The sequence below is a fragment of the Trachemys scripta genome, chromosome 6 (genome assembly GCF_013100865.1).
Source record: "Trachemys scripta elegans isolate TJP31775 chromosome 6, CAS_Tse_1.0, whole genome shotgun sequence".
In the NCBI taxonomy this organism is placed as follows: domain Eukaryota; kingdom Metazoa; phylum Chordata; order Testudines; family Emydidae; genus Trachemys; species Trachemys scripta.
This window is the reverse complement of record NC_048303.1, coordinates 117827855-117899943: the sequence shown is the minus strand read 5'-3', so window position 1 is coordinate 117899943 and position 72089 is coordinate 117827855.

Genomic DNA, 72089 nt, shown 5'->3' with positions numbered 1-72089 from the left:
AACAAAACAAAAAACTCACTAAAACCCAATCACTGGTAGGTTCATGTTCTCTTAGAAATATTGATGGCACTTCTGGAAAACAATAGCCAAATATTCTCTTATGTTGTTATTCAGCAAAAGTGTTTAGTTTTGACTGGTGTTTTTAGTAGACAAAAAAAAAAGAGTTGAGAAAAGTCTAATAAGTGTTAGGCATAAAATATTAGGGCATTGATCTTCCAACTTTCTCAGAGATGGGCTCACTTCCTAAAACAGATTCTGTACTAAACCCACCACCCATCCCAAAATCTCTGTCCCTCTCTGCTCAGTTCTCAAAAGTGAGCTCTTGCAGACTACCGGTGGGCCAAAACCACATTTTGAGGACCAGTGACTTACACTACTGAGGCACTTTTAGTAGCTGCTCGATTATGCTAGAGACTGCAAATATAATCATCCATATTACTGGGCACAATACACAGGTAGCTGGGTGACAGTCTCTGGTCTGTGCTGTGCAGGTGGTCAGACTAGATGAGCAAATGGTACCTTCTGGCTTTAAAAATCTATGTCTATTAAGAGACAGCCCCTGCCACAACTCTACACGCGAAGACAGACAAAAGGTAGAAGAAAGGAAGTGCTATTATTTTAACTGTACAAATAGGAAATGAGTGCCAACCCCAATCATTTAAAAAAAACATGAGTCCAGACCCCATCCCCTCCAAAACCATACAGTTTTTTTAAAGGTACTAAGTTCTTTGTAGGTGCCTTCTGGTTTTTTGAGCCTTTAGTATGCAGTCATGCCACATTTTTCAAGCTTTTCTCTGCAATTATGAGAGCTAGAATTTTTTTAATGAAATTTGAGATTCTTAGGTATATACTTGTCTCCATGATCTAGGGCGTTAAGTAAAACACTACATATTGCAAGGCTCAGATAACACAGGAAATCTGGGGTAGAACCGGTGTCCTGGCTTGAGTGCCTTAACCACATGCCCAGCCTTTCCCTCTTGTGTACTCTCGACATCATTTCTGCCTGCCCGTGCAATGAACATGGCAGAAGAGTAGGAGATTCATAGCTCTGGATATGGCTACCTCAGACCCTCCCCCAGTCCTGCTGCAGCACAGAAGTCATACTATAGAGGAGACAGTCCTGGCAGACTCAAGGCCCTTGGGGGCTGGAGGAACGGCATTCTAATATGGAGGCATGTTGCAAGTCATATTTATTGAATGCAGCAGATAGGAGCGGGGAATCGTGAGTGTGTCAACAGGGAAAGAATCCACTCCACTCATGCTATTTTCCCCTCAGCTTGTTGCCAATTGCTAGGAGCATTTGTCTACTTTTAATGATGCAGTGCTCCCAGACAGAAAGGCGATGGGCAGAAGGAAAACTAGTGAAAGAAATACACAAAGGTAATCCTGATTTACACCAGGATCCTAATTTTCATATAATATCAGTGAATCTTATTCCCTAAAAGAAGTGAAATTCAAGCCTCAGGAGAGTCAGCCAAATCCTTCACTCAAAACAGTATAGTCCATTTCCCATTATGTGAGATCTGTTCGTTCTCTCTCTCTCTCTCTCTCTCTCTCTCACACACACACACACACACACACACACACGCACACACACGCACGCACACACACACAGAGGTTCGTTCTCTCTCACACACACACACAGAGGTTCGTTCTCTCTCTCTCTCACTCACTCACACACTCACACGCACACACGGGTTCTCTCTCTCTTTCACACACACACACAGGTTCTCTCACACACACACACACACACACAGAAACAATATTGTAACATAGGCACACATTCTGCACTGATTTAAACCCTGTACAATTTCACTGACTGCAATGGGATTGTACAGGGCATAAATTACAGCAGAGGTTGGCAAACTATGTTTTGAAAGCCCTCTAGTTGTAGTTCTTATCACTGCAAATGCCTGCAGGAAGTTGGATGTGTCTGGATTGGAAGGATACAAAATAAAGCAAGATAAAGCATTAATAGTGAAGCTCAAGTTCTCTGCCATTTTTGTTTTTTTAACTCAAAAATCCAATATGCTGTTGGCAATTACATGTCTAAATCTGTAAGAATTTGTCAAAAGATAAAAGAAAACATCGTGTGCATACAGCAACATAAAAGAGTCAAGACAGAATCTCTGCCTGTCAAATATCAGCAACTTCCATAATACTCAAAATACGTTCATATGCTCAGCTGCTGTAAACTGGCATGAACTAGGTTACACCAGCTGAAGATCTGGCCCAGGTAATTTAGAGATATCTGCCTTTACCAGATATGCCATTTTCTCCCTATATTTTCTTGGAATAATCACCAAGCATATCCTTTGTTTAAAATACACAGAATCACATAAACTTGAGTCCTTCATAAATTTGAATTCCCTTAACAGTTGTGTGTGGGTCTGATGCAACGTCAATGGATGGTCTTTCCACTGACTTCAATTGTCCTTTCTTACACTGTCCTGAAACAGCTGAAAAGTTCATATGAGGCCTTTATGCTATTGCCTAGTAGTCAGATTAACCAGGAGCATTTCCTACCTCATCTTTTTTATTAGAAACAAATAATGGCAAGCACAAGACAATCACTAAGAAAGCAAATCAGCAATACCACAAATCCAGACACCAAGGGCCGTCCTTAGGCATACGCAGCATACAAGGCTGCATAGGGAACCTGAAAATTTGGGGCACTCCTAAGACCGGTACGTCTTCACTTACCGGAGGGACCGGTGGCAGGCAATCGATGTTCTGGGATCGATTTATCGCGTCTGGTTAAGACACGATAAATCGATCCTGGATCGATCCCGGAAGTGCTCGCCGTCGACGCCGGTACTCCAGCTCGCCGAGAGGAGTACGCGGCATCGACGGGGGAGCCTTCCTGCCGCTTCTGGACCTGTGGTAAGTTCGGACTAAGGTACTTCGAATGCAGCTACGTTATTAACGTAGCTGAATTTGCGTACCTTAGTCCGAAGTGGGGACTTAGTGGGGACCAGGCCTTAGTGTCCATCCAATCACCTCTTCATATCCCTGTTCTGACCCTTCCTGCAGGCTCCCACAGCTGGCTGCTGCAAACTGGTGAGTCTTCCTCCAGAGGAGATCTCCTACTTAAAAGTGAAAAAGCCTCCAGCCTGCCAGACCTATTAGCACAAGATTGAAACTGCTAAAGAGCCATTCAAGTGCTAATGAAGCCAACAGGCATTTGCTAACCTCCATGTATATACTGTCAGTTTCTAAATTTCTTGACTGAAACAGTTGTGCATTACTGTAATATTTACTCAGAACAAGTTAGTCTACAGGACCTTAGTTTAAAATTTCCTTTAAAATATTTCATTAGTGTGTTGCTGAAGAGGATAAAATCACATCTCTAAAAAATCCTTGCATAGGTTTTTAGATGCACCATCTGAGTATTCATCGTTAGCCTTAAATGCTTGTATCTTCAAACATATAGTTTTTTAAATAAATCCTTCAAAGGGCCACCCTTATCTAAAATACACATTTTAATGTTAATTACTATAGTACAAAAAACATGCTTCCCAAATCTTCCTGTCCTTTCTGTCCATCCCTTTCTCCCTTCACCACCCTGTTGAAGAGAGCCCCTTTCCTGCCAGATAGCTGGACAAACAAGTTTTGCCTTTCTTCACTTCTGACTATTTGATGAACTAGTTTTAAGAGAAGCCTCTAGCAAAATCAGTACCTTAGTAAGATATAAAATCCTTTGTTATGCCTAAAATCTTTGGAAACATATTTTTAAAAAGCAGCAAAGAGTCCTGTGGCACCTTATAGACTAACAGACGTATAGGAGCCTGAGCTTTCATGGGTGAATGCCCACTTCATCAGACGCATTTTTTAAAATTGGTGAAATTTCATAAACATGTCTATTGTTATGGCGATCACACAAAGTAAATTAGTGTTCCCTTTTTCTAAAAGCAATGAACATCGTTATGAACACACTAAACCTCTGTGACTGATTAATTTAAAATAATGTCTCTATTTAAGTGAGTTAAATATGTATAAATCTGGAATGATTACTTTATGAAGGCTTAAGAGTACATTTAAAATATAAAATCAGCTTAGAAATACTAATTAAGAAAATGTAAACCAGAGAAGATCTGCATCATGTATTCCATAATATTTAATGTTGTATTCAGCAGAACAATTGACTTGCTCTTACTACAAAGAATTTTCAAATGAATTTCTGACAAACTTGAGGGCATATCAAAAAACCTGTGACTGACATTGTTTATTCCCAAGTTTAGTGCTTATAATTAGGTAACTTCTGCATGTCCAGTCTTCACCTTCTGGCATGCAGTGGAAAACAGGCTCCATTTTCTTTAGAAAGAAATTACAGAAGAGTGGTTTTTTTCCAAATGTCATTTGCTTCATTTGGATTCAGGGGTTTGGCTGGAAGGGGATGATCAGGGAGTTGGAGGGAAGAGAGGCGGGAGACAGTGGGGAGAGGACGGGGCCTGGGGTGGAGTAGGGGTGGAGTATGGGCGTGGCCACAGGCAGAAGAGGTGGGCTGGGGAGCTGGCCTCCCCAAGCAGCAGCTTCACCCACTGCCCATGACAGCAGGTAAGAGCGGGTCAGCTCCCGCACACCCAGCACGCGTTGCAGTGTCCTTAGGTAGGGCCATATTCACAGAGCCAAATGCGTCAGCACCACAGATTCTGCATGAGGGAGAGGGTACTTGGGTTTCTGCGGGGAGCTGTGACTCTCTGCCACCATGAGGTGGGCCAGGTGGCTCGGTATCCTTTGCTGCCTGAGCCCTCCCCCTGGGGCTGCCGTCAGGCATAGGGGCACCAGTTTAATACTACTGCGTAGGGCCCCATAAATCCTAAGGACGGCCCTGCAGACACCATTGTCCCACATTGCTTCGGTTAATGTCCCAAAGGACTGATGCCAGCATTAGTTCACCCAGTCTCAGACCTTAATCCAATTTGTCTTATATAATGGTACACATAACTCGATTCAAAACCGTGTATTCTAGTTGCACTAACCCAAGACCATTTATAAAGCTGCAAGCATAACTGACAGCCTTAGCAAGGCTGTCAATAAAAGCGATTTTAGCCAGATTACGGCCTGGCACAGAGTAGTAGACTATTAATTTCATTAAACAGGGAAGGGCGCAAGGGAGATATCAGTCAACCTCTCATCCCAAGTTCCTGTGTCAGTGACAAAGTAATGGCTATTCTGAGCAGAACTATGCAAATAATTGCCAGCAAATAATTTATTGACCAAATTTACCCTTGTTTCTGGTCACAAAGTGTCCAGTAGCAGTTGGCAGTCATTCAAAGTTATAAAGAATTATACTCTTGACCCCTTAACTTTTCAATTTTCCTTTGCTAAGTGAGGCTTTCCTATACTAGGCGCCTGAGTGTCCATTGCTGTGTACTTTCTGTAGCCATTTACTCCAGCACAAAGTGAGTTGAAAAAATCCTTGAAAAAACATGACCATTATGACGTGATAACATTGCACTGGTGTATATGGCTACGAGGTGCAGGGCTAAGGACAATCAGGGTTTAAAGGTTTAGAATAGAAAAGACCTGGAGATACTGTGACAACTGCCTCGGGAACAAAATTATCTAGCCATCAAAGGCAAAACTGGGATGTTTCAGAGCAACCATTGCATTTGGATTTAAATGATGCAAACCATTCTTGGTCTTTCTTTTTGCCCAAGCAGTTTTCTGCAAATGTTCACTATTTCAAATCCAGTCTGTTGGTTAATTTGGAATGTCATTTTAGGTCATATTCCCCAGCGAGTGTACATTAGCATGACCTATGGAAGTTGATGAAATTATGCTGATGTACACTCGCTGAGAATCTGGCCCAGCAAGTCACCTGGTATTATTTTTTTCCCTATATTGGATGAATGTATCTCTAGAATCAGGATTCTGCTGAAAAGACGTGCATAAAAGTTCAGAATTCCTTTTTGGCAAATAGTCTCTCATACTTAATGAAAACATAGTCATTCTGTGAATGTTTGCTAGAATTGTCTTGAAAAGGGAATGCAAAAGGGTTGCAAACACATGTGAAGTGAATTTACTTTTTCATCCACTTAAATATTTGCAGAGATGTTTGTTGTCATTGTGGGGTGGTTTTGGGTAAAATTATTTTCCCATCTCTGATTCTGAATTAAATTGAGAGATTTTATTTTTCCAAGTATAGTATGAATGACAATCTTCTGATAGATGAAAAACATGGAAAAATATGTTAGAAAAGATGCAGTTGCCATAATTTTCAGTCATTTTCACTATGCAACTTAACAAGGGTCCTTTTATGCCAAAACTTTTTTTTTAAGTAGTGTATAGGGGTGGTAAATGAGGTGCTGTTTTCATGATTTAAAGATGGTGAGTCCTTCCCCCTCCAAAAAAAAGTTTTCTGCCCTTATGTGGGTTCTGAATTTTGTGTCTGCTTATTCCAGTAGAAAAGCCCTAGCAGATACAAGAACAAAAGTTGCCCTGTCCTGTAGCCAGGACCGTCCCTGCGGGGGGGTGCGGGGCCCAGGACATAGGCGCAGAATTTCTAATCTGTCGGGGCGGGCTCTACCCCAGCTCCACCAGGCCCCTCCCCCCACTCCACCTCTTTCCCCAAGGCCCCACCCCACTCCGCTCCCACCCTGCCTCTTCCCCATCCAGTTCTGCCCTCTCCCCTGAGTGCGCTGTGCCCTCGTTCCTCTCCCCTGTCCCCAGCGCCTCTTGACACTATGATACATCTGATCTGTGGCAGGTGGTTAACGCTGAGAGGGAGGGGGCGGTGCTGATTGGTGGGGCCCACCAGGGGGCAGGAGATGCAGGGGGGAGGGGGAGGTTCTGATGCGGGGGCTCCTCCTCACCGCTCCCCCCGTGCATGGGTTAGCCTACCCAAGCTCGCTTGAATCCAGCCAGCATGGAATATAGCCGTGAAGACAGTGCAGTATAGTCTTCAGAGAAGGCTACAAAGCTGAATAACTGCCCAGGGTCAGTGCCACACATGTACTACCTGCAAATACTTTTAATTGTACATCAGTACCAGTGCAGAGTTATTGCAACTGCAACAATCTCATGACCCCAGCCTCACCAGAGTGTTAATGTAGACTCAGAGGCATAGGACATGCATTTAATATATGTAAGACAGAAAATATAAGAATGCCACTATATAAATCTGTGGTGCACCACACCTTGAATATTGTGTCTGGTTCTGGTCATCCCATCTCAAGGAGGACATAGTGGAACCGGAAACAGATCCAAGAAGGGCAACAAAGGTGATCAAGGGTATCCAGCAACTTCTCTACGAGGAGAGGCTAAAAAGATTAGGGCTGTTCAGCTTAGGAAAGAGACAATTAAAGGGGGATATGATAAAACCTATACAATCAAGAATAGTGTGGGAAAAGTGAATAGAGACATTTTATTTACCCTTTCCCACAATACAAAAATCAAGGGGTCACCCTATGAAATTAATGAGCAGCAGGTTTAATGCAAACTAGAGGAAATACTTTTTCACACAACACACAATCAACCTGTGGAACTCATTGCCAGGGAATATTGTTATGGCCAAAAGTATAACTGGGTTCAAACAAGAACTAAATAAGTTCATTGGGAATAGGTCCATCAATGGCTCTTAGCCAAGATGGTCAAGGATGGTCACCATGCTTAGAGTGACCCAAAAGCTGGCAGTGGAAAACAAGGATGGCTTTCTCCAAAATTGGCTTGTTCTGTACACTTCCCCTGAAGCTCTGGCAGTGACAACTGTCAGAGACAGGATGCTATGCTAGATGGACCATTGGTCTGACTCAGTGTGGCAGTTTTTCTGTAGCACAAGTCCACAAAACACATGCTGAACACATTCCCACATCATCAGGACATGCTCTGATTTACACCTGAAGTGTACATGCACATCCTAAAATTACTTGCTGTACGATGAGGATGATAACTCATGACATGAGAAGGTTACTCATCTTGTGCAGTAACTGAGGTTCTTCGAGATGTGTGTCCTTGTGGGTGCTCCATTTCAGGTGTTTGTGTGCCCGAGATCGTAATCAGAGACTTTTGGTAGCAGTGCCTGGTTGAGTCGCACATGCATGGTCCCTGTCTTGCGCCACCTCAGGCGGCTAACTGGCGCTGTGCGACCAACCCCCTCCCCCGTTCCTTCTCTACTGCAGAGACTAAGGCAGAAACTCTCAAGTAGAGGGGAGGAGGGAGGGTAGTGGAGCACCCACAAGGGGACACATCTCGAAGAATCTTAGTTACTGCACAAGGTGAGTAACCTTCAAATGCTGTCCCTGTGGCTGTTCCACTTTAGGTGACTTCATAAAAGTGTCTCTGATGGAAGGAGGGGGCGTCTGAGTTGAAGTAGTAAGAGAAGACAGTACAGTGAGCCCAAAGGAGGTTGGACGTTGCCTGTTGTTGTAACACGTAATGCTGCATAAAGGTATGGAATGAGGCCAGGTAGCATCATTTTATGAAATCAGAGATCTACTTGGAGAACCTCTGTTTGGATATGGCACTCCCTTTGAAGTGTTCAGTGAGGGAGATGGAATCTGGGTGATTTACAAAATGGTCTTGTTCTGTCTATATAAAAGGCCAATGCCCTCTGCACATTGAGAGTATGAAGTGTGGTGTGCTTTCTATCCCTATCCTTTAGGGTAGAAAGTCGGTTGGTAAATGGGTTGATTAAAGTGGAAGGCTGAGATGACTTTAGGTAAAAACTTGGAGTGCAGTCTCAGGGATACTTTATCTTTAAAAAAGACAGGGTATGGGGGAGGGGGCTCTGCCATGAGAGCACTAAGCTCTCCTACACGTCTGGACGATGTAATGGCCACTAGAAACACCACCTTCATGGAAAGGTGTAGGAGTGAGCAGGTAGCCATGGATTCAAATGGGGGACCAGTGAGGGCCCGAAGGACTAGGTTGAGGTCCCATGGTGTAACAGGAGCATGTAGCTCAGGGTAGACATCGGTGAGGCCCTTGAGGAAACGTTTGGTGAGAGGTCGAGCAAAGACAGAGCTCTGATCCACCTTGTGGTGAAAAGCTGTGATAGCAAAGAGGTGAACTCATATTGAACTCATGGAGAGGCCTGACCTTTTAAGTTCTAAAAGGTATTCTAATATTGAGGGTAAGGAAGCTGAAACAGATGCCACCTGTTTTTGCTGGCACAAAGCATCAAATCTCTGCCACTTGACTATGTACGTACGATGGGTAGTTACTCTGTGACTATTCAATAATATGTTTTGTACATCTTCTGAGCAGGTCATCTCAGAACCTTGGGGGAGCCACGCTCAGAGATGGAGTCGTTATGGATCTGGTTGCAAGGTGCAACCTGAGTCCTGGGACAGCAGATGAGGCAGAAGCGGGAGCGTGATTGGTGACACACCACCATCCTGAGAAGGTAAGGATACCAGGTTTGTCAGGACCATGCCGTGGCTACTAGAATTACTTTTGCTCTGTCCTGCCTGTTTGGTGGCTTGTAACACCACTTCCCATGTTGGTGCTTTCAGCAGGCAGTTGTCCAAGTACAGGAATATCATGATTCCATTTCTGCGGAGGCGGGCCACAACCACTGCTAGTACCTTCGAAAAAACCTGAGGGGCTGAAAGGAAGAACCTTGTATTGGAAATGTTCCTGGACAATAGTAAATTGGAGAAACCTCCAATGGGAAGGCTAGATCATTATGTGAAAATACCCATCCTGGAGGTCGAGAGCTAAGAACCAATCCCTTCTTTCTAGTGCTGGGATTATGGTACCTAGTGTGACCTTCTTGAATCATTGTGTCTTGACAAACTTGTTGAGTCAGTGTAGGTCGAGTATTGGTCTCCATCTGCCCGACTTTTTCTTTGTAAGAAAATAGTGGGAATAAAAGCCCCTCCCTCTGTGTTTAGTTTAAACCAGTTCTACTGTTCTTTTATGTCTGAGGTGGATTACCTCCTGACACAGTAGAGTCTTATGAGAGGGGTCCCTGAAGAGGGATGAGGAGGTAGGGTGGGTAGGGGGTTTGAAAAGAAAGAGGATGGAGTAACCAGTTCGCACAATTTCTAGCACCCATTGGTCAGATGTGATGGTTTTCCAGATTGGATAAAACGGAACTAGGCGGTCTCCGAATGGTCAGGAGAGAGTAGAAGGCTCCAACACAGACAGACATGGTGTTCTTGGGCCCTCAACCCAGGCTTCAAATTTGTTGCCTGGATGTTGATGGCTGCGACTCAGCTACAGGAGGAGTAGGCTGTCATCTCCTTGATGGCCTCTGTTTGTGACCCTGTGACTCATACTGCCAATGCTGTGAATATGGAGTATGGTGGTAATGTTGAGGAGCATAATAACTCCTCTGTCTTTTCTTGGGTCTAGGTGTATAGATCCCCAGAGTTCACAGTGTCGCTTGGGAATCTTTGAGCGTCTGAAGAGAGTCGTCGGTCTTTTTGGCGAAGACTTTGGGCCCTTCAAATGGTAAGTCCTCGACTGTGGATTGTATTTCCCTAGGAAAGCCGGAGAGATGGAGCCATAAGGCCCTTCACATCACCACTGAGGTTACCACTGATCTTGCAGCTGTGTCTGCAGAGTCCAGTGCAGCTTGAAGGGCTGTACTGGAGATGTGTTGTCCCTCTGATACAAGTGCTGTGAATGGTTCTTTCTTGTCTTCAGGAATAAAATCAACAAAATCAGAGAATTTTGTGTAGTTGTTGTAATCATATTTTGCCAGCAAGGCTTCATAATTGGCTATGTGGAGGTGTAGTGTAGCTGAAGAGTAAGTCTTCCGGCTGAAAAGGTTGAGCCTTTTCCAGTCCTTATCACAATAATCATAGAATCATAGAATTATAAGGTGTGGTCTTAGGCTGCTGTTGTCTGCCAGGTTCATGGATTGTGTCGACCACCAGTGAATTGGCTGTTGAATGGGAGAAAATGAACTCTGTGCCCTTCACTGGCACATATTTTTTGTCAGACCTTTTGCAGGTTGGAGGAGCAGTTGCAGGGGTCTGCCAAATGGTCTCGACAGGTTCCATTATCACGTTGTTCATAAGCAAAGCAATTTTGGACAAAGAGGAGGTGTCCACTAGTTTGTGTTGTATGACCTGGACCTCTCTTCCAGAGAGACATCCAGAGAGCTAGCCACTCTTTTCAATAGGTCCTGGAATTGTTTGAAATCATCCCCCATATTGGGGGGAGGAGTCGTGATGGTGTCGTCCGGGGAGGATGATGACAGGTAAGTAGGTGGTGCTCCTTCCTGGTATGGGGGTTCTTCCTCCTCTTCCTCACCTTCCACAGCTGGTTCCGAAGGTCCAGGTACTGAAGGTGCAGGCGATTGCTGTGTGCTGAGTCTAGCCATGGTGGCCAGTCCCTGTTGTGGGGGGTACATGGCCCACAGGTTCCAGTATGCCCATTGGGATGGAAGAGAACCCTAGAGTTGACCGTATCACTGTAGATGTTTGGGATCAGTATAATATGCCCCATTAAAGGGTCCTGATTTAGGCTGCTCATGGTGGGCAGGAGATTGTGGAGGAGAATCTATTTGTCCCTCATTGTCCTCATCCTCGCTCAAAAAAAAGGTGGAGCAAAGTGCGGTGGAATAGCAACGAGACTTGGTGCTGAATGTGCCAGGGTTGCATCAGTGCCGAGGATGACATAACAAGGAGCAATGGTCTCAAGTTTCAGTAGGGAAGGTCTCGGTTGGATACTAGGAAACACTATTTCACTAGGAGGGTGGTGAAGCACTGGAATGGGTTACCTAGGGAGGTGGTGGAATCTCCATCCTTAGAGGTTTTTAAGGTCAGGCTTGACAAAGCCCTGGCTGGGATGATTTAGTTGGGAATTGGTCCTGCCTTGAGCAGGGGGTTGAATTAGGTGATCTCCTGAGATCTCTTCCAACCCTAATCTTCTATGATTCTATGATGGGTGAGTCAGGCGTAGATCTGATTAAGAGATCTTCGTGCCGTAGGGACTGCTGTGATGTCTCCATGATATGCACCAGGGGCTGTGAGAGTGGCGGTGCTGGGAGCTGCGGCGCATATGTTGGCACTGTAGGCTGTGCTGATGTGTGCACCAAGCGTGCATTGGGGTTCAAGGATTGAGACACCGTCTGCACCAGTGCTGCGCCACAGTGTGTTGATCGTGGCTTTGGCTGAGTCATTGCCAAGGCAGGGGTTTCGATTTCCCCTCAGCGCCTGCGTCTGAGCGGGCTCTTTTAGAGTCCGTGGTTGGCGAGGCTTGTCCAGGGCAGGGCTTCAGGTTAAGACGCCGGTCTGAGAGACTTCTCCATGAGAAGGAGTTTGAGTTGCAAGTCTCTAGCCTTTCTTCTCCTGGCAGTTAACTTGAGACAATGAGGACACTTCTGTGTTACGTGTGTTTCGCCTAGGCAGCGAACACACTGAGTGTGTCCCTCCGGAACAGGTATCGAGACCCTGCAAGTGAGGCAACGTTTAAAGGCTGGGGAACCGGGCATTCCCGTCAAGGAAATCCTTTGCCCTCTGGGAAGCTGACTATCCTAAAGGGCCAACTGAAAACTAACTTTAAACAATAAGAAATATCTATCTATCTATCTATCTATCTATCTATCTATCTATCTATCTATCTATCTATCTATCTATCTATAAGAAGAAGTGATGGGGTACAAAGAAAAACAAATTAACTAGCTATCTAAACTAATAACAGTAGTAAATAGACTAAAGAACTAAGTAGCGAGGTGCTTCTAAGTATTCCAACTCGTAGCTATGGGTAGTAGAGAAGAAACTGAGTGGAGGTTGGTCACACAGCGCTAGTTAACTGCCTGAAGCTGCCCGAGATGGTGACCGCGCATGTGTGACCCAAGCAGGCACTGTTACCAAAAGTCAGTGCAGGGGTGCATGAACACCTAAAGTGGTGCACCCACAGGGACAGCACTCGAAGAAGAGCCATTGATTTCTATGGAAACGGCAGGTCCTCAAAACCTCTGAAATTCAGGCTTTAAATGAGCTGGTGTTTAAATTCCTTTCCTTACACAAATGGACTAACGTGGAATTTGAAGGACAGAAAGTGAGGATGCTCTTGTGGTTAAAGCACTGGCCTGGAACTCACAATGTCTGGATTCAAAGACTTACCTTCTTGTGTGACCAAGTCACTTAATCACTCTGAGCCTTAGTGATCCATCTCAAATGAGAATAAAGAGGCTTTCTTATCTATTTAGAGCATGAATTATATCAAACCATGTGTTTGTACGGTGCCTTGTACAATGGGGCCTCTAGTCTATAAAGTAGTAATATAATAATGTAAGACTAATATTATTATAATGTAAGACAGAGTTCAATAAAACAAGCTAGTGTTTCCATGATTATCATAACAATTTTTCACAGACTGTTCATATTGTTGTGTGTAAATTGACATCTAAATGGCTACACGGATGGTAAAATATCTAAGAAAACAAACTTTCCCGTTTGATTATAATTATCTGTGTTTTGCAGTTCTGCATTTATTATCCGATCTCTAATATTTCTTGCAAAGAGGTATTCAACATTAAGCCAAAAAATGCCACAGAGTTCTCTGTGATATGTTTAGAAAATGACTAGGAAGACAACACTGAAAGAAATGAAACTTCAAAAATTGCAGGGTAAGGTATTATATAATCTGGTTTCTGCTTTCCCACTATTATATACTAAAAATAAGAACCGGAGAAGGGGGGAAGATTTGTAGAAACGAAAAGAGTCCATCCCGTTGAGTGAGCGAGATTCAGCGTCCTAAAGATAGGCATGCGGTTTAACATGTTGCTGAATCTGGACCTTACCTTAGTTATGTACACGACTCCGTTACTTTGCACTTTCAACAGCATGTCTCTAGGTGCTATACTACCAGCATTTGGAAACATTATTTATCATTTTACATTCAGAATTCCTAGAATTCCTAACCAAGACTGGTGCCCCGTTCTGCTAGGCACAGCACAAACACATTGTGAGAGACAAATCCTGCCCTGCAGAGTTTATAATCTTAGGTCCTGATGCTGCAAAAGAGTTATTCATGTGCTTAACTCTGTGCACTGTGAATAGCCCAATTAAAGTCAATGAGGTTACTGACTGATAAGTACATGCATAAATCCTACTGGAGTGTGGCCTAAATATGATAGGCAAATAGAGTGGGAGGAGAAACAGGCACAGAAAGGTGACATGATTTACCCTAAGTCACTCAGCAGCAGAGTTGGTCAAATTTTTTACAAGGGAATGTTTTTCCATTGGAAAATGCTAATTCAACTAAATCAAAATGTTCCATCAGAAAATGCTGATTTTGTTTAAATTTTTGACAAAATAATAATAAATGGATATATCCTATCTCCTAGAACTGGAAGGGACCTTGAAAGGTCATCAAGTCCAGCCCCCTGCCTTCACTAGCAGGACCAAGTACTGATTTTGCCCCAGATCCCTAAGTGGTCCCCTCAAGGATTGAGCTCACAACCCTAGGTTTAGCAGGCCAGTGCTCAAACCACTAAGCTATCCCTTGTTTATTTGACTTTATCGTTTTGAGTTATGTTTATATTACATTCTACACAGTGAAAACATTTATGTTATGTCACATTTTAATATGTCATGACATAATACAAGTCAAAATGTTTAGATTTCTATAGTATAAAATATGTCAAAGTCAAAAGAAAATATTTCAGCCTTATCAAACAATTATTTTGACCTTATAGAAACAAAATGCTTGAGGTAGAAATGAATTTTTGAATATCTGATTCAGAATTGAAAACATGGGCAAAACAACATATTTCCCCCCCTAATCTCATTCTCTGAAATGGCTGAGCCATTTTAGCTGAAAGCCCCCCCAAAAGTTCATCCTCAGGCAGTCACCCAGCATGAAATATTTCTGCTTGAATGGTTAAAGTCTGTCAAATGAAAAGAGTTGCATGTGCGCACACACACACCCACTCTAGATGAAAATATTTGCAGTCCTCACAAACAGGTTCTTTTAGTTCCTAACTGGCACACACCAGTGTATAATTTAACCTGTGTATAATATTCATGAGTATTACTTATCTGTTCTACTTGTGCCAGTGAGTGACAGTTAAAGAGGACTGATACTTCCTGAATTTTCTCACTTTCCAAAGTTTGTTTGTTTTTAAATCAGTTAAAAAAAAATTCCATTGGTGACTGCGTGCGACTCCCACAATGGTATTCTTTTAACGGACACTTTTGCAATTAGTAACAATATAAAAGACAACACTCGCCATACTTTAAACATGTGTTGGGATTAAGGAGCCCAGGGGTATTCAGAAAATAGACCACCCTTATTATTAATCCACTTTTACTAATTAGTACCTGAAACATTATGCAAATTGAACTCACTGGCAGAAAATCATAGTCCTTGCTTGGAGGAGAGGCTCAATCATGGAACATCTAATTAGGGGTAGATTTTCAAAATGAAATGAATCATTTGGTAATTTTTTTAAAACTAGATTTTCCTCACATGGTTTTAAAATCCCTGGTACTAATTAAACGTTTTTGTATGGCATGTTTATTAATTAGTCAGATATATTCATAGCTAATTAGTAATGAGAGTGGCAAAATTACAAGGTCACTCATGGTTTTCATTCTTCATCGTTCATGTTATGGGTGAGCTAGAAGATCTAGTAATCCATCCATCTTGATAATCGCTGATACAGCACTACCCCAATAGAACTCTGTCCTCGGGAGCCCAAAAATCTTACCGCGTTCTAGGTGAAACCGCATTCTATCGAACTTGCTTTGATCCACCGGAGCGCGCAGCCCTCCCCCCCCCCCCCCCCCCCCGGAGCACTGCTTCACCGCGTTCTATCCGAATTCGTGTTATATCAGGTCGCGTTATAGAGGTGTATATGTTACTCCGTGCATACACAAGAGATAGAGGGAAGAATATGGAGCTCAGGGACATATATCAAACTAATCTAACTCTTTTGATTTTCCAAAAAATGCTTTTTTAAAATTTTGTCTATTTCAATTACAATATTAGCAATAAAAAGACATCTATCCAAGGCTCTGGGCTTGCTAACATAATTACTACTACACATGATCCTCAGCAGCATTAAAATGATCATTCTACTAGGATTTTAAATCAAAAGTTATCTGAAGTTAGCTATCTTGATGTTTAAAAAACAAAAAAAAGGTTGGTTTGTTGGTTGCAGTGGAGACAAAGCCCCGCTGTTAAAAGCTTTTGACCAAAATTTTACACTTGTATTTTTCCAAACCATACTCCAAAAAATTTCCCCACTTTGTTTTATATTTCATAAATAACACAAATCTGGAGTGGAATCATAGGTTGTGTCCATTCATTTTGGAGTATATAGAACTTGGGCTGAAAATTAAATATAATTCTATACATATACAAATTTTACCTGCTCACATCTCAATCTCCAATCTTCCCCCAAATAATCTGCATTTAATTCTGCTTTCCATCTTGCCATTGACCTCCTAAAATATCCCTCATGACTACCAATCAAACCCAATGTCAATTAACATTTCTTTTAGATACTATTGGAGCAGTAACCGTTCCCATGCTCATCTCCCATATTTACATTCAAATAATAAGTCAGCAATGAATATCTTGGATATTATACTGTTTTATCATTCAACTATCAAAGACATCCACCAAAGCATACTTGAGTATGAAACATATAAGCAGTTCTATTGAAGTCAATGGCACTACTCACATGCTTAAAGTTAGACATGTGCTTAAGTGCTTTGCTGTGTCTGGAGTTATGCCACATTTCCTTAAAAATATAAAGGTAATCTGTGTTATGTAATGGTCCTAGGGAAATAGAGTTTTTGATGATCATGATCAAAATTCTGGATGAACACTTTCTTTCATCTCTAGGCCTTATGTTTGTGTCTCCTAAGAGTGATCCATGTGTTACAGATCCAGCGGTGAGAGAACAGAGAATGCAGCTCAGGAGATAATTAGAATTGCTTTATCAGATGCTGCTTTCCATTTGGTGGAGAATTGGATAAAATCAATATTGCCAGAGCCGTAGCTAAGGGATTATTTTTTTTCTGTTTGACTAGAACTTTAGTACTTTAACAAAACCCCAGTGAATGAGCCAGTGCTTGTGTTTACACTGCAGGTTTCAATACTATCACAGGAACTGGGGGCACCTTGTATCCCAATTAAAGGGCTGAGTGTGCTATTGTAGTAGTGTGGAGTTTGCAGCAAGCAGCAGTTTTCAACCTTTACTGCTTTATGCCTCAGTATTTATGAACTCAGTAGCAAAAGCCAACAAATATCCTTTTGCCTGTGGGCTCTGTGGGACTCATTCCAGTGTGATGGTTTATCCCAGATGTCATTGTCATCTATGAGACTGTCTGTGCAATAAGCATTAACAGGCAGCACGTTCCTGTTCATACAGATGGATATGGTCTTTATGGTTTTCCAAGGTGACTTCTGAAATACACCAACTGTACCTTCTTGGCCACACGGATGTGACTGTTACACACATAATTAACTTCTAAGCTTCATAACATGTACCCGTCAACAAATATGATTAGTTGTGATGGGAATGATTCAATGGTGGTACAGAATAAGCATTTCCTGTCCTGCTGACCTTATGTCCTGATTAAAGAACTAATTGACGGACCCATGAATAATCTTGATAACATATTGTTCTTCTGTTATACATACATTTCTATCTGGAATTCATAGTACTCTACAAGTCTGTTGTTTTTTTTCTTTACTTAATCTGCTTCAAGATTTTTTCATTAGTTCTCTCTTAATTGACTCACAAATCTCCCTGCTGTGTTAATGGGTATTTGAATTTATTACTATTGTTTTGCTTTCTGCAAATTTATTCAATGATGAAAAGAAATCTGTGCTTCTACCATGTGGTTTACAAAACAATATAAAGTTCTTTAGCCTATTTTTCCAGGGTGGTTTTTTTCATTTTGTCATTTTTATGTCAAAAGATTATTTTAAATGACATTGAACTTGATACGGCTATTGCTTGAGAAGGCCTTTCTCTAATAAAATGATGTATTTTAAACTTTGGTATAAAGACATAGTCCTTCCTTTAGACATTTTGCTTAATCTATCCTTTAGATAACACATCTCAGTCTGAAGTGAAGGAACACAAAAAAGATAGATTCTAAACTAATGATGATTTAAAATGTTTTTAATGTTTAAAAATGAAATAGTATTTTTAATGGTCTAACAAGTATTCAACCAACGTTAGATTCATGGGACTACAAACATTCACTCACCTCTAGCTAAAATGCTCTTTTCCAAAAATACCAAAGGGGTTCCCTATATTATCTATCTGAAGTTTGGAAATAATGTGTGGTGGTAAATGGCCTGTGTTATACTGGAGGTCAGACTAGCTGATCGTAACATGGCCTTATCCATTAATCTAGCTCAGAGAATGATGTCAGCCAACCTGTGGTAGCAGATACTGAGATGGTGTCTCAAATGTAGTGGTTTTTTAAGTGGGAAAAGAGATTACATAGCTTTGGTGGTATTGTAGGTAGAGAAATCCAAGATACTAGATTTTTATTTCACGATAAATTAGTGACTAAGTTTCATTTACTTTAAATAGTTCTGACTTTGATTCACCTAGTCCATCCCTATTCAGCTCAGCACTTGAGTGTGTGCTTAACAGCTTTGCTGAACTGGGGCCTGTGAGAGTCTTTATAGAATTGCATGTAATGAGTCAGTGTAGTTAAATGAATGCACTGCACAGAGCTTCCAAGCGCTCTAATATAAAGTTCAGGAATAATTAACAAAAAAAAAAAAAAAAAAAAAAGATTAGGTGCAAGGGACCTAAATCAAGGACCCCATGTCAGAAAAAAAGAGTGCAATAAAGATTGAAAAATGCCATAATGAAAGCAGCTGTTCATTAGAAGCAAAAGGAACACTCGACTTACTGCTCTAAAATGACACACTTTAGCAAGAGAAAAAGATAAGGTGGAAAGGGGTATTTTCTGTTGTTTATTTAAGGAAATTAAAAGCACTTATAAAACTGAAGCCCTGGAATTTCCCCCCCATAGTGCTGCCCCTATATCTGTGTATTAATCCCACTTATTTTGCTGGCAGCTTCACCCCACCCTGACAAGGTAAAATGGATTTGGAGCAGCTGGCAAAAAATGCCCTTTGCTTTCCCCCATTATGTCAACTTATCATAGAATGTCAACCTCCACTTATAGTAAATGTCAGGCCAAAGGGACAGAGGTTCTGGTAATTTTCATTTAATCTCACTGAAGTGAGTAAACTCCAGCCACACCAAGTTAAAATCCCATATTAGTGAGCAGGGATTCTATGCAGAATTGCCCTGCACCACTTTAAATAATGAGCCACTTACAGATTGAGCCACAAAGCTTTCAACATCATTGGCTTTTTTTTTTTTTAAAGTCCTCTATACATTAATAGGGAGAGTGTTGACCCCCATTCTTTCTGCAGTTTAAGACTTGGGTTGGAATCCGAGAGTATGTGTTACATTTCTGAGAGATTATATAATTAAGTCAAATCAAAAGAGGCTATTTCTCAGAAAGCTGCAGTTGTCTTAATCATATTGTTTGCAGTGTTATAGCTGTGTTGGTCCCAGGATATTAGCGACACAAGGTGGGTGAGGTTATATCTTTTATTGGACTAACTTCTGTTGATAAAAGAGAGAAGCTCTCAAGCTTACACCAAGCTCATTTTTAGATTCTGAGCTGCTCAGTACTCATTAAGAACTGTTCATGTTGGCTATTTATGAATCTCTAGTAATTGGTCACATGCTGTTTTTTCTTGGCTTTGATTGGGTGACTGCAGCTTTAACAGGAGAAGAGCAGACAGTGAATAATGAGCAGCAAATAATGAACAGTGCACTTCCAGTATGAATTCATTGAGCTTTCTGAACTCACATGAACTCTTTGTAACCAGTCAAGGTGATATTAGTGATGTTAGCATCTTCTAGCCCCAAAATGTGAAAGCATCTTGCATATGGTATCTTGGAAAATGGAGCTGAAGATCAGTAAGCTGCAGATGAGTTTTAAGCTGGGGTGCTTAAAAGTAGGGATTTACATTCATATTTAGGCAGTTAGACAACTGGCTTTTTTTTGCAAAGTGCTGAACATCCATAACTACCATTGTCCAACATTTGGGACTGCATTGCCCTGATAATCAACCCATTTATTTAAGTGCCTATATATGGACATAGGTGGTTAACTTTCAGCGCCCTAGTTTGAAATCTTTGGCTTTCAAAATCTTAACTGAATTTCTATGTAATTTTGTTTATTACATTTTCTCCCTCAAACACGATGCAATCCATACAGGAAACAGTAAAAAATTTTCTTGGCTGAAATAATGAAGAATGCAGTTAAATCGTATATACAAGACAACAACATATTAATCATCAGCCAATAATAAATCCAGTAACTGATTTTAAATTGATTGCTGAGTCTATCTAGTAAACCAATCTTTTACCAAAATGTATAGTGATGACTAGATTAATAAAAAAGTAGCTATAGTTGCATTAGATGTAAATCCTTTTATAATATCAATTTTTGTATTTTAAGTCTTAGCAAGTGTTACAGATCTTAGGGCTTTTAATAAATACGCTAGTCCAAGAAGGAAAGATAGATCAGAGGAGAATAAGACGACACTTCTGGATATTTGTTTTGTTTTGTAACAGTATAATACACATTGGAGCAGGTTTGCTAACATGGCTAGACTATTTTGTCCTGTAGCCAGCTGTAATTGGCTGTTTTACAACTCTGATATCCTCCAGCTATAGCTATTCCTGGTTGTTGGCCCAAAATGAGATTCTTTGTATCCCATGCCTTGTCGATGGGAGAATACAGGATTATGGACTAAAAAAATAAGATCATCCTGATTTTACTTGAAGATTTGTATTCCCACTCACTAGTTGGGCTCCATCAAAATTCAGGTCTAGTTTAAACACTCTGCTTTCATCAGTTTATGTAAACTGATAACCTAGTATGGAAAGCAGAAGCACGTTGCGCATTACTCCTGCTCAATGGAATAATCTTTTCAGGAGGACTTTTTCATTCCCGAGGATAGGCAGCCAAAAGTGCTTGGTGTCCATAGACTCAACATATCTGTTTCACCATATGTTCTTCTCATTACAGGAGCCAAATTTCAGCAGATACAGCAGAAAACATAATAGTAAACAACAACTGTAATGATGTTACTTAGCTCTTATATAGTGTTCTTCATCCACAAATCTCAAAGCATTTTACAAAGGAGAGAGAGATACAGTTTTTCATATATATTTTGTACTCTTAGTGATTATGCCATATATTCATATGGGGTGGGGCTTTCAAAAACTCATAAGAACATTAGGAGCACAAGTCCCATCGGTTTTCAGAAGGGTTTGTGCTCCTAAACTAAGTACAATGTCTTTGAAATTCGGTTGCTCCTGATTTACACTGTTACAGCTGAGAGCAGAACTTGTCTTGGACCATTGTAGGCAGTTTACAGTGGGAGGGATTGACTACAGATGAGAACAACATGCAAAATTCAAAGACATATTTGAATTTTTTTAAAAAATCTAGCTACCTACCCAATTGGTTTGGATCCAAGATTTTTATTTGGCTAATGATAAAGAGAGATACAAGCTGTGGAATTCAAATCTGGACCCAGGTTCAGATTATGCACCCCTACAAAATTTTGAGCACTCTCCAAATGAAGCATTGAATGTGGTTTTATTTTACTATATGCTCTCTGGGTGAAATCCTGGTCCTATTGAAGCCGATGGGCGTTTTGAACTTGGCTTCAGTGGGACAGGATTTCATATTATGTACAGAAGCATGGATGCAATCTTAAATTTCAGATATTTGGCACAAAAGCCAGGAAATGCAGACAGTTATTGTTTGGTTGGTTTTAGAGTCGCAGAATTCCCTTTCTTTTTCTGTAGAATGCAGAATGAAGGTTGAGTGATCAAGCTTTGTTTGCCATTAATATTTTAACCCACATTTTTCAAACCTCCAAAAAAAAAAAGGTTGATTTTATTTTGGTTCCAGTTTGGAGCAACTGATCTTGCCTAAACTGATTTACTCATCTCTGTTATAAAATACAAACGTACCATAGCTCTGTCGGTCAGTTTTCAGAAATATTTTCTTAAGAATCTGAGGTCAAACCTGTCCTAGTTTCAGAGTAACTGCACCTGTGTTCCTCCGTCCATTGTCCCTCGATGGCACCACTAAAGGTTTCAGGCTCCCAGTCACCACCTCTCTTGGGTGGAGATCTGCATCTTTCCCTCCTGACTAGGGGTTTTAAACTGTACAGACGCCTGTGGAATCCACAACAAGCCAGTCCAGCTAAAGGCCAGCACATGGGCTTTGCTTTCTCCCCAAAGGCTATGATATGCCAGTGATCCAAACAGCTCTTTCTAAGCAAGCACATTTATTCATAAGGCAAAAGCATTATAGAGAAAACTCATAAAAACCAATAAACAGATTTAAACACTTACTAAACATACCAGGAATCGCCCATGAGTATTATAGGACCTAGTAGGTCAAAGTCTTTCCTACCTCTCAGCAAGGGTTGGGGATGTCTGTTTAAACTCAGGCTTTTATACCTTTCTTTATCTCTGGAAAACCAAGTGTGAACCAACATATGTAAGTCACCCTAGGGAGTGGAATGTCTCTGGACTTGTTTACAATCCCAGGTGTAATCACCCCCCACTGTTTTTAGTTCCTGGAGGAGCTGAGTATTAACCCTCCCCGATGGAGTAGAACACAATCCTACATAAACCATTCAAACAGGTAATACAGGGGTTCCCAAAGACACTGCATGGGATTGCAATATCTATCACAAAACCTTTGGCAAATTATATCCAGACCAGCTCCTCGGCTGGTGTAAATTGCCAGATCCTTTGACTTCAATAGAAATATGTCAGTTTACGTCAACTAAGGAGCTGATCCACAGTTTTCAATACAAAACTAAACAAAATCTGGTTTCATTCATTCTGGATACACATAAAAACATAAGAAAATGGCCATACTGGGTCAGACCAATTGTCTATCTAGCACAGTAATTCTGTCTTCTGTTAATGGCCAGTGTCAGATGCTTCGAGGGAATGAACAGAACATAGAAATTATTGAGTTATCCATCCCCTGTTGTTCAGTCCTGGCATCTGGCAGTTAGAGGCTCAGGGAAATTCAGAGCATGGGGTTGCATCTCTGATCATCTTGGCTAATAGCCACTGATAGGTTAATTCATGGAAGATAGGTCCAATTCTTTTTTTGAACCCAGCTTTACTTTTGGCCTTCACAACATCCCATGGCAATGAGTTCCACAGGTTGTCTGTACATTGTGTGAAGAAGGGATAAGTCCAGTGGCCTCTGTGAGGGGGCCGTGTTCGAGATGCTCCATCCAAAATTCAATACAAACACATAAGAGTCAGCCAGAATCTAGCCCAGGCTCAACCTGGAGAACTAGATTTTCCACTGGTGGATGTGTCCAGAGGCATTAATCGCCCTAAGGAAAGTTTACCTGATAATTGAGCATGGCCATTATTCCATATTACCTGCATGCTTACTGGAATTAGGCAACATTTGAGTCCTCTTTAAGGGAGTATTAGAGAACGCTAGGGATCAAAGTGTCTCCAACTCCCACCGAGGCCTTTTGCTTTCGTTCTTCCTACACCGAGTGTTTCAGGCATCCTGGTCCTTTTCCTTCTGCCCATGCATACACAGAGATAGAAGAAATAATGGGGTAAATTCTTTTTCATATTGATTTTCACTTAAGTATTATGTTATAATAGGCCAGCATTGAAGTTCTTGTGAAATCTCACCCATTTTAGCAAAAACCTAAAAGCTTGGGGCATGGGAGCCTTATTCTCCACTGGCTTGTCCCTGATGGAATCATTTTCACTTGTGCAAATTAGTGTCCCATTCAGATCTGGTAGCCTTTTATGTCCACTTTTCACAGGTGTAAATGAATAGAGGAGCAAGGTAGTGGTGAAATCAGTGAAATCCTGGCCCTCCTGTAATTAATGGCAAAACTCCCATTGAGCTCCATGCAGTCAGGATTTCACCCTATATATTTAACCAAAACTACGCGCTGCGTTATTTGTATGCAGCTCCTCCAAGGTCATGTTTGTTGAACTGTGCGAGTCCAAGGCAATGTTTCCTTATTTCAAATGCACCTGGGAGGTCATGTTGCTTTTCCTCAGACAGCCCATTGCTTAGCCAGAATACACTAGTAGAGAAAAAACTGGAATATAAAATACTATAATTCAGCCACTTAAAAGAGGCATATCTGCAGAAACTACAGCCAAGACAGAAACCTCCCAGACTAAGATGAAGCATTCCTAGCTCCCTGGTAATGGCTACTGCAGAGATCATCGAGGAATCATGTCAATTTGCCTATTTACTTCCTATTTAATAATTCATTGTTTTCACAAAAGGATCTATTTTTCACACCTACAGAATCTTTTAAGACATTATTCTCCCTTATTTTAATGTCTGCCTGGGAGACTGAAGAAAACTCATTATCTATAATGAGAAGCACTGCATTGCTTATGGCTAAAAGGCTCATTTTGCGGAAACTGAGATGACAAATTGCAAAACCTTTGCTAAATGGATAAATGTGTTGGCCCTTAAAGTCTTCTCTAAACATACATCATATAAAGTGTTGAATATAAAAATGTGATCCAGCACATTGCAACCTACCTCTGATAAGATATACAGTCGTTATCTTTGAGACATGCCATAATATCCCCTCAGAATTGTTTCTTTATAGATTTTTTTCCTTCTACTAGGAGTTTTCATTTGGTTTCTTACACCTTTTTTCACACACGCTCTCTCTCTCTCTCCAGTTGGGATCTAATGATATGTTCACCTAAAGTATATGTATAATGATGAAACACTTGAAAATCAAATTGTATTCAAAAACATAAAGCTGTTAAACTATTCTTTTCCCTGTGCTGTTGGTTTGATTTCAGGTCATCTGTCTTTGTCTCACTACTGCTGCCTTTGCCAGATTCAGTGGAGTGATGGGCATCTTACCTCTGCAGTGGGGAGATGCAGCCGCGGCCTCTGTTTCACCTCACAGATGGCTTTCTCCAGACTGGCAAGGTGATTTGACTCAAAAATTCTCTCCGTCCAGAGAAAACAAGAATTCACACAAAACAAACAGGCCCTCTCACAGTTCAGTTTTCTGACTTCCAGGGTCAGCCTTGGTCTTCTCCTTGTATATATAGGGGACTAAATCTCCTGACCTCTCTTAAAGTCCTCTCTGGGGCCCCTAACTACAGGGCCTCAAGCCCACACCACTACTACATCGTCCCAAGCCTTTTCTTTCATGTACTTCATCCTTCTAGCCTGCTCCAAAGGTGAATCCTTAGCATGGGTGCAGTGACAAATTCCCCTGAGCGATTCTCAGTGGCCATTAAAAACTAATGCTCTTGGCTGGTTTCCCAGCAATTTTTATGCATAAGATTACAATTCTGTTACTAATTCCTTGAATCATCCCCTTCCCTTCTACTGATTATACTATTTGCAAAAATGGGTATGTATAAATAAATACATATATAAAAAACCCTCTTTTTTTCCAGGATATATATAGAGAAAAAAATAAATATGAAAGAGAAAACACAAGAATTTGAGAGGAATGGGGTATAAAAATAAAGCAAACTAAGAAAAACGAAGAACACCGATAAGCTGGTACATCGTTCACCTTTTGAAAAACTTTATTCAAAAAGCTTGTTTGTGGGTTTGTTTGTTTTCCTTTTCCTCCCAGCAGAAACTTTAGCTTGAGCTATGTGAATTTCAAATGAGAATGCCCCAGCTAAGAGAATGAAGTCAGCAGGAGTTCGCTCTATTTAAATTGTCTGCTGTATTTAAAAAGATGCAATATTTTAATAATTGCATGAAGAATAGTGTTTATGTAAAACTGTTTCATATTTGTTACAGACTTAAAATGCAATTTCGCTTCTACCTACTATTTAATCTCGACAGAACCATGACAATTTTAAAACAAGCAAGAAACTACAAAGGTTTGAGTTGGATCAAAGGTGGGAAATTGCTTATTTTTAATCCTATCCTGATATGCTGACTATATCACAGGCAGCCTAGAAAATTAATATTTATCATGTATAAAGTAATGCTAATTTGGAGATAGCTTTTAAGGTCTAATCCTAATTCTGAAATATAACATCAGCAAGGGCCACCGCTGTCATAGGATGGGAATTTCAAAAGCTCCTAAATTATATAGGCACATAAGGCCCAGATCAGTGAATTCAGTGGGAGTTAGGTGGCTAGATAAATTTGAGGATCTGAGTCATGAGTGCCTAAATCACTTAGATGTTGAACTTCCCCCCTCACCCCGCATTAGATCAGTACTGAAAGACCTTGTATTAAAGTACTACATATTAAAAACCTTGCAGGTCATCAGGCCTCCAAATATTTGCTTTAATTTCTTTTAAATCAGAACTGCCATCCTGAATCTGATGAACTCTGACACCCTGTCCAGAGGATTGTGGGAAAACAATGCCATTTCCATTCAGAATTCTGCAAACACTTATGCACATGCTTAATTTTACTCATGTGATTAATTTAATTGAAGTCAAATTTACCATGCTTTTCTGGGAGGAGGACAGATCCTTCCTAACAGCTACTGCAGATTAGTTCTATATCCTGGAGCATACGAGTTTATATGCCTCATCACTTGTTCACCTACCTAGTGTAATTCTGTCTGCTCTTTTATTTGTATAAACGGCTATCTCATTTTTGAATATTGCTAAATCATTTTTTCCAATAATGTCTTGCATCACTGAATTCTTCAGCTTGATTCTACACTATTTAAAAGGGCTTCTCTTTTTCTCATTTCTATCCCTTATAAATATGACTATTAACGCCTAGTTTTCTCTTGCTATTGCATTATGGGATAGGGTAATAGGAGTGCCTTGACTGGCTTTCACTATAGCATTCTTCAGCTGATACAGAGCTGTCATAGTCCCTCCTACTCTTCTCCTTTCCAAACAAAGGCCCCTCAGTTACACACATGGAACTTCCATTGATGTCAATGGGAGAAGTCATTCAAGGAAGAATTTGACCCTCAACGATTCCCAACATTTTCTGCCCTAGCCTGTGATAAATTTAGTATTCGAGGGGGTGGTGTACTTGCAAATAGGAGGGGTGAGAAACAGAGGGTGTTATTTGTTTTCCCATGTAATCGAAAATGCCTACTGTAAAGCGAAGTTTACTGTATCTTTATATCGGTAACAGGAAAACAGTCAGGAATTGGACCGGGGAAGATATTTGGCAGAACATTCTATGGTGAATCAAGAAGAAATAAAGCAACTTTAGGGATAAAACCATTTAGCTATTCTAATAATGTTCCTTGTTCAGTATTACATGCAAACAACTCAGTCTGTGCTTCTGTACCATTGTCATGTGATATTTTCCAAGGACTCTTTTGTTTGTTCGTTTGTTTTGTTTTTTAAAATACCTGGTGCAATCTGGTATATTTCAAAGACTAAATTAAATTAAAATAAAATAAAATAAAATAAAATAAATGGTTGTCTAGGAGTCACAACAAGTCGTCTCTTTGACGGGTGATTTAGCAGCCGCCAGAGAAAGGAGTAGCTTCATCAGAGCCACGGACATTCCTTGAACCCTCCCTTTAGAATTCGAACAAGGATCTTTTGAAAGTCTTCCTTATTTAAAACACTGTTACATCTTTACTACATGGTAGCTGAAAAGTATAACTGCTTATCATGATTTGCATATTTCCTTTTCTTGTGAGTTAAACAATGTTTATTTTTCTGTCTCTTCCAACACTATACCTTCCTCTTATTAGAACACTATGATATCAAATCAGACTGTAACTACAATTCTTTAATGGGGAATGGGAGGCTTGAAGGTGACAAACCTCAAGGATAGAAATAATTCTTTGATCTTTAAAAGACTTGTAAATGAGGAGAATAACCTTGAATACGCTCTCTGGAACCAAAGGTTTCGAGAAAATCAGAAGTGAGTCTCCAAGCTACAGCGCTTTGCATAAGTGATTCACATTTCAAAGGAATCAGTACACACGCCAACTTAGGCAACTCACATATATTTTAAAGCAAACTTGCCCCAAATTACTAACTTGACACAAGCTTTGCTGATTGTTTACAAATGTGCTGATTGCTAGGCGAGATCATCTTTTAAGCTGAAGGCCAACAGTCATTTTTTGACGTGAAGGCGAAAGCTGTGTTCTGGTTTTGGCAATATTGATGAAAACATCTCAACTGAGGAATAAAATTGTCCATGCCATGGCAGCCCTGTAAGTTTATGTATTCTAATATGATAGCTGCAGACATCACAATTTGCTCTATTTATTTATTCAGCTCCAAATATCTACTACATAAAAGAGGATCCATCCCAAACTCTGGGAGTCTATTGGCAAGTGCTTAGATACTACGGTGGTGAATGTGGTCTAAAGATGCATACAGAATACCCCCCTGCACACTGCCAGACTCCAAATGACAATCATGGCCCACACACTCCAGTGTTTACCCACAGATCTCACTATCCCTGAAACAAGGGAAAGAAACACAAACGTGGTCAACCCTACTAACAAAAGCAGCACCAGAGTCTCCCGCCAACTCATCATGCCAGGAAGAAAAGAGATGACTTGAAGCATGCAGACCAAGGAGAAAGGAGAGGGGAAGTAAGTTCCTAAGGTACAGGGCCCTAACAGAAAGCCACCTGCCAGCAGCACCCTTTCTATTATGTCAATGGGGTTTACCTCTCCCAAACACAACTGTGGCCGTACCTTAGGGTGGAAGAGTCAGTCTCTGAGGAAGGTTGCTCTCAGGCCACTTAGGATTAATAGTCTCACTCCACTGTTGCTCCATTACTACAGAACAACACAGGCTTTTGACTAAAGGCAAATTTTCCCAGGTTCACTGCAGCGCTAGGATTTCAGTTGACTGATCAAAGCACATCTAAAAGGCGGTCCAAGATAAAAGCTGTACGTTTTTTTTTAAAAAAACGTTGCCTAATATATATGTGTGATGATGTGACTTCATTTTGTAAAAGTAATTGCAAGACAAGCTGAATGCCTGTTACACTATGAGCTGTCAACTCCACTCTAGAATGTACTTTACCACAAAGCAGCAGCTCTAAAGAAAAACCTGTCGGAAGCTTATTCACAAGATGTGTTACAACAGGTTCTTAATTAGGAGGCTCAATGGAAGCCCTGTAGACAATACCAGTGTAGCATAATGCTTTCTTTTAAGTTATACCTTTCCACTCATTTTCATTGTTCTAACTCCAGATACAATCAGGTGGAATTTCTGCTTAATAGTTTCTCATTCTTTTCTCTGGAGAATGTGTGACAGAGACTACAAGTCTCGTCTAGTCTTACAGTAGCGCGCCAAGTGAAGCCAGAATAGGCTGGCAGCATGTTTAGGGTTGCGTACGCATAATGTTCACGTGTCAGGCACTTTGTTTAGTCACTTATACTAGTGCAAAGTGGGTGTAAAATTATTATTTTATTATTAATCATGTTTATTTTAGTACTGACTAGTCACCAACTAAGAACCAGCCTCCATTGTATTAGGCACTGTACAAACACAGAGCACATGACAGTTCCTGCCCTGAGGAGTTTACAGTGTAACTAGACAAGACAGCCATGGGGAAGAGGGTTAAGATACACGTTGCATGAACAATGTATTGACAGCAAATCTTACAGTTGCACGTTTATTAGAGTGTGGGTTGAATTAGGTGGGGATAAGCTAAATGGAAGGGAAAGGGAGAGGGGAACTGAGAAGTAAGAAGATAGAGGGAAGGAAGGAAGAAGTGCGTATGGGTGGGGTTTCAGTGACGACACAGAGTGAGGGTGGGACGGAGTTGAAGCAAACAACCAATCAGCACAGGGGAGAGAGAATGTCTATTGTAAATAATTCTTTGATGATTAGGGAGGTGGTGGAATCGCCTTCCTTAGAGGTTTTTAAGGGCTTGACAAAGCCCTGGCTGGGATGATTTAGTTGGGGATTGGTCCTGCTTTGAGCAGGGGGTTGGACTAGGTGAATTCCTGAAGACTCTTCCAACCCTGATATTCTATGATTCTGTTATATCATCAGTGTCCAAGCGTTGTTAGGGTAATGATTTCAACTCACTTTGCAGTAGTGTAAATGACATCACAAGGGGCAAGGCAACAGAGCAGCTGATCTTAGATGTTTTGAGCTGCATGGATGAACGATTTACTTAAAATATTAATAATTAATTCATGAAAACTGCAAAACTTGTCTGTTTTGATTTGCTGTACTTCAGCTGAACTTTTACTTCAGCTTCAAGTAGCTTCGGTTCATAAGTGTCCTTCAGCATCTGCCCTGACTTCAACGTGCAGGAGTTTTGCCCCAAGTTTCAATCAAGCCCAACGCCTCAAAGCATAATTCAGATGAAATGATCAGGTCTCACCATGGAATCATGTAAAGCCACCATCATGTCCATGCAAACCAAAACCCTTCTGGATAGCGCAGTCTGCTCCCCACAATCTACCTGGCCTGCTCCAGTACCACTGTGGAATGGGGACAATGGGGATCTCCTAGCCTCTACTTTCACCCACTGGTATGTCTTGTACAGCAAGGAGCATGGGTAAGGTGTTGCCACTGTGCTTGGGGGCTTGCAGCTGCAGGATGGATGCAGTGTGAAGGACGGGCAGTAGCAAGGAGAGTGGTTGGATGAAAGGAGTTCTCTGGTCCCTGAAATGCCCTCCCTAGTTTCCAATCCCTCTTATCCCTATATGGAAGCAAACTCTGTTCACCTGCCAGTGGGCGCAGAGAAGCCAAGAAAAGGGCTTCAATTTGGAGGATGATGGGGGGGGGTCTCTCTCTCCCCTCCCCTTCACACCACACCATGACGGGGACCTTTAACCTACTGGCCTGGCCTCCACTACCTGACAGGATCTCTCCCAGTCAGGGATGAACCCAAGGCAGCCTGCTTGGATGCAAAGAAGCCCAGCCTCTCTCCACATCATCCCCATATGCCCCAATGACCATATGGACAAACTCGGTTCTTATTTACACAACTGCACTCATTTGAGTGAAGCGATAGCAGACAGACACAGCAGGGGTATATAAGAACTGAATTTGACTAAACGACACCACGGCTTGAGAGATGTTACAGTGGCCATATTGCCATCTCAGCAGATTCCGCCTTGAGGAACAACTTAGTTCTCTTCAGCAGCAGAGCTGGCTGAGAAAAGATCCTAGGCTGGCAGCTACATGCAGTGGTCAGAAGAAAAAGAAAGAAATTTTACTTTCAAGTATATACAACAATCAATAAAACAGATAGAAACTATTTTAAAATGACTTGACAATGCGGTTTGAAATACGGATTTCTTGACTATTGTTTTGTTAAACCGGATAGATGGATGGACTAAGAATTCTCTCCTTTTCTTATATAAGTCACCATGACATCCTTCCTAATCTATCCCCAGACACCTAAAGAAATACAATTAGCCCCCTCTCTTTAGCAGGTAACGGAAGAATCGGGTAATTTTATACAAGTTTAAGGCTGCTTTCTTAAAATAATGCACTTGTTTGATAATAAATATTCCCTTTACAGATGCAATTTCCTTTCACTAGTAACAAAGGAAACGAGTTTTAAGGCTACAGTGTTTTATAACCATTTCTTTCCCTTCCCTCCGTGTCTAGGTGTTAGCTTGATGTGTATAAGTGTTGCGGGCCCCTTGCTTTCCCACTGGGAATTGTCTGATTCATGTGATCTTTTTATACTGAAGCAGTAGTCTTTCTTTTTAATCTTTGTTTTGTATCTGGAATCCCTTCTTTATATTTTCTCTTTCTTTCTGTGTCTAGTTTCTCTTTCACTCTTTTTTTTTTTTGGTATCTCACCTCCATTTCCTTCACTACCATGTTGTATTTTCTTGCATCTTAGCACTATTTCCTCACTGAGCACTTCCTTTTTCTCTCAGTTTCAAGGAGAATTCCCTCTTCCCCGCTCTCTATATATCACATATATGTTTTACTTACTTACCATTCTTAACCTTCCAGGAAACGTCTGGTGTTAACATGGATTGCTGAAAGGGTTATCATGCAAAACATGCTGCTTGAAGCAGAAAGCCATTGCAAATGTTTAACGGGTATGCTTAAAGGGTAGGTTGTTAATTCTAAAATTGCATCTCCTGTAAGGCAAACAGTGTGTGCTAAGAAAGATGCCATAATCAAGAAGAACAAAAATGAAAGTATATTTGGTTGGATTTAAAGAATCATCTTTCAAGTTTGTTTTTAAGTGAGTTTTGATCACCCCTAAAACCATCAGTATCTCTCTCATACCCTTAAACAGGATACAGATCTTGAACTAGTGAACTAGTTGGGAGAAATGGGGAAAAAATTCATTACTAGTCTTGAATGTGTTTTCAAGTGCAGGTTGTGCACTGTTCTATCTCGTGAGATAGAAGAACTGGAAGGTAGCTTGATTCTGATTCTGCTGTAGTCCAAACGTTAATTATCTCGGAATGTGAAGAATAAGATCTACAGTGAATGAAACATTTGGAGCCACGTCCTGCAGTCCTGAGACAGGAATGTAGATACTCCAGCGATGAAGGTTGTATAAGGGTACTAGGGTAAGACATTACCCATTCAAAGATCCTATTGACTTCAACAGGAATCATTTGTCTCCCTGGGAGTTTAGCTTGAGAAAGGACTACATGAAATGAAAGTCCATCTCTAAATTCCCTCTATGTATCTCTTCTACACCCCACTGTATCTCATCCTTCTTTTTCCTTATCTAGCTAGGACCAAATTCATCAAGGTACTTAAGCATATGCCTAACTGCAAGCGTGTGAGTTAGTCCCACTGAAATCAAGCAATTCCGTGCTGAATTGGAGCACTGGAAGCGCATCCAAAACCCACTCCCTCAATGAAAGATTCTCATTGACCTCAGTGGACTTTGGATCAGGACCCTAATAAACAGAGTATTGTTTATATAGCTCTCTCTTGAGTGTCGTATTGTTTTCTGTACCATATCATTTGAAATAGTTATAGCCCATGAGGCCCGTCTCCATTGCATCCTTCAGTTAGTCACTGGCTATATGGTGGAACCCTAATCTTGTTCCTCTCTAATACAATCCTGCCCTATCATGTCACGGTGTCTATGGCCTGTGCTAAGAATGTTGCAGTGATAACGTTATAAGGAGGTGAGCCGCTGGTATTACTGCAGAACTCCAGATTTTACCTTTTTTATTGATTCACATGAAACATTAATGCAATGCTCCCTATCTATTTTTTTCCACAAAACACATTTAAAGGGAAAACCAAATCAATGATAGCATGAGCCTTGAATTCACAAGCAATTTTATGCAAGACAATTAACAACCAAGCAAACAAACAAAAATAGACATACACTTACATTTTAACCTTTCGTGGGGTGATTATTGGGGTCTCTTTTTAAGTCCAGTTAGGGCCATGGTGCCAGATGGACAGCACTATAGACAAAATTCCAGATTTTTAAAGTTAGATACTCACGGTGGTGTGCAATACTTTGTGTTCTGCCAAATACTTGATGTGCAAATAAGGTATTTGTGAGCACATCTGGTCAGGTAGGTGCCTATTCCACAACATATATGCATGAATACTTCATCTCTGTATACTATGCAGGTACATAAATTGGGGGTGTGACAATGTATGTGTGCAATTGCATGTACACCTCCTCCTCGATATAACGCAACCTGATATAACACGAATTCGGATATAACGCGGTAAAGCAGTGCTCCGGTGGATCAAAGCAAGTTTGATAGAACGCGGTTTCACCTATAACACAGTAAGAATTTTTGGCTCCCGAGGACAAATCAAGGTAGAGGTGTACTTAACTTTGAAGGTCTGACCTCTAATTTTCTCTACAAAATCCTTTGAAGAGGTCCAGCCTGGATACAGGCCATTAAAACTTCTCTATCTCGCCCCAAACGGCTATGGACCAGATCCTCAGCTGGTGTAAATCACATAGTGCTAGTGACTTCTCTAGGGTTAAGCTGATTTGCATCAGCTGAGAATTTGCCTTTGTTCTGAAATGACCATTTCTAGGCACGAAAAAAGGTACTTCATAATCCATACCCTAAACACCCAGTCAGTCCGTGGTCTCGCTTCTGAAATTAACAAAGGTACCTCTTATGATTATGGTGATGTGGAGATTATCCATTAATAAATTCACTAATATCCTTCAGCCATTTCACACAGGTTACTGGACAGTAACTATGGCTACTCTCACTACCAACCTGAATCAGACTCAGGAAACAGCAGTGAAGGTTTCTGCCTCCCATCGCCAGTCCTTTCATAGATTCATAGATTCTAGGACTGGAAGGGACCTCGAGAGGTCATCGAGTCCAGTCCCCTGCCCTCATGGCAGGACCAAATACCGTCTAGACCATCCCTGATAGACATTTATCTAACCTACTCTTAAATATCTCCAGAGATGGAGATTCCACAACTTCCCTAGGCTATCCTTTGAGCTATCCCGTTTCTTGCCTTCATTTGGGAGGAAAACAACCAACCAACCCTTTCCTCCCCCCTTTTAACATACCCTGTAATTAAAAGGAACAAATATTTTCATCCAGAATTAGCCCCATATTTACAGTTCTCAGCAATAGGAAGTAACAAAATAATGATGAGTGCAAACTAGAGATGTCAGCTACCAAACCTGTGAACTAAGCACAATACAGTTGAGTGTTATAAGGAAGAACAGTTCCAAAAGAAATCCCTACAATATAAGGCATCTCTGAGCAACTGAATCTTCACAGGATGTCACCATTTCTTCATTCATGTCCACGTGCAAGTCCCATTATCTTGCAATAAAAAAACCTGATTCTAAAGAACTGAGTTAGGCTACACATATTTAGATAACATGAGGTGGTTTGTGCATCTGAAGCTTATGCTCCTTGAAATATTTCATTACATAGACTGGAAGAAATTAATGGGATTTTCCCATTCAATTTCAGTCCTTAACATTTGGACTCTAATATATACATTTCTCATGCTGGTTTCTGGGATGAGCAGCTACATGATGTCTTGTGAATCTTAATGGCAACTGAAACATCTACAGTAGCAATTTTTTAAAAGGTCATGATATAACAAAGGAATTTGCACTCCATTAGTGCCAATGGAGCCTCATACTGGGACTAGCCTGGCATACAGCATATGTCAAAGACACCCCTAGCAGTCATATTTTCAATTTCTCATTACAGAGCTGTTAGAAAAATGGCTAAGGGACACTGATGCCCCTTTTAGTCATAGATCAATGCCTGCCCCACTAAAGACCTAATGGATGAATGAGTTTTGTTGTGAAAAATGGCTTGTATAATATTTTCCATTAATGTGTAGGAACCTCAGTGATACATACAGATTGGTTCACCCAATATATCAGGAGTGGCCAACCTGTGGCTCCGGAGCCACATGTGGCTCTTAATATGCGGCTCCTTGTATAGGCACCGACTCCGGGGCTGGAGCGACAGGCGCCAACTTTCCAATGTGCCGGGGGTGCTCACTGCTCAACCCTGGCTCTGCCTCAGGCCCTGCCCCCACTCCATCCCTTCCCGCCCCCTCCCCTGAGCCCTCCGTGCCCTCTCTCCTCCCACTCCCCCCGAGGGCCTCCTGCACACCATGAAACAGATGATCGGGAGGGAGGGGGAGGCACTGATCAGCAGGGCTGCTGGTGGGCAGGGGCGCTGGGAGCGGGGTGGGGGAACTGATGGTGGGCAGCTGATGTATTACTGTGGCTCTTTGCCAATGTACATTGGTAAATTCTGGTTCCTTCTCAGGCTCAGGTTGGTCACCCCTGCAATATATTGTTATGAGACAGGTGAAACCTTGTAATGGGTGGGATTAAAAAGTCAAATGTGAATGTCAAAACACAGTGCGGCTAGTGAAAGCTAGAGAGACAGCTTTTGGGTCTGGTGTTGGGGCAGTAAGCTATGAAACCGCTCCCTTTAGTCTTTCTTCTTTGTACATTGTTGGCACGGCCTTTGATGTCATCTTGTTTATTTACAAGTCTCCACCAATTTCTAATTCCAACTGAAACATCCCCAAAGTCCGACTAGCCTGGACAGGTTAAAAAAGGGCCAACAGTATTTTAGACACAAACACATACAATCTGATTCACTTCTGTGGGGGCAGGCGGTGCCTGTGGCTACAGGGGCAGTCGGCAGAGGGTAAAACTGCTCTTCCCACACCATTTTTCTGGGATAAGCTGCTTTAAACTCCATTTAAGGCTTCACAGTCACCCGCAGCCCCCCATGCGATCCCTAGGAGATGTGTACCAAAAGATTTATGTCCTGGCTGTCCTGACACTGCCAAATCTGCTTTACAATTATTGTTGGGTGTGAAATACTCACTGGGTTCTATTTAGTAGAATGGTTTAAAAAATAATAATCTACAGAAAATGTTGCTTTCCCCATTTTGCAACAAAATTTTGAACTTTTCATCATTTTCAAGCCATCTCTAATATTTATATTTAAACTATCCACCAGGGAGACATTTTAAAATACAAGCACTAGAGTCATTATAAGCCATCTCAACAAGAAACATTTTTTTCCCCTCTGCACTTTCTTCTGGCTACAAATGACATTTCACTCACACTGTTCCTCGAGCTCTGCTGACATTACTGCCAATGCTGATGCAGAAGTAAAGCACATAAAAAAAGCGATGCACTTTTTACCAGGAAGATTAGAAATGTTTTTTTTCTCTGTTAATACAACAGTTACAAAACAGATGAGCTCAAAGTGTTGGGGCAAAAATTTACTTTCAAACGTCTAATAATAAGAAGAATGATACAATTATATGTGACAGCAATTTCAGTGGTACAGTTCACGGTGTGGTCTCATCTCCTGAGTGAATGGAGTAGTCATGAAAATGAGATTCTAATAAATAGGGTTGTGTGTTTATTTTTTCTGCCCTTTTTTGTGCAGGGACAGAAGGGGGTTTAAAGATTTGGTGACACCAAAATGTTTTGGGAATTTATGTCAATTTAGCGGAATTGTTTCTGCCAAAAGAATTGCTGAAAAATAAACAAAATGTTTTGTTTTGACTTTTTTGTTAAAGAAATGTTTCAGGATTTTTTTTTTCAGTTCAGAATGACCTTTTGTTTAATAATTTCGTTTTACTTTATTATATTAAAATTAAAAATGTAAAAATAGGCTCAATATCAAAATGAAATATTTTGTTCAACCTGAAATTTTGTTTTATTATTTGCTGAAATTTCAAAAGTTTTGGTTTTCGGTTTGACCCAAAACAATTTTTTTTATTTGTCAAAATGGCCAGCAAACCAAAAACAATTCTGCTATCTGCACAGCTCTACTAAGACTGGCATGAACATTGTGAGTTTTCCGAGAAAGCTTTGCCAACGATCATCAGTCTTAACCCATAATGTGGTAGTCCAGGCCTGGGCTGCCACCACTTTCTACTTTTTTTAAAAAAAATTTCCTCAGCATGGACACATGAGCTAGGCTTAAGAAACCACATTTTCAGTTGTGAAATGATGGAGGATTTGAACCCTGGTCTCTAGCACCTCAGAAAAGGGTAAGACACTAAACCAATGTGGCACACAGGCAAAGCGGGACCAGATAGTGTCAATAATAAACTATGAAATAAGAAAATGAGAGATTATTGGCTTTCTGGCCCATGGACTTGTATGTATAAATCAAGCATGCCATTGCAACAAGTGAAGAGAGTTAGTATCAGTTAATGATATTATTTATGGTTTAGACTAAATTACTGTGTATGTATGTGTGAGGGTGGGGGGTCACTGAAGCCAATTGAAAAACTCCTACTGACTTCCATTGGGACAGGCTGGATTTCACCCACTTTTCCAGTTCTGTGCATACGGCAGACATTTCATTGACTTGAATGGAGTTATTCAGATTTACTCTGGCATAAGTGAGAGCACAATTTGGCCCACAGGGCCCATTTCCATCAGCTACCCTGAGCTAAAGTTCATTTTGATGGTGAATGCAGAGAGAGACAGTGATTCCTAAACGATTTGGGGATATAGATCCGGTCTCCCAGGATACATGTTTGGTCCCTCAATCCCTTTCAAAGGTACTGCAATAGTTGGAGGGAAACGTGTATGAACATACTGGACCGACGTACACAATACAAGCAAGCTAGTGAGGATACTCAGGATTAATTTGGGGCAAATAGCTATAACCAATTAGTTGGACTGTTTAACATTGAAACGATGCAGTTCTTTAGTTTGGATGAGCCTTGATGCCCTGTCTAAAGTAGAAAACTGTTTGCTGAATTGTGTTTATTTGGTTTAAACACAGTAGGACATCCACATAGTCTGATCAAATCACATTTAGACCAATTTATCCTGAACCAATCTACACCTGTCTTTTAAATTAATTAAGCAAACATGATTCCTCATCTCACGTAGACAGGATCTTATGGCTAAATGCTACCATCAGATACCAGGAGATCATAATCAGGTGCATAGTTTGAATTGAATTATTTGGGGGAATAAATATGTCACTAGTAGTGACCCTCGCAATGCTCTCTGATTGAGAATAGTGATCTGTTTTCACGTTTTGTTTTGCATCTTCAGAAGGGTGGAGTTTGGGGAAATTTTTACGGTGCACCCCACTAACAGAAAATGGATTTCTCCAGCCAAAAAAAGGCTTAAATTTCAGATGAAAAAAAAATGTATTCCGAGTCTTGAGTGAGGCACAAACACCACCTCAGCTGTGGAGACAATAGGCCGATGAAAATGACAAGGCGCATTTCAGTAATACGAACACACGGAAATACACAATGTAGTCTCAAATTAAACATGTTCTGGCATAATTTACCATATTAACGACATTTTTGGACATCTCTAATGTAACCCTTAGTTTTGTATTTAGCCCTGAGATAACACAGTAATGAACACAATAGAAATGCCTGGACACAGATATCTAAAACTTTTGAAATGGACAAATAGACACCATCCATTTCTAAGTGATCCTAATGAAATCTAGATATAAACAAAGTGGGTCTAACTTGCACCTTCTGATGGACCCTCCCCAATCTGTACATTAAATCAATTTAAAATCCCTAGGACAGCAGCTGCTCTCAATTAGACATGTAGATCTACATTAATTCCAATGTGAGCGGTGGAATTACTCTAGATTTATACCAGCATAGGCTAGCTAAGAGCAGAATTTGGCCTCTTTACACTAATTTAGACTTAGGGCTTGTTTACACACAAAGCTCTGACCAAAAGCAAGATTTAAAATGGATTTACTTAAGCTGGTGGAAAAGGCTAGATGGACCCTCTTAACACAATATAAATCTGGTATATGTGGTGTTAGTTGTGAACATTGAGAGCCACTTTTCAGGATGAAGAGCATATTGGTAAGAGTCTGTATAAAGGGGATATAAAGATAGTGTGGCATTCATCTCAACCACAGCATTCTGAGTTTCTGTAATCTCATAGAATCTCAGGGTTGGAAGGGACCTCAGGAGGTCATCTAGTCCAATCCCCTGCTCAAAGCAGGGCTAGGCCCCAGACAGATTTTTGCCCCGGATCCCTAAATGGCCCCATCAAGGATTGAATTTTCACCTCTGGGTTTAAGCAGGCCAACGCTCAAACCACTGAGCTATTCCTTGTTTATATTATTTAGCTTAAATTGATTAGGATGGTGCATGAATTGAACTGAACTAAGTCACACTTGAACTGAAATCATACAAATACTAATAATTAATAAAAACAACTATGTACAGGGTTTACATCTGTTTAACTAAATCCCTTCAAATAATTAACTTAAACCAGTGCAACTTCTGTGTGCAGGCAGGGCCTTACTTATGAAGGGCACAATGCTGCAACCCTTACTCATAGTTTGGTCAAGTAAATATGGCCCCATAATTGCAGTATCCAAATGCAAAGCAATTAGAGTGGGCCCAATGGCTCAGCACTGCTATCCCACTGGGTCAGGACACAAGCTTCTGAGAGGTCATTAGTTCAGCAGCTTTGGCATGTCAAGGCACAAGCTTCTTGAACTAGTTGGGCGGATGTGATACCACAAGTCTACACAGCTGGGGCACTTACAAGTCTCAGAGCCCAGGTTGACAGACTCAGGCTAATGCTACGGCGCTAAAAATAGTGGTGTGAACATTGAGGCTCAGGCTTTGAAGCCTAGGGATGGGGGGTGGGCTTGAGAGCCTAAGTTGCAATGTCTGGTTTTAGCATTATAGTGTGAGCCGGAGTCTGTCGACCCAGGCTCTGAGACGCACCGCTGCGGGTTGCTGCTCGCTGTGTAGATGTACCCTGTGAGGTTACTGGCTCAGCCCGTTCCCTTTCCCATAAACATACATAACAGGGCCAGATCCGCAGCTCCATTGAAGTTAAAGAGCTGATGAGCTGCGTCCAATGAAGCCAGCTGATCAGGCCTTCAGCAGCACTGAATAGGGCGGTATAGAACTCAAAACACATGTACTGAGGAAAAGCACACGCAACCAAAAATCTCCTATCTCCTTAGCCATACAGAATGAGAAACACGGACAAAACTCCACTGGTAAAGGGGAAAAAAAACAACACGGGGCCCAAAGTGTGAGCACTGTGCTTCAATTGTATTCCATACATCCTTTCAGCTTGCTCTTACTTTAATCATAGTTCACAATTACCGACCCTAACTAACATGCTCATTCCCACCTATCCTTTCCAACCATTTGGAACCAGAGATGACCAAACACATAAATATTCTGGCTGGAATTTTCCAATATGCCTAAGGGAGTTTGATGTCAAATTCCCTTTGACTTTCAATAGGAGTTGGGCACCTAACTCTTAGGCCTCATTGAAAAGCCCAACCTCTATTTTTTATAGTTTATGGAGTCATTTTAATCAGCTAACCCCGTTTCTTTCTTTGCTACAGGTGGGGTTCTAGTCATCTTCTGTGACAACAGATTTGTTTTATTAAAGCATCTTCTACCCTTCACGCAAATTTGTGACCAATAGTTTAGTGCCAACGGACAACAGCCCTGCTGTTATTTTAAAAAAGGAGGTATTTACCAATTTGACATTAACCATTATCCAACTTTAAACACCATTCTGCATTAACTGTCGCTTGCATCTGAACATAGAGCACTTACATTAAGGTACAACACATCTGCTGTGCTCGTAAATCTACAACGAACAGTACATCCTAATATTCCATTCATTTCAACAGAGTCTTGGGAAAACATTGGCAGTACACATAGGCTAAAATGGAGGAGCAGCAGCCAAAAGGCTCATTTAGAACACACTACTAATTGTCTTTTGTGTGTGTTTGTTTTAGATTTTAATTAGGAGGAAATTCTCTGATAAGGGAATCGATCCATTTTCCTGCAACTGGTTTTTAAGCTGTTTTTTAAGTAATACAAGCTAAACACTGTTTGTATATAATGGATTAACCGTACCTATGTTGGGTTGGATGTCTACACAACTGGATGCTTTTGTAAGCGACTGCTCTAATACAATCACAAGTTATTGTGCTTGATGCAGGACTCCCTGGGTAAAAGTCCATGGCCTGTGCTCTGTATGAGGACAGACTAGGTGATCACAATGGTTTCATCTCACCTTCAAAATCTATGAATATGTGCTCTAGATTTTTTTGCCAAAGGAATCTTTTCTACTCAAGCCTTGAAATCTGCTTTCTATGTGAAATTTGGCTTCATGTTAGGGAGGAGTGAATTAGTTAGGGGGAAAAAAGCCCAAACTGATCCAGAACGTTGCTCAGAATTAGTAATCAATAAAAACATTAGTGGAGTCGCGTATTGTTCACTGAGAGTCAGGGTGTCAGAATCTGGCCCTACACTTAAAATGCTGCACCGCTGCAGCTGCGCCACTGCGGCCTTTCAGTGAAGACACAACCTAAGTCTACTGACCAAATTTCCTCATGTAGGCCGGGCCTAAGCCTTTGTAGCGCCCTGAGGAAAGGACTCTTCATCAGTTCCTATATCCCAGGCGCAACTCTAGAAAGCAACTCAGGCTCAGACCCTTCCTTTTTTCTCTAGGTAGGGGAAGTAAGTACCTGATTTCCCCTCTCGTGGACGGACAGTTTTACTGGTTGGTAAATAGGGTGGGTAAAAAGCCAAGGCTCTGGCCCGTCCTGACTCGTCTCTATCCATTTGCTCACACTTTAGCAATACCTGAATACCAAGGGCATCACATCAGACCTAGATCCAAGAGCGGCGTAGGCTGAATGAGGGAGTTGGGGAGTGGGTCTCATATCCTATACTCCCCTGCTCAGCCAAGACAGATAAGGGCACAGCCTAATCCATAAATGGTTTGTTTGAAATACCACAACTATTAGAGTTATCCAGGGGCTAGAAGGGATAGAATACCATCGCTTGAGCATGTTTCATTGGCAATGCGGCCCTATTAGGCCTGTAAAGAGGAAGAGATGCTGATTTATTGTTAAACATATTCCTTTAATAGTTATTTTGCTTTTTTTCCTGTTTGGAGTTACTTTGCTTAAGCTTTCACAAGGGGCACTAGGGAAGGGTTGACTCAGCCAGCCAACCAGCCCCGTGACATGGCAGTAGATGGTTCCTTATTCTTTTCCCCGCCAAACTGGATTTTGATGAGATGCACCAACGTACAGCAAATTGAATCATTTCTCCCATGGAAATTCCACGTCGAGGCAAGCACATGCCCTCTGGATTTTTGCAACAATCATAATCCCAGTAGGAGAACAGTCCAATTTCCCTCGTTTTACCTTGTGGGACAGATAGATGGGCAATGCTGTAAACACTGAAATCCCCAGTCTGTGCAGGGCTGCAAATGGAAATCAGACAGAAAAGAAAGCTTTAAAACTCATTAACATTGAGTGCTCTATGTAGGAGGAGGAGAGAGAAATACGGCAGCTTGAGAGTCATAGACTTGCAAGAAGAAAATTACAGACTAGGGCATATTGAACCAGATGTGCCTGCTGACTGCTAGCAAGAAGCTAAGCAGCTTGTCGATAAGTACCAAACTGGGTACAGCACAGCAACTGCACTCTGCACATTGGTTGATAATTGTCCCCTTGTGATGGGTAAAGATCTATGCTGACGTTACTCACTCTAGCTCAGTGGTCCCTAAACATGGGACACACACCCCTAAGGGGGCACGGAATAATGTTCAGGGGGGCATGGTAGGGCCTGGGGCAGGCCCTATGGGGGAGGAGGGAGGGAGTGCTACCCAGCCCCGTTCTGACCCAGCCCCTCCCCAAGCCAGGTTCAACCTGAAATAATTTTTTGTCCCCATTTTTTTTTTGAATTGCCAGTGAGCCAAAAAAATCCATTATTTGCACATTATTCTATTTATGCCATTGCTATCAGTCACCATCTCTTCTGTCCTGCTCTATGGGGAAGCTCCATCAGGAATCTCAATGCATTGCTTTTATCTGTTCATTTGTCAGAGTAGCATCAACAAGCTACCTAGGTGTCATGGAGTGAGGACTAGGAAAACTAGGACTTGAACAGCAATCTGGCAACAACAGTGACAACAATTTTACAGGCCACCTTCATGGGCTCACCACTGCAGTGAAAAATATAGCAAAGGGAAATGAAAATAAAACACCAAAGTCATTTGTAGGTAAGGATCAGAATTCTGCTTTACACAGGCTTGTACAAAGGAGTTTTGGCTGTTAGACTAGACTAAAAATCCACGTTCTAGTATGCTTCTCGCAAGCTGACCAATACAGTCCACCAGGACAACATTTAATCAACCTGCCACTTCCACATAAAGGTGGGGAAGAGTGAGAGGAAATTCAGTGACTGGAAAGTTTCCTATACCTGAAGTCTTGGATTTAAGGAAGGATCCCTGGAATTTGGGCGCCTCTGAAAAGCCCAGATGAAATCTGTGTAAAGGAAGCATTGGGCAAATGTGGGGCTTTAGAGGAAGAGGCAGTACATACTGTACTAGAAAGCCCATCACCCTTTTCTTACAGCACGAATGAGACCATATCTAGGGCCAGATCCTCAGCTAGTATAAATTGACATAGCTACATTAGCTTCCATAGAACTATGATAATTTACACCAAGTGCTGGCTCCCAAAAAAACTGTATGGAGTTCTTGGAACCTCAGTGCCAGAAAGATTCAGTAGACAAACTGAAGTGAGTTCAGAGAAGAGTAACAAAGATGTGGGCTGGGAGCTTTCTTGGTGGTCTAAGCAGGAGTAACTACAATAGAAGAAATAGGATGATAAGAAAAGGAAAATTCAAAGGAAGTGGTGGAAGCCCTACCGGTTAGTCTTTAAATGCATTCTGGACAAAACACTGGGAAATGTACTCCTTCCGGCAAACCGGCCTAGAACTAGCCCACCTAACCTCAGTGTATCAGTTAGTTAAATGAACAAGACAATGCATACCTAATACTAGGGCTTCCTTCATTAATAAAATGAAACATGTCAAATTGATTACCAAGTAGCGGTTATCTTTAACGAAAGGTCAAACAACATTGTACGGCTAACCTCAGCAATATTTTAAAGAGGTCACTTAAAACTATTGGTAGTGAACCTCAGTGCAGGTTGAACAGTTTTTGAAAAGCACTTTAATTTCCTGGATAAAAGGCCTGATAGATGTGCAAATGATGATACAGTTTCCTTGATATGCTTAACTAAGGCATTTTACAGCTGAATTTAAATCAGTTGATTGCTGGACCGGTAACACTCGATGTGTGCTATGACTGATTCAGTTATTTTGCTCAGCCTCTTTGAAATTAAAAGTGGCAGAAGCTATATAGAACGCTTTCTGTGGTCACAAATAATTTTTATTTTCTTCATTCATTTTGAAAAAGGCCATAGATACAGTCTACAGTGAAGAAGCTATATAAAAAATTAGGACTGTCAATTAATCACAGTTAACTCACGCGATTAACTCAAAAAATTAATCGTGATTAATCACACTTACAATAGAATACGAACTGGAATTTATTAAATATTTTGGATGTTTTTCTACATGTTCACAGAATACAAAATGCACAGTGCTCACTTTATATTATTAGTTTTGATTACAAATATATGCACTGTAAAAATGATAAAAGAAATTGTATTTATCAATTCACCTCATACAGTGGTGCAATCTCTTTATCGTGAAAGTGTAACTTACAAATGCAGATTTGTTTGGTTACATAACTGCACTCAAAACCAAAACAGTGTAAAACTTTAGAGCCTACAAGTCCACTCAGTCCTACTTCTTATTCTGCCAGTCGCTAAGACAAACAAGTGTGGGAGATACTGCTGCCTGCTTCTTATTTACAATGTCACCTGAAAGTGAGAACACTTTTGTACCAGGTGTCACAAGGTATTTACATGCTAAATATTTGTATGCCCCTTCGTGCTTCAGTCACCATTCCAGAGGACATGCTTTCATACTGATGATGCTCATTAAAAAGAATCGTGTTAGACCTTTTGGCCACAGCATCACATTGTGAACTCTCATCTTTGTACCTCACCTAGCCCAATGAATTCCTGATCCTGACTGGGGCCTCTGTGTGCTACCTTACTTTAAGTCTACTAACATTAGACTTTTTGTAAAAGTTCCCTCAAACAAAATTCTATGACCACATGAAATTTAGCTAATTGTTGCTAACCTTCAAATATTCCTGTTAACTCTATTTTATTGTCACCATCAGTAATATCATTTGAATTGCAGTAGCCACTAGAGGGCCCAAATCAGGGATCTGGGCCACACCGTGCTGGACATTGTACATGAACGAAGACAGAGACAATCCTTGTCCCAAAGAGTTTGCAGTCTTAGTAAAGTGACCCCAATCTTTCAATAATGTGCCAACTGGCTTGGAAAAAATGGTTTTAGCTCCAAAACGACAGCAAATTAATGCTGCTTTCATAGCAGCATAATGTGCCCATATTCCTGTCAGTGATAGGCCTTCCATACCACTCACTGCCCTTGCAATCATTCCTGTCAGGAACAGGAGTAATAGAAGCAGGGGAGGGTACTTAGCTTTCACAGGCAGATCCTGAGGATTCATGTTGAATTACATTATAACTGCAGACCTCTCAGCTGCTGCTAGAATTCCCCGTGACCTAAAAAATGGAGGATCCATGAATTTAACCAGTTGTGGTTGGTGTTATAATGGAAAATATTGGGCAACCTTAACTCTTGGGGATGCTGCCAACTCAACCCATAATGTGGAAGGACCAACCAGAATTTCTCTTTTAGAGTTTTGGATGAATTCAAGTTCCTGTGTGTTACATGGAGTCTATAATCCCAGCAACACTTCATCGAAACACATAATGGAGCTTTAGTACCAGACAAGCTGGTGTGCTGTAGACTTAATTTTTCCACAGACTAAGTCTCTGTGTAGAGATGCCCTAAGTTTGACTGAGATTCTTCCATAAGCAATATCCAAGGCCAGGTGAAGAGTTTGAATTAAATTAAAGTTGCAGTCAAAAGACCTTAGGGAGATACACCCTTCAAAGACTATACGAGCAGTATTAATCCAAAACATATTTGCTTTGCAAAATATAACAAGTTTCCTTAGCAACAAGCATTTTCATGTCAAAGACCTGCTCTCTCAGAACTTATCCACTATGGATTATTTATCCCATTATCTCTAAGTGTTAGAGGCTAACTAAAAGCATTTATTGTTGTTTTATCCTTACATTTGCATATATTTTTAGCTCTTGACTATGCTAACAATAATAACTGTAACAGAGACTAGTGTATGTTATTAATTATTGGAATTAAGCTAGTACATCTACATATAAATGAAAATGTTAGAAAGCCCTTTAAAGTATAATGAATCCTTTTTATATCTTCAGCTGAATCTATAAGTTTTGCTAGTGACCTCATAAAAATCGTGTTTTCTGTTACTATTTAAAAATGTTTCACAACCAGCTAAAAGCAGTCCACATTATTTGTTACATGAAATAACTATTCATTTCACAGTAAAGATAACGTTATTTTAATGCTAATAATAGCTAATAAATGTTGACTTTCAGATGAGTCATTGCAAGATTTGTCTATTTGAATATCAAATCTATTAATTCCCTATAAGTTCAAAAAGTTTATTCTGGTGAACTTCTGGTTTTCAGGCCAAGTTCTCTTCTGCTATAACTTGTAATCATCTAGCCAGATCTCCTCTGTAACATAGGACAAAAACTTCATTAAAAAAAATATCTAGAGCATAAATATCTAGAGCATCTAATTGTGATTTTAAAATGACCAGTCATGGAAAATCCACCACAAGTCTTGGTAACTTACTCCAGTGGTTAATTACCTCAATATTAAAAATGTACCTTATTCTCAATCTGAATCTGTCAAGCTTCAACTTCCAACCATTGAAGTGTGTTATACTTGTCTCTGCTAGATTGAAGAGGCCATTATTAAATATTTGTTCCCTATGTAGATATTTATGGACTGTAATCAAGTCACTCCTTGGCCTTCTCTTTGTAAAGTTAAATAGATGTAACTCCTGGAGTCTCTTGCTATAAGGCATGTTTTCTAATCCTTTAATCATTCTCATGGCTCTTCACTGAACCCTCTCCAATTTATCAACATCCCTCTTGAATTGTGAACACCAGAACTGGGCAAAGTATTCTAGCAGTGATTGCACCAGTGCCAAATATAGATGTAAAATATCCTCTCTACTCCTATTCAAGAATTCCCTATTTATGTGTCCAAGGATCGTGTTAGACCTTTTGGCCACAGCATCGCATTGGGAACTCATGTTCAGCTGATTATCCACCATGACCACCAGATCTTTTCCAGAGTCACTGCTTCCCAGGCTACAGTCCCCGGTCCTGTAAGTATAGACTGCTTTCTTTGCTTCTAGATGTACACATTTGCACTTAGCCATATTAAAGATCATATTGTTTATTTGTGCCTAGTTTACCAACTGATCCAGATTGTACTATAACAGTGACCTGTCCTCGTCATTATTTACCATTCCCCCAATTTTTGTGTCATCTGAAAGCTTTATCGGTGATGATTTTATGTTTTCTTCCATTGATAAAAACATTACGTAGTGTAGGGCCAAGAACCAATCTCCACGTGACCCCACCAGGAACACACCTACTTGATGATGGTTCCTCATTTACAATTACATTATTAGACCTAGTTGTCAGCCAGCTTTTAATCCATTAAATGTGTGCCGTGTTAATTTTATACTGTTCTTAGTTTTTTAATCAGAATGTCACGTAGTACTAAGTCAAACACCTTACAGAAGTCTAAGTCTGTTACCTCAATACTATTACTTTTATCAACCAAACTTGTAATCTCATGAAAAAAAGATATCAAGTTAGATTTCAAACTGCACAGAGGATAGTCTGGTTGGGAAGCACTGAGATTACCTGGGGAGTAACTCACGCAAGTGAGCTTCCTGCCCTCTTTCTCAAACACCTCTAATGGAGACAAGGCCTTATTCTTCACTGCCTTGCACTTTGTGCAGCCGTTTGCACCTGTGCAAAGTCAACATAAAACCCTACCAGGTAGCATTTTATGTCCACTTTGCACTCATGCTATTGTAAGGCCCTGATCTAGCTCCTGCTGAAATCAGTGGAAACTGAAACAGGCTGTAGCACATGATTATTGACCACACAGGGTGCAAGGCAATGGTGACATAGGCCATTTGTCAAGGGCCTATTTCTGTTGGGCCCAATACTGTTTACATGTCAATATTCAAGTCCCAAAACCTGCCTGTTTGTAAGATAATTGTATGAGTAGGAAATGTGCTGATATTATTCTACAGATGGAATAATGTCTGTTTGCCTAACACAAACTCAAAAATGGGGAAAGGATTTTCTTTAAATTTTCAACCAACAGCAAAATTTGCCTTTGGACAAAGAACAAGCATGCAAAATGTCTGCACTGAAAGGTGATGAGGAAATTTTTGAGGAAAAAAATTATTTTTGGTCAGTCAAAATGTCATTTCAAATGGTACATTTTTAGCAGTATCATTCAGAGATACATGCATATTATTTTATTAAAGCTTTCTGGGTGTAACTTTTTGCAAATAATTTGCTAGTTCCAGGGCCAGCTCCAGGCACCAGTGAAGGAAGCAGGTGATTGGGGCGGCCAATGGAAAGGGGCGGCACATCTGGGTCCTCGGCGGCAATTCGGCGGCGGGTCTCTCAGTCCCTCTCTTCCTCTTTGAGCTGCCGCTGAAGAGGAAGAGAGGGAGCGAAGGACCCGCCGCCAAATTCCCGCCGCTGAAGGAAGCGGCGCGATTGAGCAGCCACCGATGTGCCACTGATCGGCTTTCTCTTTTTTTTTTTTTTTCCGCTTCGCTGCTTCAGGTGGCAAAAAAGCTGGAACCGGTCCTGGCTAGTTCTTTTCCAACAGAAGATAGTCAAAGAATATATGGGGGCCAGACCTGCAAATGCTATTAACCTCAGGCTGTGGTCCCATGAAAGTCAGTGCAAAGCCTGGCATTTATTTCAATGGGTTGGAAGTGTTTACTACACTTGATAGTAAGCCTTTGTAGGAGAGAAAAGTTAGGGGGAAAAAAAGACCACTGGCTGGTAGTTAGAAAAGAAAAACAGAAAGAGCTTGATTCTCTGTTGTGGCATGGCTGTTTTGACCCTCCTCACCAGCTGATTCTGGGCATAAATATAGAGCTTAAGAGGACACAGAAGGAGGGTCCCTTTTGTAGTGAGGGGAATCTCAGGTGTAGAGCAAGAAGAGCAGTTCCTGTGCCACTACATCTGCGTGCAGTTAGGATCATGGCTAAGGAGGCAGTAACTCCTTAGGGCTGATTCCCAGCTGCCAGAGAGGTCCCTACTGGTACCCATGCAAAGTAGAGCCCCCGTCAGTCTGTCCCAAATTATGCTGGGAGCCATCACAAAGCACAGAAGGCCAAGAATTGAGGGGACAAAAGGCAAGCTGTGTGTCAGCCTCCTAAGCAGTATCATGTGATGCTGTTACGGCCAAGAATCAAGACCACTAAGCACAAATCAATATCCCAGAGAGGAGTTTGGGGACATTTACAAAAAAAATAAAACAGCAGGATCTAGATTGAAAATGTCTAGTACTTAAAATTTGGGATAATATTTACTTTTTGGACACACAGCAACAGATGGTGTATTTCTAGGCTCCTGGTATTCAGAGTATTTACCTACAATACATCACATGTTGAAATACAGACATGTAATAAATCATTACAAAAGTGTACACAATATTTCAAATTCAATATTGTTTGTCTCCCATTTTAAAGTGCAAGAACTCCAAGAACTGATCTTTGGTAAATTCAAAATGCCAACATGGTGCATAGAACATGCCTGTGCCTAAGCATAGGACATGAATTTAGCTGCATATGCTGCTTGTAAAGCTCACCTTGTCCCAAAAGAAGAAATGGTACCAATATTTGCAAGCTGGAAGAATTATATTTATCCTTCCACAAAAAGAAATTCATAACACCGAATAGCGCTTTTAAAAATGTCCGGATTTTGTAGCATGCAAGTACTGGAGAGTAGCTAATGGTGTGTTGAAAACAATGAAGTGCATTAGCCTTCACTACAAACTGAAATAACTTTATACAGTTTGAGTCTTTGATTTTTGAAGGAAACTACAGAAATTAAGTGACAAGCCTCCACTGAAAAGATCAATTACGTACCATATTTTCCTCTCACACTGGTGCAAATAAGCAGTAACTCCATGGAGGTTAATGGAGCTTTTTCCATGTGCTGGCTTAATCCTTCACCCACTGAATTCAATTGCACAACTTTCATGGATTTCAATAGTGGAGGATTAGCCCAACAGTTTGGACACCAAACTCTTCTCCCTGAAGCATAAGCAAAATGCCGCAGTGGAAAGACAAGGAATGGTTAGAGAAGGACTTACTAACCTATTAACTCAGTGGGGATTTTTCTATTGAGTGTAACGTTTGTAGACTGAGTCCCATAGGGAGGAGAAAAAGAGGACAACATGGGGCCAGAGAGATCGTGGTAGGAAAGGTAGACAGGAAGAGGCAAGGTAGAGTAAAGATTGGTGCATGAGAATGCCAGACTTTGGTCTGAGCAGTAGCTGGCACTAATATCCTGATTTACCTCTAGCCTATTTTAAAAGGTGATTTCTTTTCTTTACATGTACGTATAAAATATTAATTTCTGTTCATGCTAATACAATCTGTGTAAGTTGCAGTTTATTAAAAATCCCACAAATGCAAACTGGCAATAATAAATCTTTAACGGTTGTCTTTCTGACACTGACAACACAAATAACACAATTTACCGAGCAGAAAAATAATATTAAAGATGGAAGCAAAAACACAAATCTAAACTGAGCATCTTAATCTTATTCCCTCAGCAATGTGCTACGTTCATGCTTTTAAATAGAAATATTTCTTGCATGGGTTTGGTTTGTTTCCCCCCCCCCCCCGTCTTACATTTTCATTTCAATGTCTCAGCAGATGGTGGGCTAATAAGGCGTGGGGGGATGAAATCCACGTTCACAACTAGACTGTCTCTGGTCCCAATTTGTGTTACATTTCTGATTAGAAATGGGGCAAACCAATTTAGAAAAAAGAATAAACTCTGCAAACCTCTCTCTTTTTCTCAAAGCGAACTTAAACTGAAGCGGAAGCTTCTGATACACTGGCCCCAATTCCCAGCTGCACTCTGGCTGCTTTATATTGCATTCCCAGAGCAAAGCAGTCCTAAAGCTGGCATTTGCTAGCCTTGGGCAGATCATCTCAATGTAAGGGGATTCTTATGTGTCACGTGTCCCATTTTGACAATTTCTAAGCTTTTTCAAAAAAGTTCAAGTTAAGCAATGTGTCAAAACCAATCTTTCCCCCCCAAAAAAGTCTCAGTTTCCACAAATCAATAGTTCTTCATGACAAAAATGTCTTGGCAAAAATGCCTGACCAATTCCATTCACAACTATGTTTAAGAGGAGAGCGGAGAGACCAGAACCCATGTAGAACAAAGCACAAGAATGCTTGATGGGTAATGAACAATGTATTGCTGGAATGATCCTATGAACTCCTTGCAGGGCCTGCAGTTGACTGCGTGGTTTTGTTGACTCATTGGTATCCAAGCTATTTGACACTTGAGCATAGGATATTGCTATAAGGGGATCTACCAAAGGAAACCAGTGCAGATCCCATAGAACGCTGTCAGGCCAAAAAACTGACTGAAAGGTTGATGATGATTACAACCGATGCATGCACCCTCTGCAATTGAAACTACAGGTGGAGTTTTAGTAGGCATAACAAATACCCCCAAACAGAATTCATCTAGGGGAGTAGAGTTAATGCCACTACTCTTTTGAAAAGTGTCTAAGCAAGGTAATCTTATTACCACTAGTAGTGTCTGCTGTGGACTGAATCCAGAACCCCTTCAACATAGTGGCAAAATGCTGGTTCAGTGGGACCAGAATTTGGCTCTATATCATGAAGAAAGGCAGAAAACCTTCAGGCAATGACTGGCTAATTTAGAGTTCCCTGACAGTGGATCAGCACAGAAAAGTAGGAGAGACAGAGTTAAGATATAGCATTTTTTTTTAAATTCATTTTTAAAGTCACTGCACCATATACAGTACAATCAAATTATGATTTTCAGTATTTAATTTATGGCCTCTCTCTAACATTGTTGCTGCATTGTACAATTATACTACATTGCCCCTTATTTTATGCTATTTTATGTCACATAGCCTATGAATGTGCAGACAATATCATGTTTAATTAATAGATGTGGAAGATGTCATTTCTTTTGCATTTTGTTTCTTCAAACACTTTGGGCCTCTGATTAACCCTCCAGTTGAACATCAAAGCAGTGTTCCTTTCTTCAACCTCCTCGCCTACAGCCACGTAGTTCACATTGAATAATATATTTAACAAGTTATGTTGTTTATATCAACCCAGATACAACTGGGGGGAAAAAAGAACCTGATTCATCTGAACCTTTACATACCCCCTGAGATGATTATAAGGGAGTACACATGGGGTCGGATACAGCACTATGTGCCAGCTGCTTTGGCAACACAAAGAAGCTCTAAACCCAGCATAAACAACCTCTTAAGATGGGCTGCTTTGTGTTGCTGCAGTGGGGAAGAGCACTTGCAGGGGTCTCGCTGTCTTGAGTTTTTAGTTTGGGCACTTTGTGCCTTTGGCAGCACTTTGTATATAGTCAATTTAATTTCCTCATCCCAGTCAGTGAGCCTCAGTTCTGCAAAGCATGTTAGCATGTGCTTAATTGTACCTCTGTGCTGTTCAGCAAAGTACATTTCTTAAGCTGAGGCACATACCTAAATCTCATTAAAGTCAATGGGATCGACTTCCAGTTAAGCATATGAATAAGTAATTTGCTAAATTGGGGCCTTAATCAGTTTTCACTATTGTCTGGTTTGTGTTGTTCACTCTCCACCCCCACACACACTCCCAGAGTAAGAAATAAGTAAAAACAGAGCAAATACCTCCACATTAGGTCCAGAAGGTTTTCTCAATTAATAATTATTATATTCATCTTTCCATTGGTATCAACGGACTTTACTAGAGCTTGCTGGAAAAATAAGTTTTTCCGCAGTAGAAAATTTCAAATTTTCAGGAAAAAAAAACATCAAAAAATGAAATATTTTGATCATAAATCAAAATGTTTCAATCTGGAAATTGTGTCTTAGTGTCTCTTGGTAGCTGTGGTATGGATGCCTCATGCTCCTATTCTCCTCTGTGGGCCAGGCTCCCTGATCGGACTACATCACCCATGATACACCACGGTCTCTCCTGTTGGTGAGAGGAAGCAGTGCAACATGGAATTCACATAGCTATAGTGTAACATAAGAGACGAAGTCCAGCTAGAGAGCTTGGCCTATAGAGAAGAACGATGACATTGCACCTGATCTGTAACTCCTAGGAGGCATGGTGGTGGCATATCCAAAGAGAAATATTTCAGCTTTCGGACTTCGGTTTTTCAATAAAAATTGTCCGAGGAAAGCAGACACTTTTTGTGAAAAGTCTGTCTTGTCAAAAATTGAATTCTCTGTCAAACACAATTGCAAGAGACAATTTCCTACCAGTACTATATTGTACTCTGCTCTTGTAGTTTCTTTTGTTGATTTTCTGAATTCAGAGATGTGAAGCCTCAGGGTCAGACTTTGCCCATTATCGTATAATGAAACATGACCATTGCAACCCAACATGACGCACCAGCTGTGGGTGAGTGAATAAGCTGAGTATTTTCTTTCCGTACCAATTGACATTAAAATTAAATTGAAGACAAATTTGGATATGTGTTTATTTTGCTGCCTGAATGACAGCACTGTGAAGTGAAAATCTTTGTTATCCTCTCATCAGGTGCAGCATCATCAGTGGAAGTACAAGCTCCTTCACACTGCCCCATCCTCTACCACAACTCTTTTATAGAATGATATACTTTTGTCTTTGGCCTCTTATAGAGTGAAACAACAAGGGCACAAAATGCAATGGCTTATTTTCCAAAGCTAGCGGCACCAAATCAGACCATCTTCAATTATGACTGGGTTTTTTTCTGCATCTAATCCTTTTGTCTGATAGATATTGGTGCGTTGGTGTCCTAGCTGCTCATGTACAATTCAGGAATTGCTGTCCTCTGATGGTGTTAAAATACAGATCCCTTATGTACTTCTGCCAACGAACAGCACAGCATATTCAAAATAGTACAGTATTCAGAGTATTTTACAGTATCTACCCTTAAAAACTCGTCAAGTTAACCTTAAATAGATGATGTTGCCTTGATATCTGTAGCATTACCCTTGAACTTTCCTACGTAAAATCCCTTAAACACTACAAATATTGACATAAAGCTATGTAGTGTTTAGGGTGTTATATATGACAATTAGCAAGTTCTTATGGGTGGCTGCTGTACTATCACTTTACAAATCCAGCGGGCCTATGGGACAAATATCAAAGACTTGCAGTGTTTCAAAAATCCACCACATATTGCATGCTCTTGCCTGACTGTATACAATGGGCCAGATCCTAAAAGTGTTGCAAATTGATACAGTTCTGTTGAAGTCAGTTGGAGCTACACTAACTTACACAGTTGAAGGTTTGACCTCAGAGGGTACATCAACATTGCATTTTAAAATGTCGGTGAGCTCCAACTCAGACATGCACTACTGTGCTAAAATAGCTGTGTGATCTTTGGATTCGGGCTCTGAGACCCAGGGAAGAGAGTGGGTTCCAATTCGAGACACATCTACACTGCTGTTTTAGTACCTCAGACACCGGCTTGGAGACTCACTGCCATGAGTTTTAAAACACAGTGTAGACACACCCAGTGATAGTATACATGTGTACACACACACGTACACACACACACACCACAAGCACCTGAAAGTCTCAGTGATATAGTATAATATACGCACATTAGTGTATTAAACAATGTTATGTTAAAAAAGTTTTCATTTGCACAGTCAAGCATTCAAAAGTTAGGAAATACTAGATTAACAGTTCATTCAATTTTAATTTGGCTTCCTTATGCACGTGCATTCTGAGATAGTCTTTAATTAAATTATCATGCTATTTTTTTCCACAGGACCCCTGCTTCATTCAGCACACACGTTCTGGAATTTGTTGTTTCAAGAAACAATAAGCTAACAGAATGTAATACATTGTTTTCCCAAGTCATATCTTAGTTTTTATTTTTACAGTCAGCTTGTATTTGGGTAGTTGAATTCATCCAACATTAATAATCTAAGAGGTATTGCAAACACTTTCTACAAAAGAGATGGCACTCATGTGCTCATCTGACATTCATTACCTCATGTAACAATCTGGCCAATTTATGAGTAGGCACAAAGACATGCTGGCAGACTGGCATGAGTGTAATTTACTTGAGAAGGGATGAAAGGATATTCTGCTACTAAGCCAGCTCTGGGCTGCATTATCTTTTCTAAACAAAAACAGTACCCTGTTTCCATGACCTTATAAGATAATGTTTTGGCTGATTTGAGTTAAGAAGAGTTCTAGGCAAGAATAAAAAGAGGGCCTTTACTAAACTGAGTTTGACCTGAATTTATAATAAATAAAATAATGATTAATGGGACTAATGCTTGCTTTGCCTTGTCCCATTAGTTGGGGTTGGCAGTAGCAATCCATAGAGAATGTGTAATTGGCACCATTTTACAAACTGGCTGGCCAGGTCTAACATGATTGATTTGAAATCAGAGTTCTCCTCCTCCTTGGTGGACAACCTATCATGGCTGCTGAGGTCCAGCTGTCCTATAGAGGCAAAGTTACTTGCCCAATGTCATCCAAAAGGTCAGTGGCAGAGTTGACAATAGAGCCCAGGCTTCCTGAATCCCAGTCCCATATGCTCTCCGCTGTACCCTACTGCCTTCCTTGTTAATGGAACTTATATAGCTCTTATATTGACCACTAGTTGATCTCTTCTCTAGAACCCAGATATTATCCAGCGTTTCAGTTCTAGTTCTATTGTTTTTTCAACTGACAGACAAAATAAAACAAACTTTAAGAGGAAGGGGGAACCAATGGGATTTGTCTCTACCCTTTAATGCCTACTTTTGTGCTCTGCTTCATAATCAATTTTATAGGGCTTTGTGCTATCCAAGGCCCCTGATAATATTCCCCAGCTATTTTCCTATTGGTTCAGACTAAGATGAATGCTGTGGGACACTCGGGCCCAACTTTTAAACAAGAGCACCTTAGGGGTACATTAAAATATCATAGTGGATAGTCACATTGGCACTTATGCTCATGAATATCTGTTGCAAATATTTAAATGTCAAGTTAAGTGTCTCTATGCAGGATCATCTAAGGTGTCTTCTTTTGCAATCTGAGTCCTGCATACACAGCATGTGGTTTGGTCACAGCTACAAACTATCATCTCAGCCCATACTTACTATAATTCTAACCTATGCCTATGGAGACATGAAGGGTGACCATACTGCAGTCTCTAAGAAAGGGAGTTTCATTGTTCAAAATGAGAGCAGGTTGGAGAAATATTGCTGAAACCATATTCTATTTGAATATGCAGTTCCATCAGCATTGAAATGCTTCACAAAAATCAGGCTGATTTACCTAGAAACTTGTTTTATAACAAAACAAAACAAAACAAAATACACAGTTGCAGTGATGGCCAAAATGTCTTGTTTTGAAAATATTCTGAATGAAATGTTTTGATTTTTCATTTTGCCACAAGTATTAATTTCATTTCAATTTTGTATTACATTATAATTTTAAGAAGTCAAAATCAAAATGAAATATTCCAAATGAGACTTTAAAAGAATCCTTCAGAGCATTTTGAAATTTTTGGCTTTCATGCCATTTGGAATTATGTCAGATTTTGAAATCTTGAAATCCTTCTCAAAATGGAAATTCTGTCCTCCATATAGCTCTCTCCAAAACTAAGAAACTTTATGCAGATGTACTGAAATATTGCTTGTGACCTATGTAATGGTTCCAGTAGCATTAATGGACTGGGACCAAAATGTATTAAAGCGGACAAGAATGATCAAGAATAATAAAGCAGAACCACCAGACAGAAGATCATAGAGTAAAAGTAAGACGTGTATGGGGTACGTCTGCTCCCATGCAGCACAATTTAAGAAACCTTTTTTTGGTAATTTAGCTGAATGTAAATTTAACTTAATCCAAGTGGGTTGTTGTTTTATTTATTTTTTTACCCATTCGACCCACTTAGATTATTAAACATTTTTTTTCTAACCATCACCTTAACTCTGAAATTCCAGACTGCATTTTGATCTGTCCATTTTCACCAGATTTATTATCAGGATAGATGATCATTTCCAAATAGACATTGCTTCCATCTTTAATCTTCATTCTTTGATGGCTCTCCAATGAATGCTACTATGGAAGAGGCCAAACCCAGCTTCTAAACTTTTACCAACTTTAAGATGAAAAAGCCTCATACCTCTTGGTCTGTTTAGGAAAATGTACATATAAAGGATGACTGACATTTAATCTGGAGGCCTTTTACTTCCCAGCACTTCAGGATTGTCCTAGACAAGTAACCTCTAGCAAAAGATGTAATAGGTTAAATCTTTAGCAGTTGTAAATTAACATTGCTCCATTAACAGCTTCTGCTTTGAGCAGCTCTTGGTTGTTGTTGGTCTCTTTTTTTAAGATCTCACGCATCTGTCGTGATATTTACAAGGACAGCAATTTTGAATCTTTAGGTGAAAAACAAGATACAGTGCTGATTTTTTCTTAATGATCCGAGTATTGTATAGTTAATTTTTAATCCAGCCTTGGCAGTAATATAATTATCAGCTCACCAGCACCACTGAGAACATAATAAATAATACATTGTTTCTCTAAAGCTTCCATTTACTCATAGAGCCATGCATGTCAACCCATTGACCTGAGCCACAAAATTCATAATTCACTTAAACAGATTAAACTTCATTAAAATGCATCTCATTTACTGCTGATAAAAAATTAAAATGAACCGGGGGAAGTTTAAGACATGTATGAGAGATGGATGGGTACGGTAGACACTGGTGCTCAGGTATTTTGATTTCATGACTATTTACCCCAGATTTACACAAATAACTTTGACTCATTGTGAAATTTCCATAACTCTTGGCAAAATTCCTGATAGTTTTGTGCAAATTGACAGCTTGTGCTATTCTCTCTAGCAAAGACTGCAGGATTTGGAAAATTATTCCTTGTCTTTTGTTTGTTTTCCATCAGAGAGAACAGATTTTCATGCTGTGAGAAAAGAAGCTAAAATTTCACTACAACCACCTTTGGACTGAAATGTTAACTTTGTGCATTGCAAAAACCTATGAACAACTAGAGTCCAATACATCAAGCTTTTCCTGTCATCTAGAGACAAAAAAAAATATTTTCAAATGGCAAAAATAATTAGATAGATAGAATAAAGGAAAAACTTTAAATTGCTTAAATGGATATAATGAAAACTATCCCTGGATAATTTGTTAGGAACCCCATTTTATCATGTATCAGGGGGTAGCTGTGTTAGTCTGTATCCGCAAAAACAACAAGGAGTCCGGTGGCATCTTAAAGACTAACAGATTTATTTGGGCATAAGCTTTCGGGGGTAAAAAACCTCACTTCTTCAGATGTATCATGTATCTAAAGAAATGCTGAGTAACTGTTTTGTACAGAAATTCTTATCACAAAGTAACCGCTTCAGATCAACGTGTATCTAATCTGCATGCAACATCATTACCAAAGCATGACAGACTCTCTGTCATAGAAAGGGGAAATGGAAAGACATATGTCGCCTACATCACTATGCAGTGCAGATCTATTGTGTTTCTTCCCCCTCTCAAATATATGATAAGATTATCCTTATTTGTACTGCACTAACACCTAGACCAGGAGTCCCCAATGTGGCGCCCACCGTGCATCCATGTGCACCCACCTACTGGCCGCCGGACAAGCAGCCACCGAAATACCGCCGAGAAGCGGCAACGTCAAGAAGTGCTACCACTGAAATGCCGCCGTTTTTCGGCGGCATTTCGGTGGTGACACCTCTTGAAGACGCTGCTTCACGGCGGCATTTCGGCCCCAACGCCTCTTGACGTTGCCGCTTCACGGCGGCATTTCGGCGGCTGCTTGTCAGGCGGCCACGGTTCTCGGAGGCTCGTCGTCCGGCACCCGTCACACCGAAAAGGTTGGGGACCATTGACCTAGACTATATATATGATCTTATACTACATATGACTATATATAGACTATATTTATACTGCACTAACACCTAGAAGGTCCATGACAAGGATCAGGGCCACACTGTTTTAGGCACTGTATGCACATCAGAAAAACGTGGGTCTCAGCCCCAAAACATTGACAATCTATGTCTAAAACAAGAGAGAAGAAGTGGATACAACAAACAGACGTGGGGAGCACAGCAAGATGGTTATGATTATTAATGTAATAAGCATCCATCCCACCACACCAGGAGCTTAACCACTGCCAAGTAGTCTGTAGGTATAATGACATGGGTAGGTTTGAAATTCACATTTAGAAGCTAATGTGGATTTTTATAGTGAGCTCCTCCCAGGCAGAGGGGGCTGCATGGTTAATGAGCAACTCTACTGAAATAAATAAGATGCTCCCATCCTGTGGGCAGAGAAACAGGCCCCTTTTTTAAAGAACCTCTGCCTTCCCCATAAACATAGGTAAAGTTAAAAGGAGTGCCACAAGGAGAAACGTAAACAGAGTTCCTGTATATCTGTACAGCACCTAACATGATGGGGCCCTGACCAGCCTGAGGCCTCTAAGGGCAGCTCTAAACAGCAATTCAACACCCACAGCTGGCCAGAGTCAGCTGGTGCAGGACCAAGGGGCTGTAAAGCTGTGGTGTAAACATTCAGTCTCAGGCTGGAGCCTGAGGTCTCTGATCCCCCCCCACCCATGGGGTCCCAGATTCCAGGCTCCCACCTGAGCTCGAATAGCTACAGGGACGTTTTACAGCCCTGCAGCCCGAGCCGAGCCTCAGTTGAGATGCCAGTCGCGGGTGTGTCACTGATGAGGAGACCTAGCCTAAGGGCACTTCACACAGCATGTGGCAGACAGTCTCAGAGCCTGGTTATTAAAAATGGCTATGTAGCAAGCTCGGGCTGGAGCTCGGGCCCTGAAGCCCACTCCTCTCCCTCGGCTTCAGAGACTAAGCCCAAACATCTACATAGCCATTGTTAGCACCGTAGCGTGTGCTTGAGTCTGTACCGCTTGGCTCTGAGACTCACTGTGGCAGACTGCTGCTTGGTGTGCAGACTCACCTTAAAGAGATTTTATTCATAGTAATAATAACTAATAAATAAAATAGTACGTATCCTCTCCCCTGCATCCAGCAGCTGACATGCAGTGTACTGTGGAGTAGGACATAGGCCCCACTTTGTACTTCCGACACATTTCGGCGTGTTTGAAAGCAATAACCTCAGCAGAGGATTTTTTCCTGTGGTGGCTGGGGGGAAACATGCAGATGTTTGTATGTACAGGGCTGAGTGAGAGCCGTGTCTAATGGCACTAGCTAGAAGAAGACATTTCCCTTCACTTTGAGTCTTCCCTGCTAACAGATGGTGAGAGATACAATTAGATGGGCAAGATAGGTGGAAACACCTACGGATAGTTCCTCAGTGCTTCTCAGCTCCAAAGCAGCTGCTGTTCTCTGCCTTTTAACAGGCCATTCACTAAAGGAGAAGCAGAAATGTGTGTGTGTGGGGGGGAAGTTTATGTTGTGACTGCCACTTCCAGGTTGGTAGCCAGGATTCACTCGGAAGGTATTGTTTTGATAGATAGTGCCCCAAGGACACGAGACAGAGCAGAAGGATGACTGACTCAGATTTGGTTGATGAAGGATAGCAATTTGAGAAGCCTGTAGGAATAGAAGCCCATAAGAAGAGCCGTGGCCAACACAGTTTTATATGATTTTTCTCTTTTTCATGATGTTGGATATTTCTGAGGATGCAAGGAGCTGGAACTGATCCAAGATATGGAGGACATAAACTGAAATGGGTAAAAAGCTAAAAATACTATTAGCAGCTTCTTGTTCAGGTAGCTCTAGCATGATCATATTTTTTCAATGCCGTCATTATTTTATTGGAAAGCAGTGAAATGAAATTGGTTCCAATTTGTTAAGGCACAAGTTGTTCTTAAAACACAAAACACTCACAAATATTTCTCCTTTGCTAATCCAACGTGCAAGGAAACTCACCACCAGTGTATTAGAAATAATGAGTTGATAAAAGCACTCACGGTGGCAGGATATTAAAGACCTGCCAAACAACAACAAATAATTTTAGGAGCAATGGAACTATCGTTCTCAATAGGTACCTTGAGAGGCCATGTGGTCTTGGGGATAGGAGATGAGATTGGATTAGGGTTCAGAAGACCTGGGTTCTGTTCCTATCTTTGCCACTAGCATGCAGTTTGACCTTGCACAAGCCTCTTCTTCTCCCCCTGCTCCTAATTTCTGAGCTACATAGGGCTTTAGGACCTGGCCCAATGGGAGTCTTTCCAGTGATTCTGGACCAGGCTCCAAGTGACTTGTCCAAGATCACATAGGCTGTCTGCCATATGAATGATAATACTCTTGCTTAGATACCTGTCTACATATCAGAGCATTTATACTTTGCTCATCACCATGGCATCTGAGCACCACACATCAACCTCCACAGTAGTTTCTTTTTCCCCTAAGGCTCCAATTGTCAGTTCCTTTTGGACCACGGTTGTTGAAGAATTCTAGTTCCAGCGGTGATCACTGTTCAGCTGTGTGATAACCCAGCTTTTTGTGATTTTTCTTCACTTGTTTCCTATTCCAGCATCCTTTGAGTCCCTTGGGACACAAACTTTTCCAATACGTTTTGTACAGGGGCCCATCTTGAGGCTCCAATTGCTTGTGAAAATTACCAGGTGGCTAGATATACCAGCTCTAAAGAGCCTCTTTGTACCAACACAGTGGCACAAAGCGACCACATCAGATCCACATGTGCAAAATTGTGTGCACACAAAGAAATGCCTTTCATGATTTGCCTTATTATATCTCTTTGTTTGGTTTACAAGTGTCAGTTATATCCAGGGGTTCCTACTCTTCCCCTGAACAGAACTGAAGGATACACCTATATATGTACAATCAGCTCCCCTAACTCAGACCTATTGCTGGACTGCTACAGCTACTACATAATTACTGTTGCATTAAATCAGTTTTAACCTCTTTAATGATTAGCTTAGGGTCTATTATTGCATTCCTGCATTGTTCCCTCATCTCATACTGTGACGCCCATCAGACATCACCAGCTAACCATGCTCAGGCCTGCCAGGACCAGGTGTTGCTGGAACCGGTGGCATAGACGATAGGTCACCTTTCCTTCTGAATCATGGCTTCAGCATGCACTGTGTGGTGGACACACTTTACTTCCAATGAGACATAGCATAAAACCAAGGGCCAGTCCTGACCACTTGTGTTCATTGTAAATAATCACAAGCATGAACAATGCCAGATTCAAGCCTCTTCCCCTCATATTTTGGGAAGGTTGGATCTGGTTCTGATCTGTTTGAACTTTCCAGCTCAAGCCTCTTTGTCATGATTTGAGCTGCATGACTGAATTCAAACACCCACAAACTATAGAGACATTTGGATTCTGCTTCTGGATTTGAACTTAAATTCAGGTTTATCTTTAATTATAAAAGGGGTGAAACAGCAGAGAACCCTACCTTCCAAACAAGTCTTTTATCCTGAGAAATGTTGGTCTATTCTGTACAATCTTCACATTCAGGGAAGACACAATGAGAATGAAACAGAATTTTAGACATCCTATTTCAGTGGTAGAGCAGTAGCCACAAGAGTAGAGTCAATGAGTTTAAGATAACTACTTACCTTGCCAAAATTAACAGACAAAACAAAAACTGAACCGTTAATCAACATGCTTGTCTGGTTCAGTGCTTTATAATATATTTATAAGGATTCTTCTTATTATATTATTACTGATAGCCTTTAGCCAGATTGGCAGATCTATACTTCATGGGATAGTAGAATATCTCTAATTTGTCCTTTGCATTAAAAATAGATTTCCAGGTGAGTAGTTCAGTAAGGAACAGAGCTGTGAAGTCCCATGGATTGCCAAGGGGCCAGCACAAGTGATTGCATAACACTTGGTCTGCATCCATCCCTAAGCAAGAAAAGAAAAGAAAAGAGAGACACCATGGGAGAGAGAGAGAGGTTTAAGGGCAAGATTCTAAAATACAGAACCTAACCAGCTGATTCACTTCCAAGGGTTAGAGAAGTATCTTTAAAACAACTGCTTATATCCCCATACTAACTGAAACCTAAGAATGCTCCATGGTTTGATTTAGATATAGTCCACTTTGAATTCCTTTATCTAAATGACCAAATTTCAGAGGAAGAAGGGAATTCGGATTAAATGTTTGTGGTTTCCCCCTATTTCTAATAGTTAGCTTCATCAGAGACACGGCACTGGTCCAGATTGTTCTATACATCTCAAACACCTGTACCGCTGGAGCCAATGACAGCCTTTCCCTGAATCTGCACGCTAGAGAGAGAGAGAGAGAGAGAGAGAGAGAGAGAGAAAGTGCATGTGTGTGATGACTCAGCCATTTATTTCTGGCATCCTTTTTTGGATTGCTACCACTTCACTCCAAATGCTTAACTACTTTTATAGGGTGGCTCACCTCCTCTGAAACTGGCAATCTTCTCATTGAAATGGGCCACATATCTCTCCTCTATAGATGGGAAATCTTATAAATGCATAGATTTCAAGGCCAATAGGGACCATTATGATAATCTAGTTTGACCTACATAACACAAGTCATGGAACCTCATCTAGTGACTTCTGCATCCAGACCACAACTTCTGCTGGAGCTAAAGCCTCTTTGAGGACACCCTGTTCTTGTACTTTGTAAGGCCTCTCCAAGAACCATATGACTGCCATTCCTCCAGTGGTAGTTCCTCCTCCATTTTCAGTGCAATAGACCCAGGCATGAGCTTGATTTAAATTCAGAAACTGAAGCTATGTGTATCTATAGTTCAAAGGTATTTGGATTCAGTCAACCTATTAGAAAGAGGCTTGAGCCTAGAAGTTCAAACAGACCAGGACCCAGATGTAAATTTCCCAAAATATAAGGAAGGCGGCTTGAATCTGGCATGGTTCAGATTCATCTCCACGTATAATGAACACAAGTAAGTTTATGGCTCATTTTAAATATAGCAAATCCAGCACATAATGTATGCAGGAGCCACAGTTCAGAGGGGATGAATTGTGAGATTGCTTATGTAAAATACCGTAGGCCAAGCAACACTAACTGGCCTATAGCAAAGTGTTTTATGAATGCGTTAGGCTAATCTATTTGAACAGAGCCAACACAGTCAGAGATTTATGTGGCCATGTTAGGTGCTTATTAGCGACACCTGGCAGTGTATCACATCCCCAGGCAATAGAACGGTTCCTATGGGATTGTAGCGGTGAATGCATGTTGCAGCAGGCGACAGGGATGCTGACACCGCGGTCACCGTCTACGCGACAGTTTCAGGCCTCACCACAATAAGGCACAGATTCAACAGAGTCCATAGCACTGCTTTGGGGTCAGGGCTGTGTGGCCTAGTAGCCAGAGTCAATATCACTGCCCTTAGGGGTCAGGGCTGTGTGACCTAATAACCAGAGTCAAAGAAGAGGGCCACCACCCAGAGGTGGGTGGGAGCAGGAGTGGTAGGGGGGACCTGGCTCCTCCCTCTCCACCGAGTCTCAGCCCAGGACCCCGTCAACAGTGAGAGTGGTCACCACCCAGTCAGCCGGGATCCTACCACAACACACTGACTGTCTTTGGGTTCGAGGTACCACTTACTACACCCCCCTTGGCCACTTCCTACCATGAATCCTAAAGCCGGGGTCCATTTGTCATCAGGATTTCCGAGCTCTTTGGAACAGGTAGCCGGTTGGGACTCCGACTCCTGTCAACTGGCTGGGGGCAACCGGTCTCTGGTCTGGGCCTCAGGATCTCTGGTTCTTGCAATTGGAGGCTGAAGTGGCTCCCGGACTGGAGTCTCCAACGAGTGTCCTTCCTCCCCGGTGGTCAGCCCAGAATGGGCTGGGCTTCTCTCCTTTATGCTAGTGCAGCATTTGGAGCATGCCTGGTCTAAGGGGTGGGACTTCCGCCGCCCATAGTGTGGGATTAACCCTTTACTGCCTAGTGCGGTTTATGCACACCCTGGAACAGGGACCAACCTAGCTGATATAAGTTAGAGGGTCCACAGGGCTGCTGTAATTCACTGGGAGGGTAGTCATGTCCCTGCCCACAATAGGGGGAGGCATAAAGGTGGCTTAAAGCCATCTTTGCCTTCTTTGTCCCTTCAGATGTGGGGAGTGGAAGCTCAGCATAACTGAGGCTGTGTCCCTTAAATCTTAGCACATAATACTTTTCAAACCTACAGCATTGTCTTTTGGGGCATTATTTCCTGAACTTTCCAGCTGAGGCTAGCACTGATAAAGTATTACTTTGTCCTTTTGTGAATATTATGAACAAAATTCTGCAAATCTTGTTAATCCTACCACAAGAGTAATACAGATTTTTTCCCCCAAATGTCTCTACAGCGTTTTAAAATCTTTTAGCTTACATATATCCCATTTGTATTATATATATAGAAGTCAATAGTGTTGACACGTCAGCCTGACAGTAAAATCACATTTAAGCTTCGGTGGGATTTGAAATGGGTATGGATAAATCCATTATTTATGGAAACAGAACTACAGATTGACCAAGATGACAGTCTCTGCAGAGTAAACAGTTAACTTCTCAGCTTCAGATGTCACTGTCTCGGCAGCAGGACCAGAAGTCTTGCCTAGTCTATCAACGACTCCTAAGAAAAACAAACTTCAGTTGTTGGCTTCTGGGGAAAGAGAAGGAACCAGCACTGGAGGAGAAGTAGCCAGATGGTTCTTTAGGAGGGAGAGTGATTTACAAAAACAATATGGAACAGGGTGTCTTCACAAAATGCTTTATTTCTAACAGAAATGATGGGCTTGATGTCAAAGTCACTTGGTGAGATTCTGTCGCCTGTGTTTGTGACGCCTTAAAAGTCTATGAATCTATAGGATTTTTCCATCAGTTGAAGAGAGGTAAATATCCACAAAGAACACCATGTCCAGAAGAGGTGAGCCTTCCCCCCAAAGGATGCTGAGCTATCGGAATGAATTGGCAGGAGTCCAGAAAAGGGTGCCAGAAACACATGATTGAATCAGTAGGTGGTGCACACTCATATCAACATGCAGTTACAGAGCTGGAAGAATCAATTTAATATATATAGGACAATCTATACTGGTGCAGTGTCTCTGCTTAAGATGGACGTTAGGTATGTACAGAAAAATCCAGACATACAATCCAAATTCCCTCCATCCTCACATATTTGGTCATTTGGATAAAAGGTTCAGAGATTCAAAATGGACTCACTTGTGATAGGAAAGCAAACTATGGACCATTTTTAGGTTCCAGTTAACATGGAGACGTGAGTTTGGCAGGAGTAACATGACATGAGTATGGAGACAAAGCCTGGCTTGACATGAGTAATTGGACGTGGGTGAGGCCTTGTTTCTTGGGAGATAGGATTAGGGAGATAAATGGACCAGCAGGCTGGAAACAGCACATCTGTACTAGCTAAGATAAGGGGGAACATCCAGGGAACCATTTACAATGGATGAGAGAACAGTGGTAGCATTCTTTGAAATGCTTCCAGTTCCATGCACAGGGCCAGTTAGATGGGCAGAACTGCAGGGTCTCAATGCATGGATGAGACAATGGTGTAAGGAGGAGGGGTTTCGATTTATTAGGAACTGGGGAAACTTTTGGGAAAGTACAGGAAGGATGGACTCCACCTAAACCAAAATGGAACCAGATTGCTGGCACTTCAAATTAAAAAGGTCATAGAGCAGTTTTTAAACTAAGGGCTGGGGGCAAGCTGACAGGTGCAGAGGAGCACATGGTTCAGACAGAGACATCCCTTAGGGGAGGATCTATTAATGGAGAGTCTCTACATCCTAGTAAGGAGGAGAGGATGGAAGATGATAAAATATAGGTAGGATCTGATAAGAAACAGTCATATGAAAAAAGGCCCCATTCAATTACATCATGTAATGACAGACAGCTAAAAAGTGACAAGTTTTTAAAGTGCTTATATACCAATGCTAGAAGTCTAAATAGTAAGATGGGTGAACTAGAGTGCCTCGTATTCAATGAGGATATTGATCACAGGCATCACAGAAACTTGGTAGAATGAGGATAATCAATGTGACACAGTAATACCAGGGTAAAATATATTGGAAGGACAGAACAGGTCGTGCTGGTGGGGGAGTGGCACTATATGTGAAAGAAAGTGTAGAATCAAATGAAGAAAAAATCTTAAATGAACCAAACTATACCATAAAATCTCTATGGATAGAAATTCCATGCTCAAATAAGAATATAGCAGTAGGGATATATTGCCGACCCCCTAACAAGATGGTGATAGTGACTGTGAAATGCTCAGGGAGATTACAGGGGCTATTAAAAAAAACCTGAATAATAATGGGGGATTTCAACTATCCCCGTATTGACACATGTTACCTCAGGATGGGATGCAGAGATAAAGTTTCTTGACACCTTAAATGACTATTTCCTAGAGCAGCTAGTGCTGGAACCCACAAGATGAGAGGCAATCCTTGATTTAGTCCTAAGTGGAGCACAGGATCTGGTCCAACAGGTGAATATAGCCGGACCACATGGTAATACTGACCATAATATAATTAAATGTAACATCCCTGTGGTGGGGAAAACACCACAGCGGCCCACCACTGTAGCATTTAATTTTAGAAAGGGGAACTACACAAAAATGAGGAGGTTAGTTAGAATTTAAAATGTAAAGCGCCAAAAGTGAAATCCTTGTAACCTACATGGAACCTTTTTAAAGACACCATAATAGAGGCTCAACTTAAATGTACACCCCAAATTAAAAGACAGTAGGAGAACCAAAAAAGTGCCACTGTGGCTAACCAACAAAGTGAAAGAAGCAGTGACAGGCAAACAGGCGTCCTTTAAAAAGTGGAATTAAATCCTAATGAGGAAAATAGAAAGGAGCATAAACTCTGGAAAATGAAGTGTTAAAATATAATTAGGAAAGCCAAAAAAGAATTTGAAGAACAGCTAGCCAAAGACTCAAAAAGTAATTTTTTTTTATGCTCATCAGAAGCAGGAAGCCTGCTAAACAACTAGTGGGACCACTGGATGATTGAGATGCTAAAGGAGCACTCAAGGATAAGGCCATTGCGGAGAAACTAAATGAAGTTTTTGCATCAGTCTTCATAGTTGAAGATGTGAGGGAGATTCCCAAACCTGAGCCATTCTTTTTAGGGGAGAAATCTGAGGAACTGTCCCAGACTGAGGTGTCATTAGAGGAGGTTTTGGAACAAATTGATAAACTAAACAGTAATAAGTCACCAGGACCAGATGCTATTCACCCAAGAGTTCTGAAGGAACTCAAATGTGGAATTGTAGAACTACTAACTGTTGCCAGTAACCTATCATTTAAATCAGTTTCTGTACCAAATGACTAGAGGATAGCTAATGTGATGCCAATTTTTAAAAGGGGCTCCAGAGGTGACCCCATCAATTACAGGCCGGTAAGCCTGACTTCAGTACCAGGAAAACTGGTTGAAACTATAGTAAAAAACAAAATTGTCGGACACATAGATGAACATCATTTGTTGGGGAAGAGCCAATATGGTTTTTGTAAAGGGAAATCATGCTTCACCAATCTACTAATTGAGATGGTCAACAAGCATGTGGACAAAGGGGATCCAGTGTATTTAGATTTTCAGAAAGCCTTTGACAAGGTCCCTCACCAAAGGCTCTTATGCAAATTAAGCTGCCACAGGATAAGAGGAAAGGTGGATTGGTAACTGGTTAAAAGATAGGAAACAAAGGGTAGGTATAAATGGTCAGTTTTCAGAATGGAGAGAGGTAAATAGTGGTGTCCCCCAGGAGTCCGTACTGAGCCCAGTCCTATTTAACATATTCATAAATGATCTGGGAAAAGGGGTAAACAGTGAGGTGGCAAAATTTGCAGATGATACAAAATTACTCAAAATAGTTAAATCCCAGGAAGACCGTGAAGAGCTCCAAAAGGATTTCTCAAAACTGGGTGACTGGGCAACAAAATGGCAGATGAAATTCAGTGTTGACAAATGCAAAGTAATGCACACTGGAAAACATAATCCCAACTATACATATACAATGATGGGGTCTAAATTAGCTGTTACCACTCAAGAAAGAGATCTCAGCGTCATTGTGGATAGTTCTCTGAAAACATCCACTCAATGTGCAGCGGCAGTCAAAAAAGCAAACAGAATGTTGGGAATCATTAGGAAAGGGATAGATAATAAGACAGAAAATATAATATTGCCTCTATATCAATCCATGGTACAGCCACATCTTGAATACTGCGTGCAGATGTGGTCGGCCCATCTCAAAAAGGATATATTGGAATTGGAAAAGGTTCAGAAAAGGGCAACAAAAATGATTAGGGGTATGGAACAGCTGCTATATGAGGAGAGATTAATAAGACTGGGACTTTTCAGCTTGGAAAAAGACAACTAAGGTGGGATATGATTGAGGTCTATAAAATCATGAGTGGGGTAGAGAAAGTAAATTAGGAAGTTTAATTTATTCCTTCTCATAACAGAAGAACTAGGAGTCACCAAATGAAATTAACAGGCAGCAGGATTAAAACAAACAAAAGGAAGTATTTCTTCACACAACACACAGTTAACCTGTGGAACTCTTTGCCAGAGGATGTTGTGGAGTCCAAGACTATAACAGGCTTCAAAAAAGAACTAGATAAGTCCATGGAAGATAGGTCCATTAGTGGCTATTAGCCAGGATGGGCTGGGGTGGTGTCCCTAGCCTCTGTTTGCCAGAAGCTGGGAATGAGCGACGGGGGATGGATCACTTGATGATTCCCTGTTCTGTTCATTCCCTCTGGGGCACCTGGCACTGGCCGCTGTTGGAAGGCAGGATACTGGGAATACCTGTGGTCTGACCCAGTAGGGCCATTCTTATGTTCTTATGTAGTGGATAAGTCAGAAACGTAAAGATGAAGTAAATAGTAAGTCGTATGTGGACAGAGCATGCTCTACAGGGACTGGTTCTTACGAAGTAACCAAGCCAATCTCAAAATGTATAGTAACTGCTGTTAATATACAGGAAGCTGTTTGCTGCGTAACTCTGGATGTGTGGTACCTCTATACTCACCCCCAGTGCTTGAGCCTGATCACCTCAAGTGCAGTTTGATTGTATGCCTATAAAGAAACCTCACTGATGAGTTTGGAGTTGAGCTGAGTTCTTGGGAACTGAGTGGATAAGGTCTGAGAAGCCAGCCCAGCAGATTAGAGCTGTGCCTCGGAACTGCTGATCTGGAGCGGGTAATGCATGCACCCTGTAGTGTGAAGGTCACATGTAGCATTACTGGAAATGGTATAGGAGGGGATTAAGGGATTAAATATAAAGAAGTTACTACCACATTGGAGAAGTAGGTTAAATCTAAGGGCAGACCCTATGGACTCCCCAGAGACGTATTAGAGGGAGACTGGGACCGGGTAAAAATGAAACTCTAAAGAGTGGTATTAGAAGGGAAAAAGGATGCTTGGCAAAGTACACCAAAGCTCTGTTGAATGCCCCTGAAGTTTTCAAAAAATGAAACCCATTGGCAACCATGGAAAAAACAGTAACTATTTTTTCCCCTCCTAAGGCAATGAAAGTTCATTCAAGGCAGCAGTTTCACAAGGATAATTTCTGCTGGCTAAAACTTGCCACCTGATGAGATGAATGTAAAAAGCATAAAGAGCAAATAAAAGTTGTAAAGGGGGGGGGGAAACCAAATTGGAAAAAATTCCTGAGAGATCAAAAAAAAAAAAAAAAAAAGCCTGTTACCTACTTGAGTAATCCAAAGTAAAAAGCTAAGCTCAGAAATAAGTACAAAACAAAAAAATAAATAAAAATAATAAAAGCTTCGCACCAGTGAGGAAAAGTCAGCCGAAAAAAGGGCTTCACTGGAAATTCAAATGAATAAGTTATTAATAGCTAGTGAGGTCTTGGGAAGTATCTTATTAAACTATAGAAAATAAAAGTAATTTAAGACAAGATATGTGCAGTTAAAAAAATCTTTTTGCACAAATAACACTGCAGAGCTTGGAGGGGACTAAATAGTCAGCGGTAGTAAATGGAATCAAGTGTTAAAGAGAAGTTTAAAATGTTTTTAAAACAGAATCCTTGGTTTAATAATGAAAGCCAGTTATAGCAGCATAACTCAGTGCAGTCATGCCCGGTAAAATTCTTAGTTATCAAACAAATCATGCAAAGAAGAGGTCAGGTGGCAACATCCACCACTATACTTCCCCCCCCGAAAAGCCTCAACAGACATTTTGAAGGAAAGGGGTCCATCCCAACGAGTGTCTCAGAAGCCAACCCAACAACAGGAACATGTTTTCCCTAACACTTGGAACTGAATCAATTGGCTACATCCTGTATTCTGTCTCTTTTCCATATGCTTGTGTTGTACTTCTTTGGCTTTCTTCATTGCAAACCATTATGGTACAATCTTTGCACACTGCACCAAAATTTTATTTAAATTGGGTGAGATTGCATGCAGTATATTCATAATTAGATGCAGTGGTTAGTTGTACCTACATCCTCCATTTACTTTTTCTACCTGAAATTCAATTACAGTTCCTGAGCCTGTGGCAATTTGTATAAACGTTCTCACGGTGCATTATAATTGGGAGTAGAATGTGGCTGTAGTTTGTCATGACCAAAATGTTAATATATTTCACATCAACGACTAGGTTC